The 72,089-nt window shown below is 37.7% G+C and overlaps 3 protein-coding genes and 1 pseudogene across 3 annotated transcripts; 2 read left to right on the top strand and 2 right to left on the bottom strand.

Moving 5' to 3' along the window:
- Window positions 1–4,761: 4,761 nt before the first annotated feature.
- On the bottom strand, window positions 4,762–5,689 carry LOC112607304 (olfactory receptor 51B4). Its single transcript, XM_025358418.1, is given in 4 exon segments — window positions 4,762–4,907; window positions 4,910–4,959; window positions 4,961–5,059; window positions 5,061–5,689. Coding segments are annotated over 4 exon segments (924 nt in total).
- Window positions 5,690–36,555: 30,866 nt separating this feature from the next.
- Window positions 36,556–37,618, bottom strand: LOC112606975 (olfactory receptor 51B5). Its single transcript, XM_025357956.1, has one exon. The coding sequence runs from the start codon at window positions 37,558–37,560 to the stop codon at window positions 36,622–36,624; it is 939 nt and encodes a 312-aa protein (XP_025213741.1). The 5' UTR covers window positions 37,561–37,618; the 3' UTR covers window positions 36,556–36,621.
- A 12,502-nt stretch (window positions 37,619–50,120) lies between these two features.
- Window positions 50,121–51,059, top strand: LOC112607044 (olfactory receptor 51B6). Its single transcript, XM_025358072.1, has one exon. The coding sequence runs from the start codon at window positions 50,121–50,123 to the stop codon at window positions 51,057–51,059; it is 939 nt and encodes a 312-aa protein (XP_025213857.1).
- A 4,952-nt stretch (window positions 51,060–56,011) lies between these two features.
- On the top strand, window positions 56,012–56,244 carry LOC112605604 (annotated as a pseudogene).
- The last annotated feature ends 15,845 nt before the right edge of the window (window positions 56,245–72,089 follow it).

The following is a 72,089-nucleotide window of genomic DNA, read 5'->3' as shown; positions in this document are numbered from 1 at the left end:
TATCTCAGGAATGGCCATGGGAAAGGGTGGTCAAAATGGAACAGAAGTAGAGATTACCACTAACCAATGGACAATTATAGGGAAATGGTAGGAAAACTGTTACCTCCATATAATGAAACATTCATATAATGTTACTCAAGTAAAGAGGAATATTGATAAAGATGTCAACTGATCTGAATCTCAAAGTTATGCTAAGTCAAATCATCTGACCTCAAAGAGTTACATACTGTATCATTTTTGTTGTACGACATTTTGAAAAGACAAAACTATCATAGTAGAAAATAGATCAGTGGTTGCCAGGGGTTAGAGGTAGGTGTGTTATTTGGGATGAGGGAGTTATTTGGGGATGATAGAACTGTTCTTTATACTGAATACGTCAATTTTAAAGTATGCTAATTAAGAGTGAGAGAGACAGAGAGTGACAGAGACAGAGATAAAGGAAAACAAAGAAAGAGAGAAAATGCTCTAGTTTTAGAGACAGGGAAACTGATGACTGAGGCCTGGAGAATATCACATGGCCAGAAAGATGGGAAACACACCCCTGCCACACACAGCCCCCCAACAGGTAGGTGTACGCATAGGCATGCCCATGTCTGTGAGCCACCCATGAAGGAGTGGGAAGGAGACAGGGCCCAGAGAAAGGAGATTTTTAGAGGCTTAGTAAAATATTTGTTAATGTACTAGTAAAAAATATTTCTTAGATTTCAAGCAAAAAGAAAAGAAAAACTACAACATTTTGTTACCATGTTTAAGTCATTAAACATCTAAAACAATAACCTCCCACTTATGAATCAGTATTGTTAAATTTTTGCCTAATACTGTCTTCATAAATAAGATGTTTGAAAGTTAAATGTTACTTTTGCGTGTGTGTGTATTCCTGTGTGAGTGCATTTGTCCCTTCTTAAGTAAGAAGGGGTCCAAACATGAAATAAATTGATTCATGTAAAACTTGGAACAACAGCTGAAATAGGATGTTTCCTACAACTGTAAGAAATCAAAGTCTCTTGTGAATTCAATAAATCAGTTCTGTGGTTGGGTGCAATGGCTCACACCTCTAATCCCAGCACTTTAGTGAAACAGGAAATTTTCCTTTGACCTCTTCATGGGCCTCAAAACAGGGGTGCATCTCTTACTCAGCCTGCCACTCTCAACCCCTTGCAGGAGGGGGAGCATGCAGGTGAGACAGTGCAGGAGCTGGGTGAGTGCTTTTGGGTACCAGCAGGAGCAAAACTCCATGCAGGTCCCCCAGCAGCATCCATGGGGAGTGTCTGTGACCCCCCAAGTCCCAAAGGGCGTGGTTGCAGTGCGCTCTTTTAGCTTTTTAGCTTTGCCTTCCACAAATGGCTTAAGCTCAGTGGACCCTCTGTCTTTTCCTGAGGGCAGAGGGCCAGTGTGACAGCTTTCTGTATCCTAGGTCCTTATCTAGCATCCAGGAAAAATCAGGTCACAGGAAAGAATTGCAAGATAGTAAGTGCAGGGGATTTTACTGCCAATGGAAGTGCTTCTCAATGGGGAGGGGAGTGAGGAAGGGGATGGGGCAAGAAGGTATTCTTCCCCTGAAGTCCAGCTGTCCCTGGCTGGGCTCTTCTCAAGAGTCCTACCATCAAGCCATTCCCCTAAAGTCAAGCTGCTTCTCTCCGACGTTCAGCTGCTTTCTCCCCTTCTCTGCTCTCCGACAGTGGCACCTGGGGTTTTTATGGATCCAGGATGGGGGGCAGGGCAGACCAGAAGTTGTTTGGGAAAACGCAACATTGGAGTGGGGAAAACAGGAATGTAGAGTTCTCACTTTGGGCCGTGGTTCCAGGCTTGAGGGTAGGGCGCACACCAGGGATCTCGCCCTTTTCTGCCTAAAACTTCTCTTCCTCCTGTCCCTATTATTAGGAGGCCAGAGTGGGATGCCTGCTTGAGGCTGGGAGTTGGAGAGCAGCCTAGGCAACACAACATGATCCCATATTTACAAAAAATAAAAACATTAGCCAGGTGTGGTGGCATGAACCTGTAGTCCTAGGTACTCAAAAAACTGAGGCAGAAGGATTGCTCGAGCCCAGGATTTCAAGGTTGCAGTAAGCTGTGATGGCACCACTGCACTCAGGCCTGGGCAACAGAGCAAGATCATGTCTATATAAATAAATAAATAAATAAATAAATAAGCTTTAGCCACACCAGACAAATAACATTGTGTATTTTTAAAGAACTGCATTAATAACTTTGGGGGTTTATAGAATGGCAGGTAGTTATCCTTGGGAAGACAATCTGCTGATAAGGAAATACAATTGCTGCCCTGGCTGAACTAACAGTGTGACAGAGAATTAACTGTGCTGACTTGATAATTCCTCCGAGCAGAGCTCTAAGAGAGCTTATAGACACAACGCCTGCTTCACAAAGGTCTCCAGTATGGCAAACTTGTCAGTCAGGGTGAGAGTGAGGATGAGGTCTAAGAGACTTGTCTGGAAGCTGCACTTGTTTGAAAGCACACTGATTTTACTTCAATGGTGCAGTAAATGTCCTTATATATCACTGGATCAGCAGGTGGATGTTGGCTTAATAATCGAAAAGGTTTTTCAAACTAAGAAGCTGTAAAAAATAATATATAGGTTATGAATATAATTAAAATTAAAACCCATAAATGTACATTTACCTAAGAAAATGAGTGATTTTTAAAATTTATCCTTTTAAATGATTTTTGGCTATTGATACAGGCTGTTTAAAGATCAATAGGCTATAATATCATATTATGTCATCCCTTGCTAACACATGAGAAAACTTGAGTTCTCAACTTGATCTTACCACTTCTTCTTATTTGTAATTAGATACCTCTGCTTCTTAGACTTCACTATCATACTTTATTTTTCAGCACATTGCCCCTAAGTTTGCATTACACATTTACACATCATTGTAGGCTGTCTTCTTATAACAATCAAGAAAATAGCATTGTAATCCCCTACTGACAAATACATTGCATTTGCCACTTTTACAAAAACAACAACAACAACAACAACAACAACAAAAAAACCCTTATTTGCCTGAAAATTTTAATACCACTATGTTTTTTACTCTTACAGACATCCTTTCAGTGGTCAATAGAGATGCAGCTTTCCTAAATGTAGTTTGTATGTTAGTACAATGTGCATTTTAGACCAGATAACAAAGGTAACCAGAAAATGATGTTTCTAAATAGAATACACTCTGTATGCCAACTTGGGAAAAATAAATAAATAAATTTTACACAGAGAATAACAACTAAAATGACAATGAATAAACCCCCTAGGTCTTACTTTCAAAGAACAAACCACTAGCACAATAACTGAATCCTTCAGGAGTAGACATTTATTAGTTTTGATTTTTCCTGCATCCAAATGGCTCTTCTAATTTGGGGAAATCCTGCATTATTTAGCTTTAGTTTTTGGTAAGTATTTTCTTATCAAATCTCTGGAATATTTTCAGAGTGCTCACTGCCCAGATATAAAATAAATACGAAAGATTTCTTAAGTGAGGCAGAGAGAATTTAGAATGGAATAATTATATACTGGGTTCTGAACATGGACTTTCAATCAGAAAAGAAGATATTAGAAGCAAGCTCGATGAGAATTTAAAAATAGGAAGAAACAGCTGTCTTCAGAGGGGAATGAATGCAACTTTTGAGACTGGTTTTCTATAAGGAGACCAGCTGCAAATACTAGCATAGAACTAACAGTAGATGGAGAAATTATCATCCCTGTTACATTAATAGCAAGTAGTAGACTGTAGTTTAGCCACAATGAACAGCATAAAAACTTACAAGCACTTTGAAGAAGGTTGAAGGAAAAAACTATTCCATCAGTGAAAACTTCCTAAAATATAATATTACTTTTGCCAAGTTTTTGCATTAATTATCAAAACTATTTCATGAAGTGAAAAAGTCCCGAGTGTTTTTATGTGAGAAGCAAGAGGGGAAATAGAAATGGGTGGTGATATCTAAATCTACAGTTGCTTATTTTTTTCAGAAGAAAAATGTCAGGAGATAAAATAGAAAGCTAGAAAGAAGAAAACTTATTAAGTTAGTTTCAGCAAACAATAGGAAGAAGGAAAACGGGGCTGAGATATCTGGTTTCCACCAGATGATAAGAAATGTGTTTGGTGCTATTTAGCTGTTAGTCTGTATCACAAGCCTTTTAGTAATAAATATGCTGATATACTAAGTGAAATTACATTTCAGGAGTAAGCTTCCTAAAGTTCTAGATATTTGCTGTTTGGCCTCACACAAGTGTGCTTACTAATCAAGCAAAATCCTTTTCACAGTAATTAGATTCCAAGTATGGAGATGAAACTATGATCATGTGTTATTGAAATTCACGTTTATAAGACACATAAAATGTACCTCCAACTGCACATTTTTCTTTAGATGAACTGTATTTTACCCAAGCTGCTTTAGTCCACTTATCTTGACTATTTCTGAAATCGTAGTTACTCTTCTTTTGGATACAGAACCCGGATTGTTCTATCTCCTCTGCTTCCTGTATTCTTCTTCTTCAACATCACTGGGGAAATAGCAAGAGGGGAAATAGAAATTGGTGGTGATATCTAAGTCTATAGTTGGTTATTTTTTAATACATACACATAAATGTATAAAAATTTCTTGCTCACATCAGCTTTTTCATATAATAATTACAATTGAATCTAACTCTGAAGAAAAAAAAGAGTGTGGATATAAAACCAAGATTCCCTTTCAGTAATGGGAGAGGGACAAAAATCCCAGAGATCTCGAGATTCTGAAATAAGGGCTCAAGCCCTACTCTGCCCAGAACATAGGCGAACAATGCTTCTTTGAATCTGCTTGGTCTTGATGCTGTAAATGATAGGATTCATGAATGGAGGAAAGAGAAAATGGACATAGCTCATGGTAATGAGGACCATATGAGGTGCATGTTTCCAAACCTGTGAATGAATGACAGTCCCATCACAGTGATGTGAAATACTAGGACAGTCAATATGGAAGACACGAGTGTTGAGAGCTTTAGCTTGCTCTTGGCCAGACACAATGCCCATCACTGTCTTAAGGATTAGTATATATATTAGAGCATCTAGCATCTAAAAACACAGTTAAAGCAGTCAGAATAATTGGATATATGTGATTAAACGTAATATCAGCACAGGCAAATTTTATGACATCTTGGTGAAGGCAAAATGTGCGCAAGAGAACACGGGAACCACACTATGGGTAGCAGTAGAGTGAAAGAATTAGGGGCAAAATGGACATAAAACCTCTCATCAGTACCCCCAGTCCTATGTTCATCACTCGGAAATTGGTAAGAATGGAGTTGTACCTCAGTGGTGTGCGGATGGCAATGAAATGGTCATAGGCCATAAAAAGCAAGATACCTGATTCTACTATGGCCAGTGAATGAATGAAGAAGGACTGAGTGAAACAGGCAGCCTGGGCAATCTCCCTCTGGTCTAGCAGCAGGACACCCAGGACAGTGGGCATCGTAGTGAGTGTCATCCCAAGGTCCGTGCCTGCCAGCATAGCCAGAAAGTAGTACATGGGCTCATGGAGGCTGTGGTCATTCCAAATGAGGACAAGAAGTGTGCCATTTCTAAAAAGGATGCAGAAGTAGATGACAAAGAAGGGAATAGAGATCCAGTGGTGAATTGCCTCTGAGCCCAGGAAACCAGTCAGCAGGAAGGGGGCAGCACTGTTGTCAGATCACATGGTAGGTTTTGCAGGTGGAGAGGATCTATTTTAGGGATTATGACTTCCAAATATCCAGTTTTCTTTTTTTCTCTCACAATCTTCTTGTAGCACATCATCAGGCCATTTTTTACCTCAAAGCTTAAATATTTTTCTGAATTGTCTCATACTTAATTAATCATAAGCCTGTATTCACAAGGCCTTTCCCTAGAAAAACAAATAACAATAATCATAGTCAGAATAATAATTCCAATTCACTGTGAAGCATACAACCTTTATTTTTTCAACACTCATCTTATGTCTATGCTCCTAGCCTTGACTCTTGGTCGCAAATAGGATCCTTGCTTCTCTTTCATTCCCTTTACTCTTCTATTCCTCCTCATATTATTTATCATATGGGATCTTGTGGTATTTCTATCCAATTTGAGTCAGTTCAAATTTTTCCACTTGAAATTAATGAGATAATTGTCTTCAGAATTAATTACCAAGCAAAATGCCTAATAAATAGAAATAAGCCAACTACCATGAAACAATTGAGAAATATTGTAATCAATATTGCTATATCAAGTGGACTGTGAATAAGAAGAGAACTCAGACTGGGAAACATAGCAAGAGACATGAAATTAATGAGATATTTGTCTTCAGAATTAACCACCGAGAAAAAAATGCCTAATCAACAGAAATGAGCCAGCTACCATGAAATAATTGAGAAATGTTTTAATCAATATAGCCATATCAAGTGGACTGTGAATAAGAAGAGAACTCAGCCTGGGAAACATAACAAGACCCTGTCTGTAAAAAAGAAAAAAATATATTCACTGGAAATGATGGTATGTATCTGTGTTCCTAGCTACTGGGAAGGCTGAGGCAAAAAGATCGCTAAAGTCCAGGACTTTGATGCTACAGTGAGCTATGACCACACCACACCACTGCACTCCAGCCTGAGCAACAGAGTCAAACTCTCTCTCTCTCTCTCTTTCTCTCTCTCTCTCTCTCAAAACAGGAAAGAACTTATCTCATGACAGTGTCTACAGAAATCTTGACAGGTGAGCAGTTAGTAAACTCATTTTAGAAAGATGAAATGACTTAGTGTACTTGAAATTCAGCAAATTCTCAGTGCTGTAAAAAGTCTGAGACCTATAACATCAGAGACAAACTTTAAAACAGGAAAAGAGACTCAAGTTGGAAGCTCCTAACAGAAATATTTTAAAGATAGATTGCTACAATGAGGACCTCCACAAAAGCCTAATACTTATATAGAGTCATAGATTTTAAAATATGTTGATCTGAAGGGCAATAGTAATACCAGAAATTGGTGACTGAATTCATAAACTTCACAAAGCCAGTTCTAGAGAAAATATAAGGACACCTAGAGAGAAAATATGGCAACTATATTGCTGATAGACACAATCATATAGACCCTCTAATCATTATGAATCTATGAAGCTCATATTGAGAAAAATGTATAAGGATCTTCATAGGGAACTTTGAAACATAACCTATTTATAATTACACTCTTTCAAAATCAGGCTTTCTTTGTTTGCATGTCACCAAGAAATTTTGTAACAGATTTATTATAATAATAACAAAGAGAATGACAAGGGAAACATCAGTTTCTCCCCAATCCCGTTGATTCTATATGTGTCCAGAATCTTTTAAAATACCACTTGCTATTATAAATGTTACTACTGATACTATGAAAAAGGAACTCAGAAAAAATAAAATGAAACAATCTGTGCACCATTTTCATTTTAGAAAAAAAGAAACAATAATAATTATATGTCTGAGAATATGGGCACATAGTAACATCTAACAATAAGCAACTACTGGTGAGAGGAGATGGATAGAGAAAATGTGAAAGGACTTTGGAAATGGCTGTCACTTCACGAGACACCGTTGATGACAAAAATGTTAGTCTGGGCACTGAAGCAGCAGATACCCTGTTGATGTGAGTGCTAAAAATACTACCAGCTAACTTGATCCTCTGAATTATGACGTATGTGGCGCTCACATTGGCAACACTGACCTACCTCCACAGGAGCGATGTGTATATCATTATAAGTCCTCTTAACCTTCCAAATTGACTTGTAAGAGAATGGATAAATGCCACAATTTGCTGTACAGGGTAGGGGTTAACCACATATTTGGGTTTACTGTCACCCAGAAAGTTAACCCGAAGGAGGAAGCGGGAGAAGACCCAATTATACTTAAAACTGTGTTTCAAAGCCTGGGATGCTCTGGCGTTAGGAACTAAAACTGCATGGTAATCACTTGCAGTGATTATACAATTTATGAGTATGTTTGTATTAACCTAAAGATAGTACCCTATTTATTATCTGTAGTCCCTAGCAGCAGCCACACTGGCATTTGATTGTGGCAAATTTGGTAGTACCAGAAGCTGTCCACATACCCAAATATTCTGGGGGAACAGCTACTCAGTTTAGCGAGTCTCCTAGAATATGACACATGACATTAGTGACAGTCATAACTTGGGTGGAATTTATCACTCTGAAGCAAGCATAGAGGCCCCATGAGGGATTCAAGCATGACTGGAGCTCACTATTCTCTTGCCCCTTTCTGAGTGCCTTTAGACTGGTTCTTTGAAAGCAACTATCCCAGAGTCCTTAAGAGTTTCTGAAGGTAACATAGGTCCATCATCCAGAGCTTCTTCAACTTGCCATGCTGACTAGAGGCCGAGAAAGTGTTTCACAAACCATTCATAAATACATAAATTGAAAAGTGAAGACAGAAAGGGTGTATTAAGATCCTGTTAATCAAATGGAAAAGAAAGTCTTCTACTTAGTTCCAGATAATCTGCAAGCACCCTGTACAATCAGTATCCCCTGAATCCACACCTTTTCATCTTCATGTATTGCCCAAGAATTGTGTTCCTTTAGAAGAAATTAACAAAATGAAATAAAATTTAAAAGTCAACTGATAATGGGAAGCCATTGGGATGAAGATGGCTATCTGAAAATTCTCAACTTTTAAGTGATTGTATATATCGTACCTTAAGTACAAATTAAAATGGGAGAGTAGTTGTGGAGAGAACGTTGGGAACCTAAGAAAAACTTCACTTCAGAATAAAAAGAGAAAAGATCTCAAATGAGATAGACAAAGCAGTAGGCAGAGATATAAGAGGGTAGCAAAGTTGATTTGTATTTACAAAAACAAGTGAAAAAGAAAGTTTATAGGAGTAGATAATATGGTGGTTTCATAGTGAAAAATATCATACCATTGTCAAGTAAGATACAAATAGAGAAAGCTCATTGTTTTGAGAAACTAAGCTTTTGGTGAACTTCACCAATTTCTTAATGACTGTGAGAGAAAAAGTGAATTAAAACTGAACAATGAGATCACTTGGACTCAGGAAGGGGAACATCACACACCAGGGCCTATCATGGGGAGGGGGGAGGGGGGAGGGATTGCATTGGGAGTTATACCTGATGTAAATGACGAGTTGATGGGTGCAGTAGACCAACATGGCACAAGTATACATATGTAACAAACCTGCACGTTATGCACATGTACCCTACAACTTAAAGTATAATAATAATAAATAAATTTAAAAAAAAAAGTACAGACGATATATTATTTACATTCTTCTGGAGAGGAAATTGAGGCTTAGACAAGTTAAGAAATTAACCTAGGATCACGCAACTGATGTGTGTTATAAAAGAATTCAAATTAGGTTAATCTAACCCAAATCACAAACTCATATTCTGAACCAATGTCCATAGAATAGAAATAGTGGTTCTCCTGTCCAAGTTAACCTTTCCATATAGTGGCCCCTTTCCTGAATTCCTCGTGCAATTTTTTTTAAAAAAACCTTTTGCTTTTTAAGTCTTTATTCAAGAATTAGCTGCATAAACCGGGTATAAAAGCAACCCTTAAACTTGCTTGTTGCACTTGAATCCTTGGATTTCCTTACCTGAGCCACAATTTTCTCTTTGTGGTTTCTGAGCATGATCTGAGTATTGGTTATTTGCTACATCCTGCATATTTATTCAGTATTTTGATAAGAAACATATTTGTTAAAGAAACAACTCCCAAAGGGTAATTCTAGCTCATTTCCACATAGGCTATTTGGGAACACTGTGTCAAATAATCCTGCTTTTCTCCTTCACCTAGGAAAGATTGGGGTCATTGAAGTTGGTCCCCATGGCTTTCATTTTTTCTTTGGAAGGAGAGTCTCTAAGAGGAGCTGTGTCCCTAACATTAGATGAAGCACGACCTTTGTGAGTTGCTGTCAAGTGTTTTAGAGGTGTTAAAGTGGGAAGATCAGCCACTTTGTAAATGTTGACTTTTAAAAAACATCGCCCCTTTTCAAACTGTTTATGTATTGTATTCTCAAAGACCACAGTACCTTTAAAAATAAGATCTAACTCAATACTTTGCAAAATCCTTGAGCCACCACTTAACCTTTTAATGTTTTCTTTTTCCTTTTAAGTTAAGGAGCACATGTGCAGGTTCTGCAGGTTTGTTACATAGGTAAATGTGGGCCATGGTGGTTTGCTGCACAGATCACTCATCACCTAGGAATTAAGCTCAGAGCACATTAGCTACGCTTTCTTATGTCCTCCCTCTTCCCACCCTCTGTCTCCGACTGGCCCCAGTTTCTGTTGTTCCCCACCATGTGTCCATGTGTTCTCGTCATTCAGCTACCACTTATCAGTGAGAACATGGGGTGTTTTGTTTTCTGTTTCTGTAGCAGGTTCCTGAGGATAATATCTTTGAGCTCCATCCATGTTCCTACAAAGAACATGATCTCGATGATTGTGCATCAGACATATATTTGCTCTTTCCACTGATTGGAAACAAACTACCCTGTGGGATAACTCATATGTATGCAAACACACACGATATAATGATCATACTTCACTGAAACCTTGAACTTTTAGGCACTCATATAGATGATAGATAGATAGATAGATAGATAAATACAGATATTTATGTGAATCTTTTAACTGTGTATCACATAATGATTTGTAATCCTGATTCATTTCTATGATGCTACTCCTTATTGCACATAATAATCCCTATATTGTCATAACAGTTCCATTCTGAACCTTCTTTTTGCATTGGATCATGTGCTGAGTCTCTATTAAAGCAGTCCAAGATTGGGCAGGCCCACAACTCTATACCCTAAATTTTTGTCTGAGAACATGTATAAAATTCAGTCTTTCAGATTTATAAAAGTAATAATGGCATATTCTACATAATATATATGACACTTGCCACGAGTAACACTCTGTCAACTATCATCTGTTTATACTCAGGGAATAAAAACTAAATATCCTCTCATATATTGAAGTAAGAATTTGCCAAAATATGATTTTTGATCATTCAGCATTAATGCATTGCATAATTCATTTTGCAGAGCCTTTCTGTTTTAGAATTATAGTTAAGCAGTTGTAGCTTTTTAAGTAACTTTATTATAGAGTCAATTCGGATTGCAATCACAGTAAAGACAACTTCTCAAAGATGTTAACTCAGTTGCATTTTCAGTGCTTAACCCAGAGGTTGTCACATGGTGGGTGCTCAAGAAAAAATAGTTGAGTGAATCAATGCTGTTAATGTAATCAAGCGATTGTGGGATTTTTTGGCCAAATTGTAGACCTTTACATTTATTTGTAATAAAATTCATAGTTCAAGCAAGTCGAAAAATGCTATCTTCTTTTCTTTATTGTTTATTTTTTCTGTGCCTTCAACTTTTATGTCAATTATAGTACAGAGAGAAATACATAACAACAGCTCAAGAACAGACTTTGTTTAAATGTTATTTCTTTATTTTATTTTTAGAGACAGGGTCTCACTCATCTCCCAGACTAGAGTACAGTAGCATGATCATATTTCACAGGAGCCTCAAATTTTAGGTTCAGGTGATCTTTCTTCCTCAGCCTCTTCACTAGCTGGGATGGCAGGAGACGAGAAATTTATGTGTCCATGGATAGCAAGATGGCTGAATAGGAACAGCTCCAGGCTACAGCTCCCAGCGTGAGAGACACAGAAAACGGATGATTTCTGCATTTCCAACTGAGGTACCTGGTTCATCTCACTGGGGCGTGTTGGACAGTGGGTGCAGGACAGTGGGTGCAAGGCAGGGTGCAGCCCACCCAGTGAGAGTTGAAGCAGGGAGAGGCATTGCCTCACCCAGGAAGTGCGAGGGGTAAGGGAATTCCTTTTCCTAGCCAAGGGAAACTGACACACAGCACCTGGAAAATCGGGTCACTCCAACCCTAATACTGCGTTTTTCCAAGGGTCTTAGCAAACAGCACACCAGGAGATTATATCCCTCACCTGGCTTGGGGGTCCCACGGACATGGGGCCTCCCTCATTGCTAGCACAACAGTCAGATCTAACTGCAAGGCACCAGCGTGGCTGGAGGAGGGGGGCCCGCCATTGCTGAGGCTTGAGTAGGTAAACAAAGTGGCAGGGAAGATGGAACTTGGTGGAGTCCACTGCAGCTCAGGGAGGCCTGCCTGCCTCTGTAGACTCCACCTCTGGGGACAGGGCATAGACAAACAAAAGGCAGCAGTAACCTCTGCAGATGTAAATGTCCCTGTCTGACTGCTTTGAAGAGAGTAGTGGTTCTCCCAGAACAGAGTTTGAGATCTGAGAACAGACAGGCTGCCTCCTCAAGTGGGTACCTGACCCCTGAGTAGCCTAACCAGTAGGCACACCCCAGCAGGGGCAGACTGACACCTCAAATGGCTGGGTACCCCTCTGAGACAAAGCTTCTAGAGGAATTATCAGGCAGCACCATTTGCTGTTCAGCAATATACACTCTTCTGCAGCGTCCACTACTGATACCCAGGCAAACAGGGTCTAGAGTGGACCTTGAGCAAACTCCAGCAGACCTGCAGCTGAGGGTCCTGACTGTTAGAAGGAAAACTAACAAACAAAAAGGACATCCACACCAAAACCCCATCCAGACATCACCATCATCAAAGACCAAAAATAGATAAAACCACAAAGATGGGGAAAAAACAGAGCAGAAAAGCTGAAAATTCTAAAAATCAGAGCACCTCTCCCCCTCCAAAGGAATGCAGCTCCTCACCAGCAACGGAACAAAGCTGGACAGAGAAGGACTTTGACAAGTTGAGAGCAGAAGGCTTCAGACAATTAAACTTCTCCGAGCTAAAGGAGGAAGTTTGAACCCATCACAAAGAAGCTAAAAACCTTGAAAAAAGATTTGAGGAAAGACTACCTAGAATAACCAATGTAGAGAAGTCCCTAAATGACCTGATAGAGCTGAAAACCACGGCACGAGAACTACGTGATGAATACACAAGCTTCAGTAGCCTATTCGATCAACTGGAAGAAAGGGTATCAGTGATAGATCAAATGAACGAAATGAAGCGAGAAGAGAAGTTTAAAGAAAAAAGAGTGAAAAGAAATGAACAAAGCCTCCAAGAAATATGGGACTATGTAAAAAGACCAAATCTATGTCTGATTGGTATACCTGAAAGTGACGGGGAGAATGGAACCAAGTTGGAAAATACTCTGCAGGATATTCTCCAGGAGAACTTCCCCAACCTAGCAAGGCAGGCCAACATTCAAATTCAGGAAATACAGAGAACGCCACAAAGATACTCCTTGAGAAGAGCAACTCCAAGACACATAATTGTCAGATTCACTAAAGCTGAAATGAAGGAAAAAATGTTAAGGGCAGCCAAAGAGAAAGGTTGGGATACCCACAACGGAAAGCCCATCAGACTAACAGCAGTTCTCTTGGCAAAAACTCTACAAGCCACAAGAGAGTGGGGGCCAATATTCAACATTCTTAAAGAAAGGAATTTTCAACCCTGAATTTCATAACCAGCCAAACTAAGCTTCATAAGTGAAGGAGAAAAAAAATCCTTTACAGACAAGCAACTGCTGATAGATTTTGTCACCACCAGGCCTGCCCTACAAGAGCTCCTGAAGGAAGCACTAAAGATGGAAAGGAAGAACCAGTACCAGCCACTGCAAAAACATGCCAAAACATAAAGACCATCGATGCTAGGAGGAAACTGCATCAACTAACAAGCAAAATAACCAGCTAACATCATAATGACAGGATCAAATTCACACATAACAATATTAACCTTAAGTGTAAATGGACTAAATGCTCCAATTAAAAAACACAGACTGGCAAATTGAATGACGAATCAAGACCCATCAGTGTGCTGTATTCAGGAGATCCATCTCACATGTAGAGACACACATAGGCTCAAAATAAAGGGATGGAGGAAGATGTACCAAGAAAATGGAAAACAAAAAAAAAGGCAGAAGTTGCAATCCTAGTCTCTGATAAAACAGACTTTAAACCATCAAAGATCAAAAGAGACAAAGAAGGTCATTACATAATGGTAAAGGGATCAATCCAACAAGAAGAGCTAACTATCCTAAATATATATGCACCCAATACAGGAGCACCCAGATTCATAAAGCAAGTCCTTAGAGACTTACAAAGAGACTTAGACTCCCACACAATAATAATGGGAGACTTTAACACCCCACTGTCAACATCAGACAGATCAATGAGACAGAAAGTTAACAAGGATATCCAGGAATCGAACTCACCTCTGCATCAAGTGGACCTAATAGACATCTACAGAACTCTCCACTCCAAATCAGCAGAATATACATTCTTCTCAGCACCATATCGCACTTATTCCAAAATTGACCACATAGTTGGAAGGAAAGCACTCAGCAAATGTAAAGTAACAGAAATTATAACATACTGTCTCTCAAACCACAGTGCAATCAAACTAGAACTCAGGATTAAGAAATTCACTCAAAACTGTTCAAGTACATGGAAACTAAACAACCTGCTCCTGAATGATTACTGGGTACATAACGAAATGAAGGCAGAAATAAAGATGTTCTTTGAAACCAATGAGAACAAAGATACAACATACCAGAATCTCTGAGACACATTTAAAGCAGTGTGTAGAGGTAAATTTATAGCACTAAATGACCACAAGAGAAAGCAGGAAAGATCTAAAATTGATACCCTAACATCACAATTAAAAGAACTAGACAAGCAAGAGCAAACACATTCAAAAACTAGCAGAAGGCAAGAAATAACTAAGATCAGAGCAGAACTGAAGGAGATAGAGACACAAAAAACCCTTCAAAAAATCAATGACTCCAGGAGTTGGTTTTTTAAAAAGATCAACAAAATTGATAGACCACTAGCAAGACTAATAAAGAAGAAAAGAGAAAAGAATCAAATGGACACCATCAAAAATGATAAAGGGGATATCACCACCGACTCCACAGAAATACAAACTACCATCAGAGAATACTATAAACACCTCTACGCATATAAACTAGGAAACCTAAAAGAAATGGATAAATTCCTGGATACATACACTCTCCCAAGACTAAACCAGGAAGAACTTGAATCCCTGAAGAGACCAATAACAGGCTCTGAAATTGAGGCATTAATTGATAGCCTACCAACCAAAAACAGTCCAGGAGCAGATGGATTCACAGCTGAATTCTACCAGAGGTACAAGGAGGAGCTGGTACCATTCCTTCTGAAACTATTCCAATCAATAGAAAAAGAGGGAATCCTCCTGAATTCATGAGGCCAACATCATCCTGATACCAAAGCTTTGCAGAGACAAAATAAAAAAGAGAATTTTAGACCAATATCCCTGATGAACATCGATGCAAAAATCCTCAATAAAATACTGGCAAACTGAATCCAGCAGGAAATCAAAAAGCTTATCCACCATGATCAAGTGGGCTTCATCCCTGGGATGTAAGGCTGGTTCAACATACGCAAATCAATAAACGTAATCCAGCATATAAACAGAACCAAAGACAAAAACCACATGATTATCTCAATAGATGCAGAAAAGGCCTTTGAGAAAATTCAACAGCCCTTCATGCTAAAAACTCTCAATAAATTCGGTATTGATGGAATGTATCTCAAAATAATAAGAGCTATTTATTACAGACCCACAGCCAATATCATACTGAATGGGCAAAAACTGGAAACATTCCCTTTGTAAACTAGCACAAGACAGGGATGCCCTTTCTCACCACTCCTATTCAACATAGTGTTGGAAATTCTGGCCAGGGCAATCAGGCAAGAGAAAGAAATAAAGCATATTCAATTAGGAAAAGAAGAAGTCAAATTGTCCCTGTTTGCAGATGACATGATTGTATATTTAGAAAACCCCATCATCTCAGTCTAAAATCTCCTTAAGCTGATAAGCAGCCTTAGCAAAATCTCAGGATACAAAAATCAGTGTGCAAAAATCACAAGCATTCTTATAGACCAATAACAGACAAACAGTAAGCCAAATCATGAGTGAATTCCCATTCACAATTGCTTCAATGAGAATAAAATACCTAGGAATCCAACTTACAAGGGATGTGAAGGACCTCTTCAAAGAGAACTGCAAACCACTGCTCAAAGAAATAAAAGAGGACACAAACAAATGGAAGAACATACCATGCTCATGGATAGGAAGAATCAATATCGTGAAAATGGCCATCCTGCCCAAAGTTATTTATAGATTCAATGCCATCCCCATTAAGCTACCAATGACTTTCTTCACAGAATTGGAAAAACTACTTTAAAGTTCATATGGAACCAAAAAAGAGCCCGCATTGCCAAGACAATCCAGAGCCAAAAGAACAAAGCTAGAGGCATCACGCTACCTGACTCCAAACTATACTACAAGGCTACAGTAACCAAAACAGCATGGTACTGGTACCAGCAGAGAAATATAGACCAATGGAACAGAACAGAGCCCTCAGAAACAATACCACACATCTACAACCATCTGATCTTTGACAAACCTGAAAGGAAAGAAATGGGGAAAGGATTCCCTATTTAATAAATGGTGCTGGGAAAACTAGCTAGCCATATGTGGAAAGGTGAAACTAGATCCCTTCCTTATACCTTATATGAAAATTAATTCAAGATGGATTAGAGACGTAAATGTTAGACCTAATACCATAAAAACCCTAGAAGAAAACCTAGGTAATACCATTCAGGACATAGGCATGGGCAAGGACTTCATGTCTAAAACACCAAAAGCAAAGGCAACAAAAGCCAAAATTCACAAATGGGATCTAATTAAACTAAAGAGCTTCTGCACAGCAAAAGAAACTACCATCAGAGTGAACAGGCAACCTACAGAATGGGAGATAATTTTTGCAATCTACTCATCTGACAAAGGGCTAATATCCAGAACCTACAAAGAACTGAAACAAATTTACAAGAATAAAACAAACAACCCCATCAAAAATTGGGCGAAGGATATGAACAGACATTTCTCAAAAGAAGACATTTATGCAGCCAACAGACACATGAAAATGTTCATCATCACTGGCCATCAGAGAAATGCAAATCAAAATCACAATGAGATACAATCTCACACAAGTTAGAATGGCGATCGTTAAAAAGTCAGGAAACAACAGGTGCTGGAGAGGATGTGGAGAAATAGGAACACTTTTACACTGTTGGTGGGACTGTAAACTAGTTCAAACATTGCGGAAGACAGTGTGGCAATTCCTCAAGGATCTAGAACTAGAAATACCATTTGACCCAGCCATCCCATTACTGGGTATATACCCAAAGGAGTATAAATCATGCTGCTATAAAGACACATGCACACATGTGTTTATTGCAGCACTATTCACAATAGCAAAGACTTGGAACCAAACCAAATGTCATCAATGACAGACTGGATTAGGAAAATGTGGGCACATATATACCATATACCATATACCATGGAATGCTATGCAGCCATGAAAAAGGATGAGTTCATGTCCTTTATAGGGACATGGATGCAGCTGGAAACCATCATTCTCAGCAAACTATCACAAGAACAGAAAACCAAACACCACATGTCCTCACTCATCGGTGGGAACTGAACAATGAGAACATTCTGACACAGGAAGGGGAACATCACACACTGGGGCCTGTAGTGGGGTGGGGGAAGGGGGGAGGGATAGCATTAGGAGATATACCTAATGTAAATGATGAGTTAATGGGTGCAGCACACCAACATGGCACATGTATACATATGTAACAAACCTGCACATTGTGCACATGTACTCTAAAACTTAAAGTATAATAAAAGATAAATAAATTTTTAAAAATTAAACAAAAAAGTTTTTTAAAATTTAAAAAATAAATCAAAAAAATAAAAAAGAAAGACATAAAATCTGGGATTCATTTAAGAAAAAAATTCGTAAGGATCAAACTAGATATCCAGAGTACAAGTACTTTCTTTTCTTTTTTTTGTTATTATACTTTAAGTTCTACAGTATATGTGCACAACATGCAGGTTTGTTACATATGAGTACAAGTACTTTTTTAAATGTTTGTGAGCTTTTCCTTAAGAAACAATAACATCTTTAGAGAAATTGCCCATAAAACACTTGAAACCAAAAAAGAGAGTTTTTTATTTATGAGCAGAAAAAATGTTTACTGTCATATTTTTCTTGAGAAAATGTAGTAAATAGTGAATCTATTACACAGTCTACATAAACAAGTGAGAGAGGAAAAAACATGATTCCTCCTTTCCTTCATTTTCTCATTTCCTACTCTGCCTTCCTTCTGAATTGGATGGAAGATGTGCCCCCACAGAGCCTAGGGAGATGGGCCATGTCTCCAGAATTTTTCTAGTGAGTCCCACTGACTTACTCATGCCATCTCTTAGAGCAGTTATTCCAACAAACACACAGACAACATATGCACCTGTGTGTTTCAAGGTCTATTGTTTGGATCTTATATATTAAATAGTTATATGTTAAAAAGGTGACTTTTCTTTCTATAAATTTCAGGATCTTAGCAGAGTGCAGAAGCTCAGCCTGTTTCGGTTCAGAACTCTGTGCTCTCATGCATTGTCTTTAATCTTCAAAAAAGTGAGTCCTCCATTTGGCCCCAGTCCTGAGGGTCTAAGAGTTGGGACTACCCAACTCTTAGACTTCTATTGTCCACAAGTAAAATTCTTCCTGCCTTCTCCAACCCAGTCCAATATATCATCATCTGCCATCCATATGATTTCATTTTCAATCCAATTTGCTTTCTTAGATCTTAATTTGGTTGCCCTCTTGATCTTAATTTGGTTGCCCTTTTCTAAGCTTTTCAACTCTATTTAGAATTTTTTTGTCTACTCTTCAGAGAAAAACTATCAACAAAGAATCCTCTGAACAGGAAAGTTATCAATAAAAAATAAATGTAAAATAAGCCCTTTCCGGATAAACAAAAACTGAGTTGGTTTCAACTAAGTTGAAATCAAATGACCAAAGATAATCATTTGAATCTACATAAAATGACAAAAGCACCGGTAAAGATAATCATGTCATTATCAAAGACATTATTCATATATAGTCCTTTCTGCTTACTTCATTTTCAAAAATGAATGTATTACAATAAAAAACAGAATTGCATTGCTGGAATTATTACAAATATAAATGTAATATATTTACCAATAACTGAACAAAGGAGGGAAGTGATAACAAAGCTGTTTTGGAATGAAGAAATATTCTCTGAAAAAAAAAGCTATAAATATCTACATAGAAAAATGAGTAAGAACACACAATGACACATGCAGTTCTGAGCATTAACAATTATACTTATACCAATCCAAGGGTCCCAGACTAGAAACCCTAAGTCTATCATAGTTCCTTACTCTTTCAAAAAAGAAAAAAGAATCCGTACTGTAGGATATCCCACCTCAGCTGTGATCTTTACCTCTAGGCAGACCTCTGGAAAACCTTGTATGCTTTCCTTGAGTGCATCTCACAACAGAAGAGAGAGGAATCATTCCATATTCATGTTCCTGGCACTTACCCACTCACAGTATTGTGGCTAAAATAGGAACCTATTCCTGTCCTCTTTGAGGACTCAGTTCAGATCATTCACTCACAGAGCTCTCATGAGGCCCATTTTAAAGCTTATGCATGTGGAAATCACCTCCCCTGAGTTTCATCTTTCCAGCATCTCAGGAGACCCCTTGATCTCCCTTCCCTCTCTTCTCTGTTCGGGAGGAACAGGGCCCCACAACTGTTGTCGGGATTTTCAGGTGTTTCCTGAGGAATGGATGAGGAAAATTTGAAACTCAAAAACTAGCTGATGTAAGGTCGGGAACCAGGGCTTGGTTATATGACCCAAGGAGGCTCAGCATCATAATTTAGTTTATCTCCAAGGGTTAGCGGATATCAATTGTCTTCAGGGTTCGTATGTACCTCTACTGCTCCTAGAACTTATGGATTCCAATTGCATTTTTGTCCTTCCTGTTGACTTTGGTAAAATTAGTTCTTACCTACTGGAACTTCAATGGATCTGTTAATAGTCATGCAGATTCATGACATTCAGGGTTTTTGTTTGTTTTGTTTTGTTTTGTTTTGTTTTGTTTTGTTTTGTTTTGTTTTTTTGTTTTGTTTTGGGACACAGTCTTGCTCTGTCACCAGGCTGGAGTGCAGTAGCGCCATCTCGGCTCACTGCAAACTCCGCCTCCTGGGTTCAAGTGATTCTCCTGCCTCAGCCTCCCGAGTCGCTGGGACTACAGGAGCACGTCACCACACCCAGCTAATTTTTGTATTTTTAGTAGAGATAAGATTTCACCATGTTGGCCAGGATGGTCTCGACCTCTTTACCTCGTGATCTACCCCCCTCGGTCTCCCGAAGTGCTGGGATTGCAGGCGTGAGCCACCGTGCCCGGCTGACATTCAGCTTTTTATCTTAAAATTATATTATTTGTAGCTCAATGCCCTTTTTTTTTTGCCAGATACACAATAAGGAGCATAGTCTTTATTCACAGAATCTAAAAAAACAGTGTGTAATATAAAGAAAATAGTTGCCACAAATTTTCATAGCACTATCAATACTGCATAGATGGTAATATGCTAAAGGGAGCCCATAGAAAGCATCTTTGGGGCAGGGGGAAACTTCTCAAAAGAAATATTATTCAAACTAGTAATTGAAAAATAAGGAAGGTGACAAATATAGTGTTCGTATAAGTGGGGTACAGTTTAACTCTATAAAGAAAGAAAAAATACACAGGCTATGGGGGAAGAGAAAATATGACAAACTCGGATCAAAAGAATTCTAGCAGAGCTAGTACAACAAACCTTGAGAAAATTTAACACGAGAATTTGTGGTAGCCTGACGGTTTTTGTTAATCCAAAATCATATATTTTACTTTAATGTTTGTAAAACGAAGAGCTTTTTCTACATGGTTTTCTTATCAGCTTTTCATACAACAGTCAAGTAGATTTCTTGGTACTAGTCAGAAATCGTAACTTTGGAACTTCAAGGTCAGCTGGCCTCTATCAATGGGCAGACAGCGACCCTCACTGGTGAGAGCATCAGGTTTTAACCAAGGGATTTCTCATCAAATATTCTCCCAGAGGTTTTGGAATTTTTTCATGTATCTTTGCATCTTCACAGAGCTGCTCTGCTATATCACTGAAAGACAGCGCCATTGTTCCTGCAACACGAGCAAACAAATCCCAGGGCCGACATCAAAGACTGGTAGCCTGTTTTAAGCATTAGAGTGTTTCAAATCTTTTAAGGTGTTTTAACTTTACCCTAAGCACAAGGAATATGAAGCAAGGGTTATGACTGGATAATCACTGTTATAAGTTTGTTTTGGCTAAAGAATGAGGAAAACATTGGAAAAAGAAAAGAGTGAATGAGGAGAGTATAAAATACAGGTGCAATAATCCAGGTGAGAAACAGTGTTGTTGTGGATGTGAACAGGTGTTGTCAGTAAGGCTGGCTAGAAGTGATTGAAAGAAAGATTCTATGACACAGAAAGAAAAGAACTTGGTGACTGATTAAGATGGTAGGTTCAGGAGACAGAACAGTGAAAGATGACACCTGCATTGTGATTTTATGTGAGTGGAGAGCAGCTCCACTTACTAAGGATAGGGATTACAGGAAGAGAACAACTTTATTAATTAATCATAGTTCTTTGTTGATTGGTTATTTTGCATTAAGAGCCATGTAACATACTTTGAAAAGAGATTTGAAAAGAGGGAGGAGAGCCAGTACACTTTTGAACATTCTGTGTGTGTAAGCAGTCAGGTAGAGATGTCTCCTAGTTGGCTTTGTATGCGTGCTCTTAGAGAACAACTAGGAGGAGAAAAGACAGGAAAATGATCAATAATCAGATTAGATTATTTAGATTAGAAACTTTATTTTAAATTACTAGTATTATTATTAAGAGCAAGGGCTCTGGAGCCAGTTTGCCTGACTGTAAAATCTAACCTGACAGGTTCTGAGTTTTCCAGATTCAGCATTTTACTTCCTCATCTATAAAATAGGAATGATTGGAGTTGCTGAAAGGATTGTTGCAGAGATTAAATAGATAATCTTAAGAATTATTGTGACAATTATATGACTCAATGTATATGTGTTAGCACAAGGTCTGAAAATATTAAAAATAAATGGTAACTTTGCTTTGTTTTGTGGTTTTCTAAGAAGAGTATATAAGAGGGAAATATTTAGAATGGATTTAAATGAGCAAAGAAACAGGATATTTACATGAGAGTCTGTAAAGGATCAAACAATAAAATTCATCTAGGATATAAAGGTAAATAAAGACAAGAAGGAATCAGAAAAAAGAAAAAGTCAATGTGTTGGAGGTCCTGGTGGTGTAAGAGAAAGTTGTATTAGGAGTAATTGAAGGAGAGAGCTAAAAAGAAAGTAAGATCATGTTCTAAGACTATTTAAAACTTCCCATGTTATTCTTAGTAGCTGCATATTTTGACATGATATATTTAATAACGCATGAAGGGGGCTGAATGCTCTTTCCTCCCTAACTATTAAATGTTGACAGGTAAAAAGTTTTAGATGTCAATTTTTACCAATGACAGTGGTAAAATAATCAACAGAACATATGAGTTCCAGTAGGAATATCCATTCTCTCATAACCTCAGAGAAACACTCTTACAGGGTATATTTTGTTGTTTTTAATTGATGAGTGAAACAGGGCTCAGAGATCAAGTGATGTGCCATTTTATCAATTGCTTTTTCCACACTATGCCAAATATATGTGTGTTTCTTTGTTTATAACAAATTTTCTTCATTTCCTAGAAATAATTAGACACAAGTAAAATTTACTGCATCCAAAAGTATAAAAGCTATGACATCTAGCCTTTTTAAATGAAATAGTGTTTTCTTTATGTCACCAGTTATACGCTATCCGTTTTATCTAGGTGAGTTTTGGGAGAAAAGTATATCGTAAAATCAGAATATAATTTTGAATATAAGATATTATAATAATTAGAATTGTTTAATAACTGTATTTCTATTAAAATTATATATTTAGTAAATGTTTCCAGAGATACTTTGATATAAAGAATATAAAGACCACACATGTTACATCTTTTTACATACTTTGTAAAAATAGAATTATCTTGTCTATTTCATTGTTTACTTTTGAATTCATCTCCAGGTATCACTCTATTAGAAGTATTTACTATGTTGGACTTATTTATATCATGTTGCTTTATGATTCTTTAATGTATATTTCCCTTGCTTTTAAGATCTTGTTATAAATTCTGAGTTTTATTTTTATTTGTACACTGAATGAACCACACATTTCAATTAGTTTACTTATTTTCTTCTTTCTTATAAGAAAAAAAAAGGAGAAAAATCTAGTTAAAATGAGAAAAAAAGCTGGATGAATTATGAATAGGAGCAAACTAGATGGAAGATCTAAGTCAATTATTTTCAAAAGTTATTTCTGCAAATAACCATTTTCAATGGAGAAAAAAATTCTTCTACAAGATAATCTATTAATTACAGGAAATCACTCCAAGAATGATGGTAAAACATAGGGTCATGCAATTCATCTTCCAATTTAACAAGAAAATTCATGAGCTAATTGCTGATTGAATACATTATTTCATTTGCCAATACATTTTCTATAGTATTGTTTAATGTACATCATTTTCCCTAGCTATCCTTACCTGTTGATTAATAAAATATGGTTTCTCTTCTTATTTATTGATACACAGATTCTGGTAATGTTGACTCCTTCAAGGCATAAAATGCATTGGAAGCCCTAATAAACTTTTTTTGAAAAGATTGCATTTGTTTGTAATTAAGCATATATTGAGGCTATACCGAACACAGAAAAAATGCAAAAAAGGAACAAAAATTCAGGCGTGCAAGAAATAGAAATTTATTTTATTATAGGTTATTTGGAACCTTCATCCCATTAGGTGGCAGACACCAGATCTCATCGACTCAGAAACTTCTCACTAATCCTTAGTGGGCATCTAGCCAAGCTGGCATCTGCTAGAATCCAAGTTCTTGTTTGGTCCTTGGTTGTATTGGCGGAATGACCTCTTTTAGTTTTAATACCTTACTTTCACCTCCTTCTGATTCAGTCTAGTGCCATGCAGTACCAGTAAGGCAGTCTAAGACCTTTCATTACCTCTGATACACTGTCAGGCACACAGTAAATTATTAACCTGTTTTCCATGCAGTGTTGGGAAACTCCATCAAGCTATGTCATTCTACTATGTCTGTATAGATTCTGTAACCACTTCAAGTATCCTTGACCTCAGATAGGCATGAAGAGAAGTGATTCTGACAGAGTGGAAAATGACAACATAAAGCAAATCTATCTACCAATCAGAGCAACAAAACTAAGGTCAATGCCCTTAGGAGTGGGATGGGGACACAGAGAATTGGAGCAATGATTCTGTGTCTTTTAAATGACAGGAATGTCAGGTCTTTGGTTTTGAGCCACCTTGGAATCATATGACAAATCCATTCTGCAATGGGGAGATACCCCCAAAGTCATCAATTAGGTTCAAATTCTGTGAAAAGACAGAAGGCGACTGATGCCATTCTGTATCTGCTTGGTCTTAATACTATAGATTATTGGATTTATAAATGGGAGGAAGACACAGTAGACATAGCTCATGATAATGTGAACTACATGTGGAACATTTTTTCCAAATCGATGAATGAGGGTTAGCCCAGTCACAGTGACATAAAAAACCAGAACACAGCTAATGTGAGAAATACAAGTATTTAGGGCCTTAGTCTGCTCCTTGCCTGAGGCAATTCCCATGACCTTCTTAAGGATCAGAATGTAAGAGATAAGGATAAGCACAAAGTCCAAGAAACCAGTTGATGAGAACAGGACTATAGGATAAAGTCTATTAAAGGTAAAGTCTGCACAGGCCAGTTTGATCACATCCTGGTGCAGGCAGAAGGCATGGGAGAGGACATGGGATCGACAGTAGGGGAATCCAGAGAGGGTGGTGATTATGGGCACAATTGGCATAATAAATCTCCTCATTAGAACCCTCAAACCTATCTTCACCACCTTAGCATTGGTGAGAATGGAGGTGTATCTCAGGAGATTACGGGTGCCAATAAAACTGTCATGGGTCATGACGAGTAACACTCTGGACTCCACAATAGAAAGGGAGTGGATTAGACACGCCTAGAGGAAGCAGGCTCCATGGCTTATTTTCCTGTGATCCAGCTAGAAAATGCCAAGCACAGTGGGCATTATTGTCAAAGTTACACTAAGGTCTGTGGCTGCCAATATAGCCAGAGAGTAGTACATGGGCTCGTGAAGAGTGTAGTCTTCTCTGATAAAGAAGAGGGTGACCTTGCCAAGGACTGTAGAAACATAGATGACAAAAAAGGAGATAGAACTCCAAAGATGAAATCTCTCCAGACCTGGAAAGCCAGTGAGGAGAAAAGGGGCAGCACTAATGGTGGGTGACATGGTGGATATCTGAGGAGAAACAAACAAAACAGCTCTCTAGACCAGCACTATGTGGTGGAAACAGAATTAGAGCTAAATATGTGATTTTAAATATTCTGGTAGTCACATTAAAAAGAATAAAAAGAAAAGTGATAAAATTAGTATTAATAACACATCTTATTTAAGCTACTATATCCAAAATATTATCATTTTAATAGATAATCAGCATAAAAATCATATATGAGACAGTTCCCACAATTTTTTTTTTTTTTTTGTACAAATTCTTCAAAATCGAGTGCTTACACTTACAGAAAATTCTGCCTCAAGCTAACCAGATGCTACTGTTTTGGACAGCACAGCTCTAGATCATACTACTTCATCCTCAGTTTCGACTACAGTAGGAGAATAGGAAGCCAGACATATTCAAAATTTGAGAAAGGTTATGGGTCAGTTGCTGGTTTGAAATATAAGGAGGTCACAAAAGAAGGAATGCAAGAAGCCCCTACGTACAGAACGGGCATCCTAGCTAATAGTCTGGAAAAAAAAAAAAAAAACTGGGACTTCAGAGCTCAGCAGTAGGAAACTGAACTCTGACAGCCAGGTGCGGTGGCTCACTCAAGCCTATAATCCCAGCACTTTGGGAGGCCGAGGTAGTCGGATCACCTGAAGTCAGGAATTCCAGACCAGCCTGGCCAACATGGTGAAACTCTGTCCCTACCGAAAATACAAAAATTAGCCCGGTGTGGTCACAGGCACCTGTAGTTCCAGCTACTTGGGAAGTTGGGGCAGCAGAATCGCTTGAACCCAGGAGGCACAGGTTGCAGGGAGCAAGAGGTTGTGCCATTGCACTCCAGGCTGGGTGACAGAGCGAGACTCCATCTCAAAAAAAAAAAAAAAAAAAAAGGAAAAAAGAAAAGAAACTGAACTCTGACTATAATCTGAATGAACGTGGAAGCGAATTCTTTCCTAGAGCCTTCAGAAAAGAGCCCAGTTCTCCTGACATTTTGAATTTAACCTTATAATATCCTAAGCAGAAAACTCAGTTAAGCCTATTAGAGTGTAGACCTACAGAAATGTGATATAATAAACTAATCATGTTTTAAGCAGCTCAAGTTGCAGTAATTTGTGTATAACAATAGAAAACTAATGCAAAATATTACTATTATCCATATTTTATTAAGAGTTTATAGAGTTCTATAATAAACTAATATCTAGAGTTTATGTAAATTATTGTATCGTTTATCTATTATCACAGAATTGTCACATGACAAAGTCCTGTATAACATCAATGGCTGACAACATTAAACATTTATTTTTCACTCTAATGCATGGTTCAACTTATTTAGGCTGGACTTGCCTGGGCAGCACTGATCATTTCTGCCCCATCTGCTCAGGTACATAGGGTGCAGCTGTATGTCCCCATCCTATTGTTTTCCTGTGTCTTTCTTCCTATATCTATCACCCTTTTGTTGTGTCTATTTCTATATCGTCTCTTATTTTGCCCTCTCTAACTAAACCCCAGATGTCTCTTTTGCATCACCCAGATTTTAGCATAAAACTTAGCACAAAATTTTTACTGTTTACATTCTTTTACTAGTCTCTCAGACCAGACCTAGTGGCTCTAACTCATTGTAGTAAAAAACACAGTTCTACTCCCACTCCAACACTAACATTGCTTACCTTACTAACTGTTGTATTAATACATCAGTGGCCCTGGAAGCAATGACAGAGTTTGACATATTGATTGTAAAGTCATTTATAAAATTTTAATTACTTTATGATTAACACATTGATCACTGACTGGTATGCTGATTGTTAAACTGACTTATGTAAAAACAATGACTTCAAAATATTACTAATATACTAATTGGCTAATGTATAAGCTGAAAATGTGGGAGCTACAAAGAAGAGGAAGAAGGAGGCAGAAAGGGAACATAGGTGGATGTAAGATAAAGAAAACCGAGCCTAGAGAACTGCATCCAGAGGAGGAGGAGATGTAGTATAGAGACCTACAGGTGTCATGGTGACCCCACCCTGCACATTCACTCCCAAAGTCAGTCTCTTTCCTCTCCTGCCTCTTCCAAAGAAAATTTCTATTGAAGGAAAAGTGTTCCTAATAGCGCTGAGCTAATGAGAACTTCTAGATGTCAACTCAGAACTCTTAATTATTCATGTAAGCACCCACCACATAAAACTACCGTTTTTCTTTCAGAGTTAGCGTTTTCTAAGAAGTTGAACTTCTGTGTTAAAGGTTGATACATCTGGCAGAATCCATAGATACAGATATCTTGCCTCTTTTCTCTATTTACCCTCTTGCAACAACTATGTGGTGGAAGAGAAGTCCAAGAAGATTGTTCTTTATTTTCCTCTCAATTGTCGTCATTCCATTCTCCCATAGTCACTAGAGCCTGACCTGAGGTATCAGAAATTAAGGGGAGAGGTGATTGCTAAGTCCTGGTGTAGAAATTAGTTTAAATGGTGTATCTGAAGACTGCTAACAGGGTTAATTTATGAGGTTATTTGTATTCAAAATTGTTCCCCAATATCTCTCTTGATGCTGGATAATTAGGTGGCTGGGATTCTTTTTTCAAGCCTCTTTTGGAGAAGGAAGTGGGCTCCAGAACTATGTTCTAAAGTCCCATATCTTCTTTGCAAAAAGAAAACAGAATTGTAGCTTCATCCAGCAGACGGAAGTCATGCTATCAAACCACCTTTGCCTTGTATGATTCCCCACCTCAAAAAGAAGATGCCGTGCAGCCTACTCTTGTTATTCCCTAATCCTGTAGCCAATAAGCTCACTCAACTTAGACAAAGCTTGATAAATCCCTCACACTTAATCTTTTCTTGGTTTCAAATAAGATTGTTTGTTATATATACTCACAAATGAGTACTGCTGATAAGTTCTTTCAAACAATAAGCTTGTTTTCTGTCTCTTGGTAAGTCTTGCCCAAGAATCAAGAGTTACTGCTTCTGGAGCAATATAAATCAAGTTTAAAAAATCTTATTTACTTCAAGTGTCCTGTAGTAATGTTAAAAAGGGGACATAGTGGAGGTATTCCTTACATCCCTGGCTTTCTCTGATAATTTGTACTTGAATTCAATACTCGTAGTCTGTGAGAGAAATAAGGATCTGAGAATTTCTATTATCTCATCAGTCTTGTGTCCTAAATTTATCCTGGAACTTCACCCAACTATGAGATTTTTAAAATGAATATGGATGCTTCGTGATGAACCATGCGGGTCACATCTTGGCCCCTGACATTTCACATCAGTTAAGTTCCTCCTGAACTGCCATCTGTTCATAGGTCTTTCTAAATATAAGTAGAACAGTAGCAGGAAATCATGATTAAGAGTCAGTCTCTGGAAATGGCTTAAGTCTGAAAGTTTGTGTGTCCTGTTTGTACTCAGTGAAAATTAAGGTTTGGATTGATTTAGGGGAGCCATGATTTGAATTTAAAATGAGGTGGGGGTAGTAAGACCCGGATATATTGATTTAATTTCAGGCTGCTCTCCTGTTTCATTAGTAGGTATATTGACCCTCTCACTGGTAGTACACTAATCTTCTTCCCCATAAATATGACTCTATTCCTGGAAACATCACTTATCCTAGAACAGATATAAAGTAATTTCCTGCAGACTGCCCCAGAGTTGGGATAAAATCTCATGTGAAGTGACACTGTTGGTGGAGGATAAGCCTCCAGAGAATAGGAACAACTATTATCAGTCAACACTCAAAGTCACCAAGCTTAGGGGCACTGGGAGGAATTAGGCAGGGCACCCAAAGTATCTTCTATTTCCTTAAGTAGCCATTTATCTGTCTCTCCTTCATGTGTTTTCTAAGACCTTGTTCATTCTTTTCCTATTTCCTGCTGTACTGCCTGTGAAGTGAAGTATCATATCACAGCAGCATAATCTCAGATTGGGAAGGACCTCCATCTTCTGTAATAAAAGCCTTCTTTGATGCAGTGTTTCCTGACAAGGGTCATCCATTGAGTGCTTGTATCCTTCTCAATCATATAACTCAATATTTATTAGAATATCAGTTCTGAAAACACTCAGACAGTCATATTATTAGAAATTGCCTAACTTTTTAAAATGAAAATATTTTTCTGGTCTTCCCATTCGTTGGCTCTTGGCCTGAGCTCTGGTGTCACAGTCTATATCTAACTGCTACCCTATATTACATACGGCATATAGGAAGGCAATATTCAGGTATTATAAGCTTATATTACTAACGATTCAGGAAGGTCTCTATCCTAGGATTTTTGCTGTTTGTTGAGTAAGTCTGTGCTGACAATACCGGCTTCTTTTTTTTCTCTGTAGTTTGATTCTATTGTCTGTCAGCCTGCTGGATTCCACAATCATCTCTGAAGATTCCATCCTTTAAATCATCCTCTACAGGCTCTGATGGTTAGTTTTATATGCCAATTTGACTGAGCCATGAAGTCCCCAAATATGTGTCAAACATCATTCTAGGTGTTTTTGTGAGGGTATTTTCAGATGAGATTAATATTTAAATTGGTAGATCAAGTAAAGCAGACGGTCCTTCCTATTGCAGGCGGCTTCATCCAATCAGTTGAAAACCTGAATAGAACAAAAAGTCTGACCCTTCCCCAAATCAGATAATTCTTCCTTATTGATAGCCTTCAAACTGGAATGTAGACCTTTTTTTCTGCCTTTAGATTGAACTGAAACATCAAAACTTCCTGGGTCTGAAGCCTGATGGTTTTTGGGTTGCAAGTACACCATCAATCCTCCTAGTTCTCAGGCCTTCAGACTTGGACTGGGACTAAACTACAGGGCTCTCTTGAGTTTTCAACTTGATGACTCACTTTGAATATCTTGGGACTTGCTTTCCTCTATGATCACATCTAGTAATTCCTTATATTAGGTTGGTGCAACAGTAATTGCAGTTTTTTCCATTACGTTTTTTTTAAATGCAGTGAATCACATTTATTAATTTCCATATTTTTATGTACATTCTAATTTTTTTAATCTTTATTTTTAAGTTCTGAGGTACACGTGCAGGATGTGCAGGTTTATTACATAGGTAAATGTGTGCAATGGTCGTTTGCTGTACCTATCAATCCATCACCTAGGTGTTAAGCCCAGCATGCATTAGCTATTTTTTCTAATGCTCTCCCTCACCACACCCCACCCTGACAGGCTCCAGTGTGTGTTGTTCTGCTCACTGTTTCCATGTGTTCTCATTTTCATTGTTCAGCTCCCACTTCTAAATGAGAACATGTGGTGTTTGGTTTTCTGTTCCTGCATTAGTTTGCTAAGGATAATGGCTTTCAGCTCCATCCGTGGCCCTGCAAAGGGTATGATCTCATTCCTTTTTTTTGGCTGTATAGTATTTCACTATGTGTTTTATGTACCACATTTTTTAAATCCAGTCTATCATTGATGGGCATTTGAGTTGATTCCATGTCTTTGCTATTGTGAATAGTGCTACAATGAACATACATGTGCATGTATCTTAGTAACAGAATGATTTATACTCTTTTAGGTATATACCCAGTAATGGGATTGTGGGGTCAAATGGTATTTCTGGTTCTAAATCTTTGAGGAATTTCCACACTGTCTTCCACAATGGTTGAACTAGTTTACATTCCTACCAACAGTGTAAAAGTGTTCCTATTTCTCTGCAGCCTTGTTAGCATCTGTTGTTTCTTGACTTTTTAATAGTCAACATTCTGACTGACTTGAGATGGTATTTCATTGTGGTTTTGATGTGCATTTCTCTAATGATCAGTGATATTGAGACTTTTTTCGTATATTTGTTGGCCACATAAATGTCTTCTTTTGAGAAGTGTCTGTTCATGTCATTGCCCACTTTTTAATGGGGTTGTGTGTGTGTGTGTGTGTTTTCTCTTTTTTTTTTTTTTTTTTTTTTTGGTAAATTTGTTTAAGTTCCTCATAGATTCTGGATATTAGACCTTTGTCAGATGAATAGATTGCAGAAATTTTCTCCTATTCTGTAGGTTGCCTTTTTGCTCTGATGATAGTTTATTTTGCTATTTAGAAGCTCTTTATTTCATTTCATTTTTCTTTATTTTGAGATGAAGTGTCACTCTGTCACCCATGCTAGAGTGCAGTGGTGCGATCTTAGCTCACTGCAACCTCTGTCTCCTGGGTTCAAGCAATTCTCCTGCCTCAGCCTCCTGAGCAGCTGGGGTTACAGGTGCGCACTACCATACCCAGCAAAAAAATTTTTTAAAATTATTTTTAGTAGAGATGGAGTTTCACCATGTTGGCCAGACTGTCCTTATACCCCTACCTCAAGTGATCCACCCACCTTGGCCTCCCAAAGTACTGGGATTACAGGCATGAGCCACCACGCCCAATCTGTTTAGTTTAATTAGATCCCATTTGTCAGTGTTTGCTTTCGTTGCAATTGTTTTTGACATTTTCATCATGAAATCTTTGCCTGTGCCTATGTCCTGAATGGTATTGCCTAGAATTTCTTCTAAAGTTTTTATAGTTTTGGGTTTTACACTTAAGTCTTTAATCCATCTTGAGTTAATTTATGTATAAGGTATAAGGTAGGGGTCCAGTTTCAATTTTCTGTATATGGCTAGCCAGTTCTCCCAGCACAATTTATTAAATAGGGAATCCCTTCCCCATTACTTGTTTTTACTAGGTTTGTTGAAGATCAGATTGTTTTAGATGTGCGGTCTTACTTCTGAGTTCTCTATCCTGTTCCATTAGTCCGTGTGTCTGTTTTTGTATCAGTCCCATGTTGTTTCAGTTACTGTCACCTTGTAGTATAATTTGAAGTTGGGTAAATCCTGTTGATTCTATTATTCTGGAGAACCATGACTAACATAGGGCCATCTCATTTATTTTTGAGGCGCTTTGTCACTAATCACTATCATCTGTCAGTTTGGTGGCATGTACTTGAAATAAAGGGACATAAATTTTTTATATTTTCCCATAAAATAAATTTTGTCTATGAGTTTATTAATAACAATGACTGTGTCTAAGGATTTAGGCTATAAAATCAAAACAGATTTACATTCTTTAATTGGACATGGAGACCTCTGGGTCCTTAATCATTTCTAATCATCCTTGCTGCCCAATTTAATACTCATATAATCTAGTAAGTATCTTTAAATTCACCTTTCATTTACCCTATAAAAATCTGCATCTTTGGTGAAGGAACCCAGCAATTATTCATTAATGCGATGAATAAAGTTCATCTGCCCCTTATCTAGTATAAATTCATTTTATATAGGAGGAAAAGTGATCTGTCAACTCATTAGACCATACATATTTTTTCAGTAGGTCTCTAAGATTCTTCCATGTCTTCTTAATCATTTCTAAGATTGGCTTATTTATTTTGTCTACAGGAAAGCACACTTAGCCTTTCATTTCCTCAATCAAATTAAATATTCCTATGGTATATTATCCCTTCAAGCCCATACTATACAATTATAATATTATTTGAAAAAGAAAGGATGGTATTTGGCAATGGCTTTTTAAAATTCATATTCTTTTACACCTTAGATTTCCTATAACTACATGCTACTTATTTATCTTAATAGGCACCATGAAATTTATTCCTCATGAGGTCCTTCTCTATATAAGTTATATTTTTTCAGTCTTGAATGATCAAAAGCTGAATTACAGGCTTCACCTGCTATAAGAAGGTGGTTCACCAGTTTGTTAGTCCACTGGGCCACTCCGAACTATACTCTTCTGATGAGCACAAACTTATGTGCAGTGTTTCCTGGGAGACAGTGTTATAAGTAGGCTTCTTTTTCTAACTTTCATTTTAAGTTCAGGAGTACAACAGCAGATTTGTTACATAGGTAAACTTGTGTCATCAGGGTTTGTTGTACAGATTATGTCATCACTCGGGATTAAGCCTAGTACCCATTTGTTACTTATCCTGATCCTCTCCCTCTTCTCATCCTCCACCCTCCAACAGGCCCCAGTGTGTGATGTTCCCTTCCATGTGTCCATGTGTTCTCATCATTTAGCTCCCACTTGTAAGTGAGAACATGTAGTATTTGGTTTTCTGTTCCTGTATTAACTTGCTAAGGCTTCTAATAGTACATAGCATTTTACCACAGGAAGACTTGTAGGAGATCACAGAAAGTTCTACATTTTATGATAATACTAACATATTGTGTTTATGATGATTGTTAAAATGGGTTTTGAATAGAAAAATATGTCTAAGTGGACTTCTACCATGTAGCCTTCTGTATAAATAAGTTTGAGATAATTATTTAGTTTTCCCTCCCACCAATGTCCTGTGTGTGTATTCATCCTACAGCATCTTCTCAATAAATTTAGTTTTTCATTTTCTTTCAAGTCAGAAATGAACTTCTTAGACAGGGAAAATAACTTCATAAATCATTCATCAATGGTCAACTTTCCTGCCATTTTTAGGTTCCATTTCCTGTATTTTAGAAAAAGAGGCAGCTCCTCTACCTAACAGTATTTTCCAGTTTTAAATAATAGTTAGAGAAGATTCACATATCTGTAACTGAGATGATATAATTTTTAATAGTCTTTGGTTATAAGTGACTGAAACTCAACTGAAACTAGGCTGAACAAAATAAATTACAAGAAGAGGAGTTTATTAGGCTGTGGAATCAAAAAAAGATTCAAACTGTCCTCCTTGTCACTGAGTCTAAGGAAAACATGGAATCAGGGATTTGAAGATTCTTTGTATTTATTATCAGTTCTTTATCTACAATTTACTTTAAATACTTATTACAGTTTGAAGTCACTTGCCTGATGAAAAACATTGTCATTAACGATTTTAAGTATTGCATTTTAGTACTTCTACCACAATAAAAGCATTACTGTTTTTTTTGCAATGTCATATTGAAAAATTATTTTTAAAAAAGTTCTACTGCAGTTAAGAGTTTGGAGATACAATGCAAAATACCAGTTTTCATAGGGAACAATATTTTTGAAGTAGAAAGAGGAGAAATTTTCAGAAAAAGGAAGTAGGTACTACTTCTATAAGCATGATGGAATACAAGGCAAAAAGTAGAAGCCACTAAGGATAGACTATTTTAGTGGCGTACCATTCACACGGGCCTTATAATTAGAAGATATAAATTTGAATCACGACTATACCACTTATAAATTTTATGCCTTTGGAGGGAATACTTAACTTTTTATATTAAATTTCCCCATCAAGAAAACAGTGATAATATCTACCTCACAATATTTTTATGAATAAAATAAGTTGTGGATGTGGTAGAGCATAATTAAGGGACATATGTTTGGTTTTATGAATGAAAGTAGGACAAAAACCTACCATCACATACATGCACTCACACTCACAATTTAGTATTCAGACTGTGTTGCTCAGATGACATGGAGTGACAAGGATTAAAAAAATGATAAAGCCTATAGCTTTTTTATGTGCTCAGTTTTTTCACAATTATGTCTCTTATTGATTGATTGATTGATTGATTGAATAATAAATAATAAATATAAGAGTCTTTCTCTGTCGCCCAGGCTGGAGTGCAGTGGCGCGATCTCGGCTCACTGCAAGCTCCGCCTCCTGGGTTCACGCCATCCTCCTGCCTTCGCCTCTGGAGTAGCTGGGACTACAGGCGCCCACCATCACGCCCGGCTAATTTTTTTTTTATATTTTTAGTAGAGACAAGGTTTCACCGTGTTCACTAGGATGGTCTCGATCTCCTGACCTTGTGATCCGCCCACCTCGGCCTCCCAAAGTGCTGGGATTACATCACAATTACATCTCTTAATGAAACAGAATATAAATGAGGATTGCAGTTTTTCTTAAGTTGGACTCTCTATGGGCAAAGCCTGAGATAGGGATTCAGATGTGTGCAGTTTATTAATGAATGCTCTCAGGAGACAGGGAGCAAGGAAAAACAGTGTAGACCGAGAAAGGAGGTAAGCAAGTGTATAGTCACGGCTGGAGCTTAGTTTCAGAAGGCAAGAGGGTCAGTATTTGCCTATGGCCTGCTTCCTGGGCAGCAGGGGCCATTTTCTTCATGAGACATTTCCTACTAAGTTGAGAACAACAACCTGCAGAAAGCAGAAACCATGAACAATGAGCAGCCAACATTCACAGATGCACAGTTCTGTAAAATGATCTGGGCAAAACACCAAAGACATAAACAGTATCTTCTATATAGTCCCCTCTCCTGTCTCACTGAAGTATTATTTTTGCTCTGATTAAAGTGTAATTAAGGCGTAACCTCCCTCTTTTTAGGATATTTTAAATTGAGTTATGGGTCGCTTCCTAACTCATTAGACAATTTTAATCAAGTGAGAATGACATTATTTTATTCTTCGGGAAATTTATACTTCTTAAATGGAATCAGGATGTATGTATAGAAAGCAATCATTCTTCAAAAAAATGCAAAAGCCTATTTTTTATGTCTTCAGATCTTGTTCATAGCAAAAGGAGGTGAAGAAACTGTCCCTTCTGCTAATTCAAACTAGTTAGCCACAGGTAGATATCTGGGGATGGCCTCAACATCAGAGCTAGCAATTAGGGTAGTGGGATAAGAATGAGAGCAAGATAGAAGGAGGTACTGACTGTGTCTACATCCTCTCATTTATCCATGATTCCTCTTCTCACATTTTTTTTTTTTGTTACAAGTTTGTCAGAAGGTACTGTCTTGAGGAAAAAATATGAGTTTATTGTTTTTGAGACAAATTCATGATCATTTGATTCAGGGAGAAGGAACCAACTAGACTGTTGGGATGATGAGTGATTAGTTCACTGATCAAAGAAGATTTTATTCTTTTTTGCAGGAAAATTCCTGAACTTCAGTGACCAAATTTATAGGTTCCCATTGTTTGTATGGACATCTGCAGAGGAATTCATAGGAGTTGGAAATTGGATTTGATATAGTAAACCAAACTCTATTCCATTTCACTCAAACCAACTAATAATTTTATATTTTTATGACTCTGTTACTATCTGCTAACTTTATACCATGAAATAAATATGTTAGTTACATTATAGACATACCCATAGATGCCTAAGGTATTGTTATCACAATAATTTAGTGGAAAGCTTAGAGAAATATTCTGTATGCAGGAATGCAACAAAAATTTGTACAAACTACATTTAGCTAAAGAGTTGGGCTTAAAGAGATACCTTAGGGAAACTTAAAGCTCTATTTTAACACCTATTTTACCAAGTCATATGAGCATGTATGCTAGATATGAGACTTCTTTGTTCTCCTGCTAAATATTAGAGTGTTTACATTTTGTGAGAGTGACTGTGATGGTTGGAGATCAGGTTCCAATTCTATGGGTAGTAAAAAGGTGAAGAATGCCATTCTTAATCTGCTTGGTCTTGACACTATATATTATAGGATTCATTAGTGGAGGGAACAGAAAATAGACATAGCTCATAATGAGGTGAACAATATGTGAAACCTGCTTTCCAAAACGATGAATCAGAGATAATCCAATCACTGCAACATAGAAAACCAGGACACAGCAGATATGGGAGACACAGGTATTGAGAGCCTTAGCCCTCTCCTCTCTGGAGGCAATGCTCAGGACAGTCTTGAGTATCAACACATAGGAGATGAAGATAATCAGAGAATCTAGCACAAATATAAAGACCACAAGCACAACTGGGTACAGTTGGTTGAAGGTGGTATCAGCACAGGCCAGTTTAATGACATCCTGGTGAAGGCAGAATGCATGTGAAAGAACATGGGAGTGACAATAGAGAAAAAAATAGAGGGGCATGATTGGGGGAACAACAGATACAAATCCCCTAATCAGAACTCCCAGCCCAATCTTCACTATTCGAGTAGTAGTATGTATGGAGGTATATCTAAGAGGGTTGCAGATGGCAATAAAACGGTCATAGGCCATGGCAAGCAGAATGCCAGACTCGACAAAGGAAAGTGAGTGTATAAAGTAGGCCTGGGAAAAGCAGGCTGCGCTTCCAATCTCCCTGTAATCCAGCCAGAGGACTCCCAGCACCGTGGGCATTGTGGTCAGGGTCAGCCCCAGGTCTGTGGCAGCCAGCATGGACAGAAAGAAGTACATGGGCACATGAAGATTGTGATCTTCCTTAATGAGAAGAAGGAGGGTGCCATTGCCAAAAAGGACAGACATATATATGAACAAGAAAAATAAGGAAATCCAGTGATGAGCTGCCTCCAAGCCTGGAAAACCAGTCAACAGGAAGGGATGCGAGCTGCCGTTGGACCACATCCTGGGTTTATTGAGTTTATATAGAAGAAATGTCTTTCTGTTTCTGTTATTACCACAACGCGCAGTTTTACCTTCAGGGTATCACTTCGACCATATGATTCTCAGAATTGTTCCCTAAAGACAACAATGACATCAATATAAGTGATTGTTTCTCAAAATGCATTCTTAGGATTACCTATACTATTTGTATTCTTAACTGCACATTCCAGGATCTATCTCCTACCTACTTAATCAAATTCTTGGAGTTTCAAGTGTTTATATGCATTTAAGCATTCTCTTCAGAAAAATTTTTATGTAAACTTCAACTCTAAACTGTTTCCCTTAACTATGCAGATTTTAAAGAATCCATATTCTATGGGGCATTCAAGGGGATTTCAAGGATCCTAACACTAATTTTTTTCTAGTCTACTACTTAAACCTGTAATTGCCTTCACAATACTGATCCCTAATCCACATTTTCCTGCATATAAAGACTTACCTGAATTATCAGCTAAAGTCTCAACAGCCTAAGAAAGAAAAGTATGGGAAGAGAAACTCTGCCACTACCACTGTAGCTAAGGAGCAGACAGAGAAAGAAACACTTGGCCTCCCGATTTCATGGACTAGTAATGGGGAACAGACATTCACGATTGGTGTGAATTACCCTCTTGTTGGATCCTTCAGTACTACTCACTACTTGTGACAATGGCTCAGTCTAATTGTAAGTTAGATAATCATAGACTTTGGGGCTGGAATAAATGATTAGGCCAGCCAAAGACATCACTTATAATAGTGTATCTCCTTCAGTTTAAACATCTTACTGTTTCTTATTTACAAGTAGTGTCTTTTTCTTTTTAAATTATTTTTCCATAGGCCCCCTCAAGTAATTCCCTAGAATCTGACCTCTCTCATTTCAAGTTCTCCATTTGTATTTAAACAACCATCTTCCTGGTTTCCTTCCCTTTATCCCCAGCCATAGGCTTCTGAATCTGTTCTCCCCAATACTGAGTGAGAGCTATTTCACTGCTTAAACAGGGTGCTGTCTTTTACTGAAGAGAAGAGATCAGTCCTTTGATAAGGTTTTAATATTCCTTCTGCCACGAGACTAGGGACTTCTTGCATATAGAAATATGTTTATTTGCTTTGCTCAATCCCTTGCAAAGTATCTAACATGTGGCCGATATACATTCTTCAGTTCACCTAATATTTTTGAACGCCCATCATGAATGGCGTTTAAAGCTCTCTGGAATTAAATGGCAATAAGACAAAGTCCCTAATCTTATAAACCATAAATTAAGTTGAAAAATAAGTAAGACAATTTTAAATAAATATAAGTGCAAGTTTAACATAAAACAGTACTGTTCGATGTAGATTAATTGGATGGTATTGTATACAAGTTAGTATAGCAGTTTGAGGGACCTAGAACTGCACCTGTGAGGAGGTCCCATTTGAGCTGCGACTTCAATAAAAAATGAAACCTGACCATATACAGACCTAGAGGAAGATATTCCAGAGGGAAAATCAGCATAACTGGCGTTTGATAAGAAAACAGGAGAGGGACAATAGAAAATGTCAAGGAAGCAGGTAGTAATCAGGTGTCATAGGGCCTTATAGACCACAACGGGATTTTTGTTTTGTTTTTACTATAAATGTAGTGAAGATATTAGAACATTTTGAAAATCACAATAGAAAATAGTGTGGTGACATATTCTGAATTGTATTTTTAAATTACTCACTTAGACTGCTATGTGAAGAATACTAAGCAAGAGACAAGAGAAGAGATGAGTTAGAAAGCTATTTTAAAAATCCATATGAAGAGTGATGGCGACCTTGACTAGGAGAGAAGCAGGGGAAATGAAAAAAAGAGAAAAATACAAAAACTTAAACAGATACAGACGCATTTTTGAGGTAGTGGGAAGATTTGCTGATATATTAAAAATGAGAGTTGGGGAAAAGTGAAATGAGGCTTCCCCTACATTTCTGTTTGCACAAATGAAAGAATGCTGAAGCCATTTACTCAAAATGGAATTCTGAGGGGGATACACATTTACTTGTGAGGAAATCAAGAGTCATTAGTAAATATAGCTGAGTTAGAGCAAATTCATTCCTTGCTTTTTGTTGTTGTTGTCCCATACCAGAACAACTTCTTGAAGTTGTTTTTATCCACAATTAAAAAGATGTTCTTATCCAAATATACCCCTTCAGAGTTACTTTGTCAGTGTAAGGCACTACCCTAAAGATGCCACCAAAGAAAATGATCCTCTTACCTTCCACCCGTATAGATGAGATCTAACTGTAACAGTTTCAGTGAAGAGGTGCCAGACAACTGGGCATGAGGCAACAACTCAGCACTTTTGGCTTGATTATAAGGAATAAAAAATTGAAAGAATCATTTTTCAGCATCCATATTCTGTCCTAGGACCGAGAGACATAAACCAGAATTCAGTGCTTATTGAACATACGATGAGTGATGTGTATTTTTCAGTTACTAGACGCGAAGATGATCCAGCTTAGTTCCTCCCCTTCTGTGTTCTATGTACAACTTCATTTCTCTTTCAACACTCTTACTTCTCTGACATTTCAGCAATAATCTCCTTTAACCCAATCTTTCACTGTATCTCAGCTTTGTGAAAAATTCCTTCTTATAAAAGAATATGCAGCACAAGTGATGAATCGCTACAGGGAAACTAACCAAAGTATAAGGCAATGATTGTATTTTGCCAATAACCTGCAACTTAAAGTTTCCCCTTCTCCATTCCCAAGAATTCCATGCAGACATACCTTGTAATGCAGCTATAATAGTGATCTATGGACTCACTCTACTTTGTTTTGTGGAAAATTCCCGTGTCCTCAGCTAGTTGCAGCTGTAGGTTTCTAAGAAGAAAGACAGTAAGAGAAGAGATAAAAGCTGAGGAAAAAAAATATAAGGAAGGAAAAAGATCACAAAGACTGAGGATAGAACCAAGAAGAAGATTCTATAATTGAACACCTAGAAAATCAGATAAAGTTCTGCCATTTACAGCCATAATTTTTCTCTGCTTTGTTTAAAAAGCAAAATCTAGTAGAATAAGGGTGCCTTCCTGTTCATCTCTTAGAAAGGAAAGGAGACATATGAGAGGGTCATATTCACATCACTGAGTACTGAAGGTATTAGGTAGTGGTTGGTAGCACTTGGAATTGTTTTTGAAATGCTGTCAACTTCTGGCTGAATTCTGTACACATATCCAAAGCTGTGGACTATTGAGATCCTTCAATAGGAAATCCTTCTCCTTATCTTTCTCTGGAGAGCTTATAGAAGAGTCTCCTAGTACACTCCTTACATATCTAGGAGTATTTCACCATACTCCCATGTACCATAACTTGATTGATGGTGAGGAGGAGCAGGATTATTGTGTCTTGCCTAAAGACTCAGATCATGTTGTTCCTTCTCAACATCTGTTAAGAGAAGCAGTCACTGAGGTTATTAATAAAGACAGCACCTTCCCAGATGTCTCCCTTTTATAGCCAACTTGGACCTTAAGGAATATTTACTCTGTATTAACTCGTCCTTTGAGGGAGGTGGAACACTTAATTAGTCCTCCAAAGCTCTTAAATAATCTTTTTCCAAACAAAGTTACTGAGCTAATCAAGCCACTGGTAGGAACTTTATGTGTGGGGAATCAGACAGCCTGTCTTCATAGCCCCAGCAGACTCTGGTATCATCTTTGGGAGGTAATTTATTCCCTATACTTACTTCAAAGGTCAAATCTTTCCCAGTTTATCTCAAGAGAAAGCTGTATATCTTCTTGGCCTATGTAATCTGAATTTCAATTATATTTCCTGCTTGGTTTAGATCAGAGAAACCTCGAAAGTAGAGAGCTATATAGACGAGAGTCAATATAATAAAATTCAGGCAGCCTTCTCTAGTACCCAATGTGAACCCACAATCTGCAGTTATCACTAACTATTCCCTTGTTGAGTTTAATCCACCAGAAGTTTTCTCTTTCCCGGGGGATGCAGCAGGCATGCTCATCACTACGGTGCTTCAGCCAAGCACACCACATCACTTTAGTCCCAGGGACTGTAATATTTTTGGTTTCCCCTCCAATCCTGACAGGAACTACTCTGCCTATTACTGGTTTTAAGGGGAAATATACTTATATTACCAGAAGAACAAATTTCCTTTCACTGAATAAATTATTCAGCTGTTACTATGCTTTGTTATAATTAATGTAATGATCAATGCAAATCAAAGACTATCACTAACTGTTATGAATTGAATCATGTCCCAACCCAAAATTTATATATTAAAGTACTAACCCCTAGTAACTGAGAATGTGGCTGTATTTAGAGATAGGTCTTGAAAGAAGTGATTAAGTTAAAATGAGGTCATTAGGGTGTATCCTAATTGAATATGACTTGTGTCCTTATAGGAAGAGGAAATTTGAATATGGACAGATACAAAGAGAAAACTATGTGAACACACAAGGGGAAGATGGCCATCTATAAGCCAAGGAGAGAGGGTTCAGAAGAAACCAACCCTGCCAACACCTTGATTCTGGACTTCTAGCCTTCAGAACTTATGAGAAAATTAGTTTCTGTGGTTTAAGCCATGCAGTCTATGGTACTTCGTTATGGAAGTGCTAGAAAATTCTCTAGCAATGTAAACATGGGCAAGCTACTTAACCTTTTCAATACTGAATGTATATTTAGGTATAAACTTAATAAATATGTATAGAAATTAATGCTGCCTATTACAAAATGCTGATGATAGACCTAGACAGGCTGATAAAACGTTCTTGGACATTTTATCAAAGAAATGAATACTTACGTTTATACAAAGACTTGCACATGAGTGTTCATAAAAGCTTTATTTTTATCATTGCTAAAAACTGGGAACAACCCAAATGTTCTTCAATAGGTGAATAGATACACTGTGGTACCACTTGCAAGAGATTGCTGCTTAGCAATAAAAAAAAATAACAAACTATTAACACATGGAACTAGTGGATATATCTTGGAAAAATTCTGCTTAGTGGAAAAAAAGCCAATGATTTCATCTACATAGTTTTATTGAAATGGTAAAGTTATCGATATGGAAATCAGCGGTTGCTATGGTTTAGAGATAAAGAAGAAGAGTAAATGTTTCTAAAAAGAAGTAGTGTGAGGGAGCCTTGTGGAGATAGGTTTATTCTGTATTTTGGCAGTGGTAGTATGCATATTAATCTAAACATGTAATAAAATTGCATAGAACTATATACGTATACACAAATATATCAGTGCATGTAAAACTAATGGAATTTAAATAATCTGTGTGGATCATATCAATATCAATTTGCTGGTTCCGATAGTTATTCAAGATGTAACCACTAGGTAAAAATGGATTGAGATGTCCATAGGATCTCCCTTTATATTTTTTGCAACTTCTTATGAATCTATAATTATTTCAAAATAAAAGTTTAAGAAAACAAATGCCCTTAAAGTGAAGGACTTATTTATTTTGCTTTTGTTTTGTTTTGGTTTTTTTTTTTTTTGCTTTTTTTTTTTTTGCTTTTTTATGTGGAAACTTTACTGAAACTCCAGATAAGCATCAGTCTCTGTGAAACTTTGGTGACCACAGATGCAGTTGAAAACCAGTAAAACCCTGCAGATATTTTTGGAATATCTGCATAATATGTTCATTGGTCTGTAAGTGATGAGAACTGAAATTAGATTGGACATACAAATTTGCAAGTTCTTGGAAAATGGCCTCCAAATATAACATATTAACAAAGAAATTGTTGTAGACATGAGATACATGTAGACATGTTGTAGACATGTTGTAGTCCAGAATCCCCTTTAGAGAAAGACTTCCTGGTCAGGCACAGTGGCTCAAGCCTGTAATCCCAGACTTTGGGAGGCCGAGGCAGGTGGATCACCTGAGGTCAGGAGTTTGAGACCAGCCTGGCCAACATGGTAAAACCCCATCTCTACTAAAAATACAAAAATTAGCCAGGCATGGTGGTGGGCTCCTGTAATCCCAGCTACTCAGGAGGCTGAGGCAGGAGAATCGCTTGAACCCAGGAGGCAGAGTTTCCAGTGAGCCAAGATTTCATCACTGCGTTCCAGCCTGGGCGACAAAGCAAGACTCTTAAAAAAAAAAAAAAGAAACGAAAAAAGGGAGAGAGAGAGAGAGAGATTTCCTGCCTTGCTCTGGGAATGTGTCAACAGACAGTCTTCCACTCTCAGCTCATACAGGACCCTCAGCTGCACAGAACCACTTTATCCGAAGCCAAGACTTCCCTGGGGCAACTCACATCTGATGACTAAGTGAGGCAGAGTTTTGAAAACCTGGCCATTTCCCCCAATGTGGGGTAATATCGTTAGGTAATACTTGCTTCAGAGCTTTCTCCTAGATTGGTCAAGCCTTTGCCAGCCTGTGTCTCAGTCTGATTTCTTTCTCTGACCAATTGTACCTCCTCCTTCTTTCTTTCAAAGGTATTGCTTTCTAGTAAATACATTTTACTTTAAAAAGTGTCAGTACCAGATACTGACACTAGAACTTAAAGTACAATAATAATAAAAAATAAATTAAAAAAAAAAATGTCAGTATCTACTTCTGGATAGCCCAGCCTGTGTCAGGAACATAGTCAATTATCACATGGCTTGGTTATCTGTGAATGTGTACATTTGGTTGTTTAATGAGAATATAAATGTTCTGGATAGGGAGCTACTGTAAAATATATCATCACACAGGTGATACCATACCTGTTTCTGCTAACAAGATAATGTTGTAACTATGTGAAATGCTGCAAGAGGGTGGATCCAGCTATGGTTGTGATTTCCAGGGTCATTCTGGGAGCAAAAACAATGCAGGCTAATCAAAGGCACAAAACTAATCTGGGCATGAAAATTTTTGATCCCCACCTCAAACCATAGGCAAAATTCAATTTATGGTGAATAATTAAATAAAGATATTATAAGGTAACAGAGTGATTTTTATTCATTCATTTTAGATTTAAGATGCCTTAACTATTACACACAAATAAAACCATAAATAAATCTGAATTGAAATTAAAAACTTATTTTTGTGAAAATTATTAAGAGGATACAAATGTCAGGTATAAGTTGTAAATTTTCTATACTTATATCTGGCACAAGAGTTATATAAATAATTTATAAATAAAACCCCAAAATCAATAAGAGAATAATAGACAACCTACTTGTTTTTGAAATGGGTAAAAGGCTGAAAAAGGTACTTTACAAAGGAAGCAAGTGATCAATAAATATATGAAAATGTATGCAATGTTATTCATTATCAAGGAAATGCAAATCAAAATTTCAATGAGATACGAGTACACACGCAGTAGAATCGCTTCTTAGAAAACCCCAAAACACCTAGTGTTGTTAAAGATGTAAACCAACTGAAACTCTGATGAACTGTTAGTGGAATATATTTTTAACAAATTATCACTTTAGAAATTATTTGATAGTATCTACTGTAGATAAGTATATGTTTATCCAAAGAATTGTATTCCTATGATGAGGCCTAATAGAAATTCATATGTATATGCACAAAAACAAGCAGTCAAATAAACATGTAGCAGAATTATCTAAGTAGCATTCTGTGACAGCCCCAACTATTACTGTTAACTATCAAGAGCACCAGAGTAAATATGGGGTATATTCATACCATGGGAATATTGCATAGGAATGAAAATGAACAAACTATTATTACATAAAAGCACACAGATATTTCTCAAAAACATAATGATGAGTACAGAATCAAGATGTGAAAGAAAACATAGACTATAATTCCATTTACATAAAGGTGACAACTTAATAAAACTAATTTGGAAGGTGAACTTGAAAAGAGTGCAAAGGAATTTTTGAGGTAAGTTCTAGCTCTTGTTCTGGGTGGCAACTACGTGAGTGAACTTATTCTGCAACAAATTCATTGAGCTAGACCTTTATGATGTGTTCACACTTCTTTATGTAAATTAACCTTAATAATTTTTTTTTACTAAATAACAATAGGTTCATTGAAGCCCTTTCTGCTCTCTATCATGTATTTTCTCAATACTCTTTTCATCATCATTGTATCAGTAATCAAATATTTAATTTAATTTATTAACCATTAAAATAAATTGAATCTCACCATTTGCTGAATGAGAAAAAAAATGTATTTGTATGTTCATTGTATATCCTTTATACATACATCTGTACTACTACACATGTTTAAAAAATCTGGTTGCTAGGGAAAATAGTGTTCATGAGACAGTGGTTTAATCTGGAAGTGAAAATTGCTGTCTATCAATCAGAGAAATATTAAATCACCTGTAAGATTATCTATCTCCAATGGTAGAAACTGGGGAATATAACATTGATTCCACGGTTTAAACACTTGAACATCTAAATTATGAAATGCCATACAATTATGAAAGATAGAGTCTGTTTCTCACACAGTTCACTGTGCAATAAGGGAAGATAATCCAAAATGCAAATAATTAAAATAAGTTTAATTGGTTATGACAGACATGACAATATTTGACATGAATTGTTTATTAAATGTTGAGTACCATTTCAAGTGCTTTCTCTTTAAACCATACCACACAATAAATTTATGTGGTGGCAATTATTACATGCGTTTTACAGGTAAGGACTATGAAATACAATGAGATAAAATAATTCCAAAGTAGTACAGCAAGAGCCAGAGCCACAATGTAGACAAAATATTCAACTTCCAACAGAGGAAAACTTCCAGTAAAAGCCAGGATACCGTCAGAGATCTTGGGTTGTGCTGTTCAAACCCAATACCCACAAGGCTGAGGGCACAAATAATAGAGAAAAAGACAAAAGGAAGGTGGTAGGGAGGGAGGGAAGAGAGGAGGGAGCAGAGGAGGGTGGGAGGGAGGGAGAGAGGGAAGAGAGGAGGGAGCAGAGGAGGGTGGGAGGGAGGGAGGGAAGAACAATAATTATCTAAATCAGGAATGGTCTCTGGGGAGGAGCTTCTAAAATAAATGTTCCTCCCAGCCAGGCTCATGTGCAGATTCTGAAAAGATGATGCCCAAATCTTTCATACAGCTAAAGATGTGAGATACATAACTATAGAACTGAAGAATTGAAGGGAACAAAGTTTCAGGTCAGTGAGGGTATTTAATGAATCTTCTCTGTAAGATCTCATTGCAGGAACCAAGGCAGAGAAAGACAGGGAAATCGAAGCCGACTTCTCAGCAAGAGAAAAGTGATAGTGTTGTCTGCTAAGAGTAGATGTATATAGTAGGCATGGGTCCTAAAGACTTCCTGACATCTCTAAAACTTGGTTTCTTTGAGAGCTACCTCTTCAAATATAAAAAAGGTAAAGGATAGATTCTGGAACACATAACGCAAAGAATTCTAGGAACAAACCAGAGCATGGGTGTTGACTCAGGCATGAATTATGAGGTTGTAGTAATTTCTCTCCTGCTGACTGATTTTTTAATCTCTCTGGCTTCCATTCTAACCCTGACAGTCCCCCTGCCCTCAACCCCATGTCTTTTACCCTAGAAGTCCAGATAAGTGCCAAATATAGAACCAACTCTTCCAAATTCTTGAGGAGGTATACCTCTGTAATCGTCAGAGGTTCAAATACTTTCTAGAAAAAAAGTCACTATCTGGCCATGCGACTGATAAACGAATTCAAAATTAAGCTTGGATGGAGCTTGGGTTATGTGTGCCTCTGGATCAGGGATAGAGATTCACATAGCTATGTGACTTTAGCACCTGGAAAAGTTTATATTGTGTAATAGACATCCACTACTCTTCCATCTTCTTTTACCTGCTTTCTTCTAGCCGCACTGGCAGCTGATTAGATAGTACCCACCCATATTGAAGGTAGATCTGCCTCTCCCAGTCTACTGACTCAAATGTTAATCTCCTTTGGCAACACCCTTACAGCACACCTAGGAACAATACTTTGCATCCTTCAATCCAAACAAGTTTGCACTCAATATTAACCATCACAGGAAGGATAATAGACAAAAGTAAGGGGGTGAAAAATAATGGAGAGATTAACTGCTTGAGAAAGAAAAGACTGTCAGGAAAATTGAAGGAAAAAAGCCAAGGGGAAGGTGAGAGAATATATGAAAGTTAACATCTAATCGGCTCCCTCTGATGTGTCTGCATAGAGCCATCAGTTTATGTGGCAGAGTTTGAGACTCTGAGAATTAGTTTTTCATTAACAAAAACTCAAGTCTATTCTATGACAGAGACCCTGGAAGAGGGTGAATGGCTGCAGGGATGAGGTAAAAGTTTTAGATTTTTATCCCCTCTGAAACTCACAGGTCATCTCATGTACCACAAAAGCAACTGACTGAGTCAAGTAAAAGCACTCAATTTTTCAATGTGAAAACAGAAAAGACAAACAGCTATTGTAAGGATTCTACCCAAAAACCGAAGTGTATATAATGCCCCAGTCCAATACTTGACACACCGTAGAAATTCAACAATTATTTGTTCCATACATTTGTTTCTCAGCTTTATTTTCCCTATCTAGTCTTCCTACTCCTGTTTTTTTTAAATTTATTTATCCATTATATGTTTATTTAGTAGCACGATAACACAATTAACTAGATTAATGTTCTGTATTATCTTTTCCCTTCCAGCTTTATTTAGGTATATTTAAAATTTGCTAAAAAAGCAGATCTCACATATTTTCACTACCAAAAAAATTAAAGTTATTATGTGAGGTGATAGATACATTAATTAGTTTGATTATGGTAATCATTTCACAATGAATACCTATAATAAAACAATGAGCTCTATACCTTATTTACAATCTTTATTTGCCATACCTGCTTCTTTAATCCTGCATAAACTGAGTATTTTCTGACCCTTTCACTGACAGGCAGATTGAGCAATAATACCTCCTTTCCTCACTTTTTGAGGACAGAGTTGCTTTCCCCTTTACTTCCCTCAGTCCCAATGCCCCAGGCTCAATATTACTTTTAGCTATGTCAGAAGTTCCCACACTGGCTCATCCATCTTTTCTCCTTCCCCTTTCCCACCCAGACATATCACCTTAGAGAAACTGTAGTTTAATATTTTCATTTAAAGTCAAACACAGGCTCCTAAAAACCCCATCATCATTTTCTATCTGTTCCCAAGGCCTCCACAAAAAAAAATGAAATCATTTGACACACCTCTGGGTGAATGATCCTGACATGTACTTACCAGAGAAAGAGAAAGGAGGTGCTTCTCTGAGACAATAACAAAAACACAAATATTATCTACTCTTTACAAAACATGCCCCCGTACTTTATGTCAAGAGAATGCCTAAGAAGACAGAAATCACTAGTAGCGTTTACTGGTTATGTAACCAAATCTCAAGATTAAATGACTTCCCCAAGATCATTATTGTTAGAAAGAGCAGAGCTGAAACTTCAACAAATTCTTCTGAAGATGAAAGTCCAGTAATCTTGGACTCATTTTTTTTCATGGACAGAAAGAGGTCTTGTAAGTCATACATAAATTTACATCAATATGCTCTTTCTATAGTATGTGAGATGTATAGTCTAAACCAACCATAAGAGAAGGTGGGCCTATTTTCTCTGGCTCATGCCACCAACACACAATTTATTCATTCTCAGAGGTTGGCTGCCTGTACCAGCTGAAATCTTAGAATTCTAACAAGTCACAGAGCCTTCTCACTTTTGTCAAATCCCATCAGATGCCATAGTTTTTAAAAAAATTCTCCTTGATCTTGCCTGAATTACCAATTTTTATTTTTGCATCGCCTAGTAGGTGATATAAAACAGTAGTCTGGTGCTATTGTCAATTAGTGCCTTCAAATGCTTATCATCAAATCTGCATTTCTCTGCTTATGCTTTAATTCATATTATGAAAATTTGAATTTTTTGAAGCAGCATATCAATAACTAGGGTTACAAAGCTGGGCAACATAGAGTTCTATGTGCTTTGGAACCACACACAAATAAGTCACTCTTATGTTATTTTCTAGCTACCCTAAAGTCTCTGGAGCTTCATCAATTGATTTTTCCCTCCAGACATATGGAAGAAAAGTCATCTCTGAAATTTACTATTTTATTGTATTTGTTCATATATTTCTTACTTGTGTATTTGTTTTTCCATAGAATGTTTATATCTGCTCTTCCAAGAGCATTAAGAACCATTTTTCTACTGATCTTTTAGGTCTCACATAGTCTGGGAAACCTTTACATCCACCCTCAAATACCACCAGTCAAGATGAAGAGCACCATGATAAATGACCTGTAAGTTTCAGGCCATTACAGCACTATTCAAACATAGTGGTTTCTTCTTTCATTTTGTTTTTATTTTCTGGGTTATATGATTTACAATGAATTCAACAACGTTTATTCTGCAAGAATAGCTGTATCTCCAATGTATTATCCAATAATCTTACATATAGTAAACCCTAAATAATATATTCTTTATACATTCTATCTTCCCCTACCTAGGAATCTCCCAGGAATGACTAAATTATTATCCTTGCTGTCACTGAAAGTCAGGACTGGTGAACATCTTATGAACAGGTAGAATTCTCAAGAAGCAACTTTTATACAACTGATTACTATTGCATTACCTGGAGTAAATGCAAAGCGGGCAATGACGCTCAATAACTCTGCTTCCACCTTCCAGCTTACTGGCTTCCAAGGCATGGAGAAAGCACACCACTGGATATTCATCCCATTATTGGTAGACTACATCTCCATACTTCTTGGCAATGGAACTCTTCTCTTTCTCATCAGGAATGATCATAACCTCCATGAGCCCATGTACTATTTCTTAGCTATGTTGGCAGCTACAGACCTCGGAGTGACATTGACCACAATGCCCACAGTGCTAGGTGTTCTATGGTTAAATCACAGGGAGATTGGCCATGTGACCTGCTTCTCTCAGACCTATTTTATCCATACTCTTTCTGTCGTGGAGTCAGGTATCTTGCTTTTCATGGCTTATGACCGTTTCATTGCTATCCGCAACACCTTAAGATATACCTCTATCCTGACCAACACCCAGGTAATGAAGATTGGTGTAGGGGTATTGACAAGGGCTGGTCTGTCCATTATTCCAATAGTTGTTCACCTACACTGGTTTCCCTATTGTCGATCCCATGTACTCTCCCATGCTTTCTGTCTACACCAAGATATCATCAAGCTAGCCTGTGCTGACATCACCTTTAATCATCTCTATCCAGTTGTAGTTTTATTTGCAATGGTCTTGTTGGACTTTCTCGCCATCTTTTTCTCCTACATTTTGATTCTCAAGACTGTCATGGTCATTGGTTCTGGAGAAGAAAGGGCCAAGACCCTCAACACATGTGTCTCTCATATCTGCTGCATCCTGGTCTTCTATGTCACTGTAGTTTGTCTGACATTTATTCATAGATTTGGAAAGCATGTTCCTCATGTGGTTCACATCACAATGAGCTACATCTACTTCCTTTTCCCACCTTTTATGAACCTGGTTATCTATAGCATTAAAACTAAGCAGATTCAGAATGGTATACTTTGCTTATTCTCTCTGCCTCGCTCTAGAGCATGACATTGTTCTACTGGTCTCTGAGGAATAATTCAGGGAAACTGGACAGGGTGACAATGTTGCTGGCATAAGTAACTAGGGAAGGTAATTTCAATGAGAATTAACCAATCCCTCAGCATTTCAGTGGAAATCAACCAATCCCTCTGCTACTTAGAACATTATTTTACCCTGCCTGTCTATTGCTGATTTGTATATGATATAATATATGTACAACACTAAGCACATATCTCAGTGCTCAACTGATACTGTTTTCCCAGGTAATTTAACTCACATTGATTAGCCTATGGCTGGCACCATGTACATACATACATACTTACACACATACACATATATATACACACACAGATACATACATACACACAGTTATATATATACTTAATATTTATTTAGTATACTTAATTATATATACTTAATATATATAATAGTGCATGTATGTATATGTGTATGTATAAATATTACAGAAATAATATATTACAAGAAAATATATATATATGTGGACCAAATTATATATATACAATTCTTGGGTCTATGATTTGGGTCACCCATATTTCAGTCAATGCTCATTGCCCTCCATATGGTCCGCATGTGTTGGTCTTGTTATACATAGGAATAAAGCATTCTTGACCTCAGACATAGATCCAGTTTTCTTGCTCATATGGAGCTGGCTGCTGTTTCTAGAAAACTGCACATTGTGAAGAAATGAGCTTTACTCTCATTTCTTCAATGAGAGTAAATCATTTCCCTCAATTCAAAATGATGAGTCTGGGGAAAGTATCTCTATGAGAAGTGTCTTCAGTTAAAACTTTGAATAACAGTTATCAAATAATACTGATAATAATTTAAAAACAGAGATATAATTTCTAATTCAGATGACTATTGTCTTGATAGTTAATTCCAGTTACTACTGAACAGAGAGATGCATTTTCATAAAGTAAAGTGGCATGAGAGGTCTGGTTTAAAGGTACATCCTAGATAAGACTAGATGGCAGTGTCTGGCATGTGCAAAATAGCCGAGGTGAAAAACAGTTTTGGTCATATGTGGAGGGTGGGAAGGAAGTGAGAGGATGGAGGCAATGCTCACAACTAGAGGGTAAAAAGGCCTTTTCTGGCTCCAAATACCTTTCAAAATTAATTCTGTTCAGAGTCTAGGCATGAGGGGAGGGGGTTTGTGGTCCTATGGCCAGGTGAAGAGCCAGTATCCATGACTCAAATGACAAGTTTTAAATTAATTTTAAAAGATATTCTTTTGACCAAAATACAGGGTATGAAATGCTTGGACTACACAAGGGGCCACCAAGTGACCAGCCAGCTGGATTTCCCTCATCTCTGGCCTCTGTCATACTGACACTCTGAGTGATCTATGGCTGCCCACCTACTCTTCATCACAGAAAGGTGGGGATTTTTTAGAATTCTTGGGATGTATAAATAACATGGAGAAAACAAAAATAAAATAATATCTTTACAATAGTTTCCAGGCTAGTAAATGATCTTTATCTGATTAGACCAAAAGATTTTGTTTGTTTTACTGAACTTGGCTGTGTGTCTGTCTGTAGCATGTGTGAAATTTGCCTTTCTCTTTTGTAACTTCTTGACTGTGTGCTCCAGGATGGTAAACATAACATAATTCTTATTCCCTACTGTATTATAGAACCTCTCACATAGATCATTTTTAACAAAATATAATTTTTCATTAAAATGAACAAATAAAATGTAAAGTGATCCATGTCTTTGTATGTGTCTGTTAGTTCTTCTGTCTGTTTGTCATTGTTCTCTGTATTGTCTTCCACGATATGGGCAATGTTTACTTAATTCTGTTCTTTCTTTCCTTGCGCTTTTGGGAATGAATTTGGGGGATTTAAGCCATATCAAAGAAAATCTTCCTTGACTCACCCTCTAGGTCCAGTGATCCTGAAACCTGCCATAGCAGGCTAGTATAAAGATAATTAAGACAACAATATGTTTTATAAATTCTGTAAATGGACACATTTGACTGACAACCCTGAGTTTCTCTCCTCCCTTTCTGTTCTTCCTTATACTGAAGAGATGTGATGAAGAGACCAGATAAAAAGTCCAAGAGAGGTGAAAGACTGGGACTTGCAGTTTCTCTTTGTGGAGTCTTATGAAACAGAGCAGAGCTCTGGGCTCCCGATGGTCCCAGAAGAACATATCAACAGTAAGGTCAAAGACCTCACCCCTCCTAGTGATCCTCCCCTCTGCCTCCCACCCCTCTGTGCCACCAGCCACACTGAGCACTCAGCTCCTCCCAGCTCCCAGATCCACAGCCCTGGCCAACATCAAAAGGGCATCTTCACCAAGAACGAAGAGACTCAGCCACTCAGAAGAAAAGGTCCTCCAGAAGCCAGGGAAAACTGGTGAGATAAAAGACAAACAGTTTGAAGAGTATGTCCAGAACTTCAAGCCGCAAGAAGCAGAGGGTACCAGACCTGAGAGAACTCTGAGGATGTTTAGAAGCAATCAAAGGCATTCAAGAGACCTTGACGAAGCTGAGTCACTGCGTGAAGTCTGTGCGCTGGATTGGTCTGGGCAGGAAGGTGTGAAAATGGTTGATGAGAAAGGTGATGTGCTCTGGAAAGATATCCATGAAAAACTCGTGATGCATCCTTGCTAACACTGGAAAACTACCTGGACCAATTTCCTGACTTAAAGAATCGCATCACCAAGTGCAGCAGGAAGCTGGTGGACTATGACAGTGCCTGCTCATCCCCATCAGGCTCAACAGAGCTTCAGGAGGAAGGATGAGAGCCTCTGTCTAAGGCAGAAGTAGAATTTCAAAAAGCATAGAGAAAGTTTGAAGGTTAATGTTGACTTACAAGAAGAGTTACCATTATTATGGTCAAGACAAATTGGATTTTATGTTAATACTTTCAAAAATGTCTCCAGCCTTGAAGCCAAGTTTCATAAGGAAACTGTGGTGCTTTGGTACAAACAGTATGAAGTGATGATGAAACTGGGTGACCGGTATGCTGACAAGGTCTTCAACATTCAAAAAGCCACACCCAGTAATTTGGGTCCTCTCCACATTGCAAAGATGTCCTTGGCCTAGGGAGCTTTTACTCCACGCCAGCCCAACGACTAGTTCAAATGAAACACTAGCACCTGCTTCTCCTGTGCTAGCATGACCTGAGTCACCCTTGCAGTCCCATCTCTGTCTAAAGTCACTTGATAAAGGAACTGCAGCAGGAAAATATCATCTTCACAGACTGTCCTAAAGTAAGATAGGTGATGTGTACTGTATCCACAAATCATCTGTAACAGTTATGTTTTCAGTGGTGTGTCATTTCAAATAAACCTTGGGAAATCTCTAACAATTACCTTAAAAAAATTTTTTTTTGAAAAAAGAGTAGGGTCAAGGGCTGTAGGTAGCAAAACTTTCTTAAAGGATCAGTGTAATGCCTTGCTCTGATCCTATAGTGACATATGCTTCAATATAAAGACAAGGTCCTGGAAGTTCTTTTAAAAATCTGCTGCAAAAAGGCCATCCTCCCTACATTTTCTTTTCTACCCCTATGTGATGCTTAAAATAAATCTTATTTCTGGAGATGAGGCTAATTCCCAAACCTAGATTCAGGAAGAAACCTTAGGGACTCCTGTTCCAAAGTTCCAAATCCCTCAGGCTGGGAGAATAAAGAAGGAGAGAGGAGAGAGAAGTGGGCCTTATGGAGGAGTTTATGAAACTAATGTTCTTTGCAGCTTGGCTTCTGGGTATAATCTAAAAAGGTGGTGTTGGATCCAGTATCTTGACCAGGCTTAGGGATTCATAGTCACGTCTATGGCAACAATGAACAGACTTATGAACATTAAAGGTCAGTAAAGGACTACAGTGTGTCTTGGCCTGGAGGCTCAGCATAGGCAATAGGGGGCATGGCAGTGCAGAATGGGCAGTAGACAGTTGGTTTATTGGAGATTTCAGAGGGAAATGCAATAATATATCAGTCAAGATGTGATGGGGTATAAGACTGTATCATCCCAAAGACTCTCTAAAATCTTTAGAACTTGGCTTCTGAATAATCTCTTTTGCAAATTCCTAGAAGAGGGAAAATCTTAGATCTTCTTTTTCATTCCCTAGCAGAGAGATCTAGTTAGGAAAAAATCAAGCTGAAAATCCATGGGAATAGAGAAAGATATCTCTGGTATAGTTCCGGACTCTGGTTTGCATTGTCTGTTTCCTTTGTTGCTCTCTTCAGCTGCATAAACCAGCTTCCTCTTTGCCTCTATATGTTCCACCAAGTACTTACTCCCAGAAAAGATGAAATTAGAGTGAGGATGGGAGTCACTGTAATGACAAGGGTACAGACTAACAGAAAGGAAAACTTACCAAATAGATTAGTCTCAGATTGTGTAAAGCAAACTTTGACATGAGACACAATGCTTTAAATTGCTGCATATTCCCAGAAATAAGCCTAGTATCCACCAGAAAATGTATGCAAATCCTTGTAAACAAAAGTCAGAGAGAGCTTGTTGGTTCACTTCATTCCATATTGAGGTATCAGCACTGCAGATTTTGAAGATCTCAAACACACTCAGATAGACAGTGATAGTGGATCTCGTGTCTTTGTTGGGGTATGGGGTGGATAAGGAAAAGTGTTCACTATTTTTACCAGCAGGGGAAACTACCCACGTGAAAATGGTGCTGGATGCTTTGGACAAAAAGCCATTCAGAGCCATAAACAATGGGAAGATGATCAGGAATTTAGAGTATTTGTAGGTCAGATGATCAGTCTATGACTTTGGAAAATTGTGAACATTACTTGTTGAGCCTTATAATGAGAATGTGATGATTAAATCAGGTCTGCTGGATACTGTGAATCAGAATAGATAACATCGCTAGATATAATTACCTAGTCAGAGAGCACAGATGAAATCAGGAAAGCAAAAGTTAAGAAATAACAGAAGTCTTCTGGTGGCAGAGTGGCGGCTTAGCCTACTGGAGCAAAATGGAGCTCAAGGCCATGAGCAGATACGACAGCCCAGTGAACCTGGCTGTCTTCCCCCATCTGATTCTAGTGCTTTTGACCATTGGCATGCTCTTCACCACCTGGTTCTTTGTTTACGAGGTCACCTCTACACTTGTGGTATCTATGAAGAGTTCCTCATCTCCTTGATGGCCTCATTCTTCATGGGCTTTGGAGTCCTCTTCCTGCTGCTCTGGGTCAGCGTCTACATGTGAGTGCCCAAGAGTAACAACCAGCAGCTTCATTGAATCCCTGCTTTTGTAAATTACTCTTTTTTCTATTGCTGGAAGTGTCCCGCCTGTTGCTCATAATAAAGGCAGATGTATGGCATAAAATAAATAAATAAATAATAGAAGTTAGGCAGGGATTGGGGCATGAAGGTTGAAAACAAGAAGGAAAAGGAGCCCAAGGAAATGTAAATGTTGTAAAATGTGCTAAGTGGCATTAGCACATGTCTGGGTGGCATTCCTCCATGAGAAAAAGCTTCAGGGATGAAAGAGACGCTGAGTGTCTTGAAAACTCAAAGTTTTATGAACAGAATGATTAGTTTGGAGAAATCATTTTTCATCAACACAGGATCTCAAGTGTTTCCCAGCAATGAAGCCAACCCCCCCCCCCCCCGCCCACACACACACACACACTGGTAAGTGGACAGATATCGTTTTTCAAGTCATGAAGCAGCAGTCTTGGAATTATGGAATTTTTTTTTTCTTCAAGCTATGGTATTGAGTACATGATCCTAATCACCAATTAATTGTTGCTTTAAGCCCTTAACCTCTTGACACACACACACACACACACACACACACACATATATACTCTCTCTCTCACACACACACAATCATAAACACACATCACCACCACCCAGCTTCATGAGTTACTCTCACTATTTTTATTAAACCAAGCACAGATATCAAGTTTTTGAGTGTGAATGCAGAAAGAAGATATATTGAGGTAGATTTTTCTCATAGATACTGCTAAGATTATACTGTCTGGAATCTTATGAGACACAGAAAAAGAACAACTCTGCCATATGGCCATTTGCTTGTGTTCGGACTTGTGAAGGTCTTTCCATCATTCTAAGTCTGTTATTGGAAAGCGGGAAAGTAGCATTTTTGTGAGGATTCTATTAAAAATTAGGGACCATATGCAATACATCCAGACTATATTTATTGTACAATAGAAAGCAATTACCATAGCAATTATGTTCCCTAGCTGTCTTCTCTCTGCAAACCCCAGCCCCCACTCAGCATGACATGGGAGGTATAAAAATAGGCAACTCAGACCCATCTCTGTGAAGGAGGAGAAGCTTGTGTTAGGAATGGAAGAATGCTTGGGCTGGAGAACAGGGCTTCACAACAGGGTAGTGATAGATTCACCCACATATTCTGTGATGTGGACCTCTGAGCTAGGTAATATCTCATTCTCCATGGTTGCAATAAGGTTGATTATAGATTCAATAAAGCAAGAGGTATCTCAAGGATAAAGAAAGAGTAAAATTTCCAGGGCTCAATAAGTGACCACCTAAGGGCAAAATACTTCCCTAAATTTTGACAAACTTTAAATTCAAAAAGCTTATCTAACTATGACAAAGTTTGACACAACTAGATGAGCTTTTGATCTGTGTACTTTCCCTCAACCTTGACCACCAAACATGACTTCACAAAAACATTGGAATTTGGGGGCATATGGAGGCAAACCAAATGTAGAAACAGGAGGTCATGGTAATGCTGTGATGCAGTTTAGGAGCTATGTGATGGGCCATTTGTGTGACAGGCTATGAGATCTGCACATCTTTCTGTTTAGAAATTCCTGCCATACTTATAATTCTCAATGGTCAGTCTCCCTGCTGGACTATAAAACCAATGACATGACAGCTTTAAGCACAGTGCTTTAAAGACAGTAGGACTTTAAAAAATATTCTGTATTAAATGAAAAAATAAACTAAGGGTGAGTGGTATTTCTGTGTCTCTCTATTCCTCTTCTCACTCCATCTTCATGTGCATTTCTGGATATCTCTGATTTTGTGCACTCTAAGGCATCCATCTAAACTGTTTGCCCAACCAGCATATGACAGGAGACTCTTCAAAGTGAATGATCAAAGTCCCTTGTTTATAGGGTCCCCCCACCTTCTTCCTTCCTGAGCATGTGTTCTGGATATGCTGAAGCCAACCTTACAGGACTGATTTATGTTTCCTAAGTTTCTATTGGTGAATTTTCATTTAATACAGTTTTATGAAATGATTTTGGTAAATAATTTTTAGTCATTGCAGCTTGTATGGTGGATACACAAGGAGAAGCAGAGAGAGAGGGAAAAAAATTACAGAACAGAAGACTACTACTACTGTCTTATCAGCAAGGTCTGATATGACCTGTGTCTTGTGCCAACCTCCTATCTCATCCTGTGACTTAGAATGCCTAACTCTCTGGGAATGTAGCCCAGTAGGTCTCAGCCTTATTTTACCCAGCTCCTATTTAAGATGGAGTTGCTCTGGTTCAAACACCTCTGACAAAAGGAACAAAAATGTAGTTTCTGATATACTAGCACTCAGAATAGAGACACTTGCACAATATATGCATTCCAAAATGTATTTTTTTCACTTGTGCATTCTGTTTATGCCTATTTTTATATCCTCATATTTAAATCTTGACCAAGGCTATACATTTTCCTATCCTTACTCAGCAGTTTGTGAGGAATCATTCTTCAAAGTTTCACTTCTACCAGGGTAGAGCTACTTCTCTTCTAATTATATCTTACACCTCACAACTAACCCAAGCTTCACTTGGTTCCTTGCTCCTATAGAGACCCTGGCTCACTCAGAACTCTCTTTATTTTTTCCTCTGCCATTCAGATTTGTTGCATCCAATAATTTAACTATGAACCAGCATGGAAAATCCAGTTATGTCTTCTGTAGGCTTCTTGAAACCCATTGTTTCATGCTTCTTTATACGGTCTTATGCAGTAGTTTTGGGAATTAAACAGTTTGGTTTAGAATCCCACCTTCCACTTATCGGCTGCATATCCTTTAGCAAAGCACTTTATCTTTCTGTGTTTTGGTCCACTCATCTTTAAGTGAGGATACCAATAGTAACCACATGGTTGAATTATTTTAACGATTCAATACATTAATATGTCTAATGTGTTCAATAGTGCCTGGTCCATTGTATGATAGAAATCATTGCTGCTATTATTATTATTATTATTATTATTATCATCATCATCATCATTATTGAAAATTTTGTGAAAATGAGACAATTTGACCTTTGGGTTGAGAATATACCCTGTCTGGCTCTGACAAAGAAAGTAAAAACCTCTAAAAAGCTCTCTAACAATCATAATACTTGAGGTTACACAAGGTATTCTAACATAAAGTCTTGTGTTTTATTCTCATGTGCATCCTGTGAGAAAGCAGAATATAGTAGAGGTTTCAGTTTTATCTGTCAAGAGAAAAATTTGAGGTTTCCAAACATTGAGTTACTCAAAATATTATGCTTTAAAACTGATGTAAGCAAAACCTCAGCACAGGACTTCTGAAAGCTTATGATGGCTTTTTTATTTTATTTATTTATTTATTTATTTATTTTTCAGGGCAAAGTGTTCTTAGGAGCAAGATGTTGGAATTTACACCATTTTCATGGGGATTAAGAGAGGTTTCCTTCTGAGGATGTTGGAAGCCTCCGCTCAGAAACTTTTTCCTTCCTCATCATGCTTACAGATCTGATGACACCCAAGAAGCCTAAATTGTGTGTCAGTCAACTGGATGTGGACAAGATAGTTTTCAGACTCCTTCTGAGATTAGATATGCATTCATCAAGATGAGTGCCTTTGAAGCAGCATCTGTGATAGGGCTGTTGGGTCACCTAGAGACGTATGATCATATGACTAGGATCTAAGGTTAGACATACAGAAAAGAGGAAGTCTTTAAAAATAGGCATTCATTCATTCATTTATTCATCCATTCACACATATAACCTGAGTCCCTACTGATTTTCTAGTACTGAATTAGGCCAACATGATAGAAGAAGATATGTATGTCCATGTGTGTGGGGTAGTAGAAACAAAGTCAAAACTTAACAAATATTAATTAAAGTTATTATTACTAGTTAGTGGAATACTATTAACAGCAATATTTTAGCAGCCACTATTTGTAAAATATAGCAATTTTAGGAGAATTACATCTATTATGCCTCGGTAAAACTCTATGAAACAGACTTTTTACATATTTTTAGGAAAAAAAAATCTGATAATTTGAGACATTTTTCAAAATCATACAACTAGTAAGTAGTTGAGTTTTTTAAATTTTCCATTCAATATCCTAAATATGTCTATGATATAAATTTTAAAAACTATATATACTCCATGTATATTAAATGTAAAGTGAAGACCTTTTATCCTTACCTTTTTGTCCTCCCTGGAGATAATTTCTCTTTATAATCTGGTATACATTTCTCTGCATCTTTTCTATACATTTATATATAAATATATGAACATATTCAAATATATAGTCTTATTGGCTGGTAGCAAGGTCTGTGTATAGCACTGTTATTTCTATGATGCCACACTAAAATCAGTGCTGCTTGTATGCATTTTTGTGTTACAGTGAATGTAGACTACAATCCAAAATAAGTCAACAGTTGTTAAAAGTGATGACCTCATTGGTTTTACTATCAACATAGAAAGAAAGGGAAGACATTTTCTCAACATTTTTACTCAAGGAAAGGAAGTGGGGAAAGAGGCTTTGGTTTCCTGTGTCAATCGGTATCAACAAGATCTTCAAACCTCCCTCTGCATGGCCCCAGGTGAGTCAGTGTTCCACAAACCTCTCCTGCCATCTTATGGTTTGTACAGCATGTGCAAGCTGCTTCTGTAGAAATACGTGTAGAAAATCCAGATATATAAATGCTAGAGGCTACCAAGTAGTGAGTTTAAAAATAATTATCATAATCATTAATGTATTTATTATTATCATTGACAGTCACAGTCTTTTATATGGAATCCTAAAGTTCAGAGTCCTCATGTTTAAGCTATGAAATGTTAAATAAGTGAAGATAGTATCTTTTATGCTGATTGTCCAGGATTGGACATGCTACAGCAAAGTGAGATAGGAATTTTATGTATATCATCTACAAAGACTAAACTGAAATAGCTGGTTGTCAGGTCAGAGCAATTTACAGCGAAAGTTAAATTCAAATCTTCAGAGGAGCATTATGCTGATATGTCTCTGTCCAATTTGGGGGCACTAATTTTTTTATTATTATTATTATTATACTTTAAGTTCTAGGGTACATGTGCATAACGTGCAGGTTTGTTACATATGTATACTGGTGCCATGTTGGTGTGCTGCACCCATCAACTCGTCAGCACCCATCAACTCGTCATTTACATCAGGTGTAACTCCCAATGCAATCCCTCCCCCCTCCCCCCTCCCCATGATAGGCCCAGGTGTGTGATGTTCCCCTTCCCGAGTCCAAGTGATCTCATTGTTCAGTTCCCACCTATGAGTGAGAACATGCGGTGTTTGGTTTTCTGTTCTTGTGATAGTTTGCTGAGAATGATGGTTTCCAGCTGCATCCATGTCCCTACAAAGGACACAAACTCATCCTTTTTTATGGCTGCATAGTATTCCATGGTGTATATGTGCCACATTTTCTTAATCCAGTCTGTCACTGATGGACATTTAAGGACTTCATGTCTAAAACACCAAAAGCAACGGCAGCAAAAGCCAAAATTGACAAATGGGATCTCATTAAACTAAAGAGCTTCTGCACAGCAAAAGAAACTACCATCAGGGTGAACAGGCAACCTACAGAATGGGAGAAAACTTTTGCAATCTACTCATCTGACAAAGGGTTAATATCCAGAACCTACAAAGAACTCAAAGAAATTTACAAGAAAAACACAAACAACCCCATCAAAAAGTGGGCAAAGGATATGAACAGACATTTCTCAAAAGAAGACATTCATACAGCCAACAGACACATGAAAAAATGGTCATCATCACTGGCCATCGGGGGCACTAATTTAATGCCAGAAAATATCTACTCTTTATCTCTCTTGCTGTCATTCTTCCTTTTAGTCCTTCTCCCTTTCTCAGTCTTTCTTTCTGTGTGTTGGAAATAAATAATAGAATAACTAAATACATTTATTTAACAAGCAGTCAGTGCTTAGTTGTTTGTTTAATAAGAGGCTTCTCTATTTTAGTAACTACTAGGTACATAGAACATATTGGTGCACATGTTCTCTGTTTCTATGAAGCTTGTATTTTAACAGGGAAAGCAAATAATAAAAAAAAACAACAAAAATAATTACAACCTCATATAGCTGCTATGAAAGAAACAAAAAATTCATTGCAACAGAGAATAACAAAATATATGTAAACTAGTGTGACAAATGCGGGTTCTCAGAGGAGTTAACATTTCAGCTGTGACCTGAGAGATGTAGAGGCAAAAGAGGTATTTCCATAGTAGTATTGGTCCTGGAGCTCTGGTTCAATGAGCAGATAGAAGGAAGAGAACCATATGATCATGCTTCAGGAAAAAGACTTACAGACGATTGGGGCTACCCAAAGGGACTGACTTTTCCAAGAGCAGATAATTTGCGTGGTAAAAATAGTGATTTTGAACCCTTCCTTCTGCTAGCCCTAGCTATGGACCACCATGGATATTGAAGTAAGGGCTTTGTTCTGGAATTACTCTCCACACATATACAAGGGCACTGAAATATTATAGAAAGTCCACAGCACATTCTGATGTTTATATCCTAAGCCACACAGCACCTTTCCCAGGATCTAGGGTCTTTCACATTAGGTTAATTTTTTAAAAACTCAAAACACAGCTGGACACGGTGGCTCACGCCTGTAATCCCAGCACTTTGGGAGGCTGAGGCGGGCAGATCACGAGGTCAGGAGATCGAGACCATCCTGGCTAACACGGTGGAATCCTGTCTCTAAGAAAAATACAAAAAAAAAATTAGCTGGGCGTGGTGGCAGGCACCTGTAGTCCCAGCTACTCAGGAGGCTGAGGGAGAAGAATGATGTGAACCCAGCAGGCAGAGCTTGCAGTGAGCCAAGATCGTGCCACTGCACTCCAGCCTGGGTGAAAGAGCAAGACTCTGTCTCAAAAATAAATAACTAAATAAATAAACTCAAACACAAAAGTTCAAAAAAAATTGAATATATAATTCTCATTCTCGTGGTTCATAAACATTTAATAGAGAAATCAATGAAACTGTAAAACTCTGAGTTGTAGCCTGAAGATATAAAATTTCAACATAAAGAATGAACAGAATGACCAGAGGCAGAGGTACCCCGAGAGACAGTGATAGCTGTATCTAAGAGTACTGGCATAAAAAATAAAGAAAAACATATATCTCATCATATCCAAAGGGTTACATAAGTTTTAAGAGTGGAAATAATATGAAAGACCTTAAACAATTAGGAAACAGAAATTTGACTTGCTTCAGACAAAAGCTTTTTAAATATTTTATCTAAAACAAGTTTGTTCAAAAATATAGGATATACATGTACGTAGTGAGATGATAACTTCAATCAAGCAAATTAACCTATCTATCAATCCAACACCTTCCATAGTTACCTTTTGTTTTTTCCTTGTGTAAGGGCATCTAACATCTACTGTCATAACAAATGTTTAGTTTACAATACAATATTAAGTCTTCATGCCATACACTAGATCTCTAAACTTATTTATCCTACACAGCTGCAAGTTTATAACCTTTGACCTATTTCTTCCTATTTTCTCTTTCTTTCTTCCCCTTTTTATGCTGTTTCTATGTATTTGACCTTATTTTTCTTTTGAGATTCCACATGTACATAAAATCATGCCTTTATTTGTTTCTGCATCTGGTTTATTTCACTTAACAAAATGTGCTCTAGGTTTATATGTAACGTTGCAAGTGACAATATCTCCTTTTTCAAGGCTGAATAATATTGTGATATCATATATACATATGATATATATCACAATATCATATATAGACCTGTCACAATTTCTTTATCTGTTCATCTGTATATAGACACCACTTAGATTGTTTCTATGTCTTGGCTATTGTGAATAATGCTGCAATTAACATGAGAGTGCAGATATCTCCAGAAAATGCTGATTTTATTTATTTTGGATACATATATAGGAGAGGAATTTCTTCATCATACAGTAACTCTATTTTTAATTGTTTGAGAAACTTCCATACTGTTTTCTATAATGGCTATGCTAACTTACATTCCCACCAACTATGCACAAGAGTTTTCCTTTCTCCACAGCCTCTCCAACCCTTATCTCTTGTCTTTTTTGATAATAGCCATCTCAACAGGTGTGAGGTGATATCTTGTTGTGGTTTTGATTTGCATTTTCCTGATGATTGATGATGTAGTGCACCTTTTCATATGCCTGCTGACCATTTGCATGCCTTTGGAGAAATGTATATTCAGATTCTTTGCTCATTTTTAATCAGGTTACTATTATATTTTTTGATATTTAGTTGATTGAGTTCCTTATATATTTGGGGTATTAGACCTGTATCAAATATATGATCTGCAAATATTTTCTCTCAAACCATTCCTTTTGATGATTGCTTTATTTGCTGTGCAGAAGATTTTTAGTTTGATGTTGCTCCACTTCTTTATTTTTGTTTTTGTTACCTGAGCTCTGGAACATTTTACAGAAATAGAAAACAATTTGAAAATTTGTATGAAACCATAGAACATCCCCAAATAGCCAAAACGATCTTAAGAAAGAAAAACCAAGTTGATGGCAGCACACTTTCTGATTTCAAATTATATTACAAAGCTATAGTAAAAAAAGTATGGTACTATCATATAAATAGACACATAGACCAAATTGAACAGAATAAAGAGCCCAGAAAACAATTAACATATATACAGTCAAGTAATTCTCAACAAGGCCACCAACACAATAGGGGAAGGATAATCTCTTTGACAAACAGAGTTAGGAAAATTGGATATCCAAATGCAAAAGAATAAAACTGGACATTTACCTTAAACCATAACTCAACTCAAAATAGATTAAAGACATAACTGTAAGATCTGAAATCACAAAACTCCTAGAAGAACATGTATAGAGATAGCTGCTTGATATCAGTCTCAGCAATTTTTTGGATATTGTCTTGATTTGAAGAAAATTTTCACTGGAAATCTATATTGACAGATTTTTTTTCTTTCACAAATAAAGTCCCAGTTTTTTTTCAGGTTTCCATTGTTTCTTCTAATAATTTTCTTGTGTGCAATGTGTCTTTTTCTATGTCTGCTTTTAAGATTGGTATACATTTGTTGTTTATGCCATTTGTAAGATATGCAGTTAGTTGTATGTTTTATTTATTTATTTATTTTTTTAATTATTTTTTATTATTATACTTTAAGTTCTAGGGTACAGGTGCATAACGTGCAGGTTTGTTACATATGTATACTTGTGCCATGTTGCTGTGCTGCACCCATCAACTCGTCAGGACCCATCAACTCGTCATTTACATCAGGTATAACTCCCAGTGCAATCCCTCCCCCCTCCCCCCTCCCCATGATAGGCCCCGGTGTGTGATGTTCCCCTTCCCGAGTCCAAGTGATCTCATTGTTCAGTTCCCACCTATGAGTGAGAACATGTGGTGTTTGGTTTTCTGTTCTTGTGATAGTTTGCTGAGAATGATGGTTTCCAGCTGCATCCATGTCCCTACAAAGGACACAAACTCATCCTTTTTTATGGCTGCATAGTATTCCATGGTGTATATGTGCCACATTTTCTTAATCCAATCTGTCACTGATGGACATTTGGGTTGATTCCAAGTCTTTGCTATTGTGAATAGTGCCGCAATAAACATACGTGTGCATGTGTCTTTATAGCAGCATGATTTATAATCCATTGGGTATATACCCAGTAATGAGATGGCTGGGTCATATGGTACATCTAGTTCTAGATCCTTGAGGAATTGCCATACTGTTTTCCATAATGGTTGAACTAGTTTACAATCCCACCAACAGTGTAATATCTTCACAGAATTGGAAAAAACTGCTTTAAAGTTCATAGGGAACCAAAAAAGAGCCCACATCTCCAAGACAATCCTAAGTCAAAAGAACAAAGCTGGAGGCATCACGCTACCTGACTTCAAACTATACTACAAGGCTACAGTAACCAAAACAGCATGGTACTGGTACCAAAACAGAGATATAGACCAATGGAACAGAACAGAGTCCTCAGAAATAATACCACACATCTACAGTCATCTGATCTTTGACAAACCTGAGAGAAACAAGAAATGGGGAAAGGATTCCCTATTTAATAAATGGTGCTGGGAAAATTGTCTAGCCATAAGTAGAAAGCTGAAACTGGATCCTTTCCTTACTCCTTATACGAAAATTCATTCAAGATGGATTAGAGACTTAAATGTTAGACCTAATACCATAAAAACCCTAGAGGAAAACCTAGGTAGTACCATTCAGGACATAGGCATGGGCAAAGACTTCATGTCTAAAACACCAAAAGCAATGGCAGCAAAAGCCAAAATTGACAAATGGGATCTCATTAAACTAAAGAGCTTCTGCACAGCAAAAGAAACTACCATCAGAGTGAACAGGCAACCTACAGAATGGGAGATAATTTTTGCAATCTACTCATCTGACAAAGGGCTAATATCCAGAACCTACAAAGAACTCAAACAAATTTACAAGAAAAAAACAAACAACCCCATCAAAAAGTGGGCAAAGGATATGAACAGACATTTCTCAAAAGAAGACATTCATACAGCCAACAGACACATGAAAAAATGCTCATCATCACTGGCCATCAGAGAAATGCAAATCAAAACCACAATGAGATACCATCTCACACCAGTTAGAATGGCAATCATTAAAAAGTCAGGAAACAACAGGTGCTAGAGAGGATGTGGAGAAGTATGTTTTATTTTTTAATTAACATTGCTCAAGATTTGCTAAAGATATGAGTTAACACATTTTCTTTTTGTCCAAATTTTGAAACATTCAGTCAATAATTCTTCAAAAAATGTTTAACCCATTTTTTCTCTCCTTTTAGGATTCTAATTTCACATATGGTGGACAGTTTGATACTTTCCCACAAGTCTGGCTTTCTGGGTTTCTCTCCCTGGCTTCGTCTCTCACCATGTGATCTCTTTGCATGCACTTGCTCTTTGTCTGCTTCCTGCCATGTTTGGAACCAGCATGATATATTTATCAGATGTAACTGCCCGATCTTGGACTTTTAAGTCACCAGAATCATGAACCAAACAAAACTTGAAAAAAACAAAAACAAAAACAAAAAAACTACCCAGACTGAGGTACTCTGTTATAGCAGAACAAAATAAGCAAATTACACTAAAACTTTAGCCCAACTTGGAGTGGGGAGAAGAGATGGTTTCCCAAAACGGGTCTCTCTGGAAATTTTCCACAATGAAAATGAAAATCTGTTCCCTTTCATAATGACTGAAGAGAGGTAGGATGTTATGAAAGAAGGCGTTTCTGAAAGAGTTACTATAGGAAGATGTGGAGACTTCTCTGTAAACCTTCCAGACTCTCTGTGCATACACAGATGCAGGTGTCCAGGGAGGCAGGGGGATGGACAAAATGAATTGTAACATGAAAATTTCTTAAGGGCTGTGGACCAGTCCAGAAGACCCTTTTGGCAATCCCAACTTCTGTGGGTCTTTCCAGTCTGAAAGACCCCCATCGATCTCACACTACAAAATGCAGTTCTTCTGGGAAGGACTTGTTCTAACACGCCTGAGAGAGAGTTGACCTTGTGGCCATTTTCTGTGACAGAGACACCTAAAAAGAATCTGTTGTGAGTCTGGAGACACTGAGAACCCTGTGAGTAAGGATTTTATTTAGGTCTGTGTCTGGTCAAAGTGGGGATTTAAGGCGTGGTCAAAATGATTAAGACTAAAGGCCAAACACATAGATTTGTGTGAGATTATCATCTGTAAAAATCTGAAAAAGCCAAGGAAACCTGTATCTCTCCATCAATTTTAGGTTTTTATGTGAGTTTGTAAGATGTAGATATGTCTATTTTGTGCATGAGAGAGAAGAAGATCATCCTCAAAGGAAGAATGAACTTGTTGGCAGCTTTCAGCTGTGTGGTGGGTATTGAGGACACAGGAAGGTAGTGCTAGAAGAAAAGCCACACTTTCTTGAGCTCTGGGGATAGTAGGGCCTTGGTGTCCGTCAGAATTTAAGCCTATCCTTGGGCTGAATGCTCCCCCTGGTGGCTACATTGGAAAACCACAGCAGGTGTACAGACTTTGGGAGTTCAGTTCTCCCGGAGGAATCTCATACTTCCACCAAGTCTGGCTCAGTGGGCTGGGTAGGTATCAATTCTGGATAGAGGTTCCTTAAATATAACTTATACTGGCCCCTTGAAAGACAGGCTTTCCACCCCGCCATCTCCCCACCTCGCCTCTCTCTCTCTCTCTCAAACACATACACACACAAACAATATTACATGCAATGAAATATGAAAATCATTTGCACATTTACAAATAGGCACACTGTTACAGTGACACTTTTCACTTTTAGTAATGGATTTAGATTCTTTAATAATGGATTCTAATACCTTAAAGGTTAAGGCCTGAATGACTCACACCATTGTGTTGATACTTCACCTTCCCCAACCATCATGCACTCACATTCACTTCACCTAATATTCGCATGATTACCCATGGTGACAGAGATAGGTCCGAGGACTTGCTCCTTCGTTGTCCCCGTCATCCTTCTCTTGGCCTCCAGCCTTCAGAAACTACTTCTGCCTTCCTATCCTGGGATAGTGACACTATTTTGGAAACTTCGTTGAACAATCTAACATCTTTACTCAATGTGAGCTTAAGTCAAGACCATGTCATGTTTATCTGTGTATCTTCAAGTTCCTGATCAGAGTTTCTCACAGGACGCACTTAATGCATGTGAATGAAAATCGATGAGAACATTTAAAGTAATTTCAGTCAAACTTCAAAGAGGACTATTTTGTGATATGATAAAACAAATCTAAAGACCATTTAGAGCAATAAAGAATCAAAAATGCTGAGTTCTTTCATTTGGTTTTCAAATAAAACTATTGCTTGGGCACTGGCCCTTCAATTGTGTAATTCAGAGAAATAGAGTATAAAGCTATTATACAGATGTTAGTTTTAAAAAATTAAGCAAATATTAGAGATATCTAGATAAATGGTAGGTTATCCACTAAACAGTATTGTTTACGTAAAAAGCTGTCAATTATATATCTTCATCTAGTTCCATACACCAAAATAACATCTGTTTCCAGTGCAGACTTTAAATCCTTCCTGCATATTGCTAACAATGTACTCTGGAAAATATGATTGTTATCGCCTGCCTTTTTAAACCCAACCATCAAAATGTGTACCATCTTTGACATGTCATATAAATTCATTCAGGTCTTACTCCTGCCTACCTCTACTGTTTTATTCCAAGGTATTAACTCTCTTAAATGTTATATTTGAGCATCAGAAAATCTTACAGTTCTCAAAACACATAACAACTTTCCTCACCTCCATGCCCTTGCTTACGCTACCCCTCCTTTTTGGAAATAGCTTTCTATAAAGCTCCATCTGTGGCTGATTCTTACCTAGTCTTCATAGCTCAGGTTGGGGCTTACCCTGGCCCTCACCTGTGGACCAGGTGCTACCCACAAGTGTTAATATAATTGCTATGTCCGTCTCTTACATTGCACTTAAGATAGTTGTCTTCCTATCTTATATGTGATAGATGCCCCTGAATAATAGCAATATTTGCTGTTGCTGGTAATAATAGCAGCATTGTTGCTGCTCTACTGTCCTTAGCTAGGATCCCAGTGAAACAGGCTAAAATTATGTTCTTAATAAATGCAGGATTTTCTCAAATTTTTCTGGTAGTGGTGCCCTCTCCTACAAGCCTAAATGAAGATGCTTACCTCCTTCCTTTTGTATGCAAGCCAGAACCCTCCTCATAAGTACAATTTAATAAGACATCCTGCTCTCTGCATCTTGACCTATCACTCTGACTCTGCTCCTACACTCTGGCCTTAACAACCAGTTACTTACCTGGTGTAAGGTGGTGCCACTTCTATCTGGGTGTGGTCTGATCACACTGGCATATCATAAACTTCATGGGTCTCTGTCCTGACTTTAGATCTATATGCCCCATTTTGGAGTTTATCCCCATACAACTCCAATCAACCATGCCCTATTTAAAGGATGTAATACCTTGCTTTATGCCAGTCTCCAAGAGTGTGTTGGTGGCGAAGAGGTTGTGTGTGAGTTTTGAAAGAAAAGAGAAATGTACACATGACCTGATCACATTACCTCAGGTTCTGTAACATAGTCTGGGGAAGAAGTACAAGACGATTTATTTTTTTTTACTAAATGTTGATGGCATTTGCTACCAGAAAAGTAAAGAAGGCAAAAAGTTTTGTAAAGACTGCTTGTTGTAGGGTTCACTGAAGGAATGTCCAGTTCATTCAAGGAGGAAGTAGAGAGCTTTGGGAAAGCCTGAGACACTGACCTGGATGTTTGCTTGGGGTAGGATTGAATATGCAAGATTGACCTCTAGGTCCAAATTATAGAGGCTGGCAGAGATGGAGGGCAATTTAATTATCTGTGGTAAACAGAAATATAAAATAGATAGGAAAATGAGTGCAGGAGTGAGAGAATCTTGAAGTAGTGGTGATTGTGGTGCTTCAAGGCAGATGTGCAATTTAAAAGCCACTGTGGACCTCACATGGATAATCCTCCTCATATACCACATCTGGCCTCTCTGGAAAACGATGGGTCCATTACTAGTGGATAACAGAAGACAGTAAATAAAATGATAAATGATATGAATTGATTTCTTTATGAAACTAAAAATAAACAAACGAGGCAGTAGTCCTTTTGTTGCAGCAGATGTCTGTGTAGCCAAAACCTGGGGACTGAATGCTAAAAAGTTAGGGCTCTTCAGCTTCAGGAGAGAGGGGTGGAGATAAAGAAAGTCTCCTGCCAATAGGATTCCCAGCCCTGGGGACCCTTTGTTTACCATTAAGTTCTCCCAGCTGGAGCCATGGTCTTTAGGAGGATAAATCCTTCCACGACAGCCACAAGCTGGTGCCTCTCAGTGACCCTTGTGTCATCCTTATCTATATTCTTCTTTCTTCCTTTGGAAGCCACTACTTGGCTTCACGTTTTTGTTATTACCTCCTGGTGAGTCTCACTACTGTCTTGTGCTGGGGTTTCAGGAGCAGGTAATTAGGGGGACATAGGAGAGAGGAGGGAGAAATGCAGGAAAATGGGAATGCATAGGTATCACAAAAGCAGTGAGCCCGAAAAGAGGTGGTCTGAGTTACAATTATGGCTTTCCCCCAAATGTTTGAATGTCCTTAGCCAAATGGATTCCCCACATTCCCTGCACTAAGCCCAATGGGATTTTTATTTGTTTGTTTTCTTTTGTTGTTGTTTCTTTGTTTGGTGTTTTTAGAGATGAAGTCTAGCTCTGTTGCCCAGGCTAGAATGCAGTGGTGTAATCATAGCTCACTGTAAACTCAAACTCCTGGATTCAAGCAATCACCCCACCTCATTCTTCCAAGTTGCCAGAATTATAAGTGTGAACCACCATGTACAGCAGGCTGTGCCTTAGATTTTTCACTTGGAAAATGAAGTCTTAGAATCCAGGGTTCTCACAGAATCTCTTCTGATATTCTCAGAGTCTATGCACAGAACCAGAGTCAGAGAAAGGAACAGAAAACAGGACCTTCTCATGCTGGAAAAGAGGAGAGCTCATCTGCAGTATTCTGTTAGGAAGGCCAGGAGGCAGAGCTGCTTCACTTCCCTGATGAGTGCCTGCATGGCCAGGCAAGCACCTCCCTGGATCATGTCTAGAGGTCAGGATGGCAGAAGCCCTCTGGTCTCTATACTCTTTCCTGCCGAGCCATCTGGTACACACACCCTCTCCTTTCTCTCATTAGAAAAAGTCATTCACTTATTCAACAAATTATTAAATGCATTTTATGTGCTGGTCCAGTTAACATAGGAAATATCCCATCCTCAATCTGCTTATTTTAGTCC

The sequence above is a fragment of the Theropithecus gelada genome, chromosome 14 (assembly GCF_003255815.1).
Source record: "Theropithecus gelada isolate Dixy chromosome 14, Tgel_1.0, whole genome shotgun sequence".
Lineage (NCBI taxonomy): Eukaryota > Metazoa > Chordata > Mammalia > Primates > Cercopithecidae > Theropithecus > Theropithecus gelada.
This window is presented reverse-complemented; position numbering and strand designations above follow the sequence as displayed.

Bases quoted from the DNA above. Each gene is read 5' to 3' on its own strand.
- LOC112606975 (XM_025357956.1), bottom strand. From the start codon at position 37,560: ATGTGGTCCAACGGCAGCTCGCATCCCTTCCTGTTGACTGGTTTTCCA.
- LOC112607044 (XM_025358072.1), top strand. From the start codon at position 50,121: ATGACGCTCAATAACTCTGCTTCCACCTTCCAGCTTACTGGCTTCCAA.